This window comes from Myiozetetes cayanensis, unplaced genomic scaffold (assembly GCF_022539395.1).
Source record: "Myiozetetes cayanensis isolate MyiCay16 unplaced genomic scaffold, myiCay2020 scf5-8, whole genome shotgun sequence".
NCBI lineage: Eukaryota > Metazoa > Chordata > Aves > Passeriformes > Tyrannidae > Myiozetetes > Myiozetetes cayanensis.
Window position 1 is genome coordinate 4,510,116 of NW_026087742.1, and position 70,330 is coordinate 4,580,445.

At 45.5% G+C, this 70,330-nt stretch overlaps 3 protein-coding genes across 3 annotated transcripts; 1 reads left to right on the forward strand and 2 right to left on the reverse strand.

Annotated features, from left to right (window-relative positions):
• Positions 1–6,230: 6,230 nt before the first annotated feature.
• CD80 (CD80 molecule) lies at positions 6,231–30,424 on the forward strand. The gene is made up of 7 exons (XM_050332666.1): positions 6,231–6,336; positions 6,496–6,584; positions 19,207–19,530; positions 20,715–20,990; positions 22,990–23,115; positions 25,958–26,081; positions 27,973–30,424. Exons 2-6 carry the CDS (start codon positions 6,509–6,511, stop codon positions 26,062–26,064), a joined length of 909 nt encoding a protein of 302 aa, XP_050188623.1. The 5' UTR covers positions 6,231–6,336; positions 6,496–6,508; the 3' UTR covers positions 26,065–26,081; positions 27,973–30,424.
• A 1,820-nt stretch (positions 30,425–32,244) lies between these two features.
• Positions 32,245–39,947, reverse strand: TIMMDC1 (translocase of inner mitochondrial membrane domain containing 1). Its single transcript, XM_050332667.1, has 7 exons — positions 39,841–39,947; positions 39,563–39,728; positions 38,480–38,568; positions 36,613–36,680; positions 35,543–35,621; positions 34,047–34,157; positions 32,245–33,530 (listed from the first exon to the last, which is right to left on the reverse strand). The coding sequence occupies exons 1-7, from the start codon at positions 39,933–39,935 to the stop codon at positions 33,455–33,457; spliced, it is 684 nt and encodes a 227-aa protein (XP_050188624.1). The 5' UTR covers positions 39,936–39,947; the 3' UTR covers positions 32,245–33,454.
• A 384-nt stretch (positions 39,948–40,331) lies between these two features.
• On the reverse strand, positions 40,332–53,907 carry POGLUT1 (protein O-glucosyltransferase 1). Its single transcript, XM_050333364.1, has 11 exons — positions 53,781–53,907; positions 53,491–53,581; positions 50,946–51,089; positions 50,354–50,489; positions 49,082–49,203; positions 47,484–47,543; positions 46,386–46,485; positions 45,537–45,595; positions 43,293–43,460; positions 42,746–42,802; positions 40,332–42,112 (listed from the first exon to the last, which is right to left on the reverse strand). Exons 1-11 carry the CDS (start codon positions 53,857–53,859, stop codon positions 41,956–41,958), a joined length of 1,173 nt encoding a protein of 390 aa, XP_050189321.1. The 5' UTR covers positions 53,860–53,907; the 3' UTR covers positions 40,332–41,955.
• Positions 53,908–70,330: the final 16,423 nt, after the last annotated feature.

A 70,330-nucleotide genomic window follows, 5' to 3' on the forward strand; every position in this document is an offset into this window, starting at 1 on the left:
ATCAGTCTAAACCATATCTGACTAAAAAAATTTCATCCCAGCAGATGAAATTTTTTAAATGAAACCTAACCATGACCAAAGCAGAGAACAGCAATGCCTAGCAGCACTGATTACAGCTACTGCTTTCTGCTCTGCTTTTAGCAAAGGTTATAGTTCTGCTCTTTGGAGGTGACTTCCATGGAAATCAATGTTGCATTATATATACAAATCTGTGTCAGAATGGTATTCACACTTACATACACAGTGCTTGTCCATATGGGAAAACTGCAGGTTGGAAAGTGGGCTGCAAGGTAGCAGCATGCTCATTGATTCTAATTAACTCCTCATTTACATGCTCCTAGGGCACACCAGGGGTGATTTTGCCTTAACTTCACTCTTAAAGGCAGGAGAGGACTGAACACAATGGTTTGGGTGAAATTATATACAACATTTGGAGATGATTTAATGCCTGTGTTTTTTCAACAGGGACCTGTCCCTTCCCTCTGCCCTCAATCCACCAGATCCTTCTGCTGATGCTGGTTCCAGTAAATTGATGAGACTCACAAAGATGTCCAAGAACAGCAATTTTGTTTAATTTTTTTCTTTCCTGGGTTAGCATGTTGAACCAGATTCCAAGGGGGCACTGAGGGATAAATGCTCCAGAGTGAGATTTGTCCCTGTCTGTGATCAACCATATGGAAGTAATTCTTGGGATTTTTGCAAGCCTGTATCTTGGAAACCAAGCATCATGGGAATCAGCTGTGGATTACTAAAATCAAAACAACGTTCTCATAAGCAAAACCCACTTAGAGGTTGTCAGTCTTTAGTTGTATTGACAGATTCCCCGAGTTGGCAAGACAAATGCCCAACAGACCTCATGTAGAAGGCAGAGCTAAAGTGCTGCTTCTCAAATAGGCTGCTTCACACCTTGATCCATCCCTTTTACACAGGCATTTTCGTATCTGCATGTCATCATCTTGACACACATTTACTTGCTTATGTTTACACTGTGTCAGTTTCTCCTTGTCACTGTGGTTTTATGATCAGAACAGTTTGGTCCTAGAGGTTTTGCAGGGATCCACGGAAGTTCAAAGTCCTCAGACCTTGCCTCTGTGTGATCCACTCTGAAGCCAGCTCAGAACCTCACACTTTTTCCCCTGGTGAATGCAAGGGCAGGCTCTGCTCCCCAGGTGAAAACAGGGCAATGCTGTCCTGTCTGGGCAAGAAACCGGCTGAAAATCATCTTCCCCTTGATGCAGCCACTTGTGCCAAATAGCAAAATGCCTGATTAGGCAAGCTTTCCAGGGAGCTGGCTGTCCTCAGCTGCACCCTGGCACTGCTGATGCCTGGAGCAGGGAGCACAGGTGCCCTGCCTGTGAGGAGAGGCAGGGCTCCAGCAGCCCTCTGAGGCAGGGGAACAGGGCAGGGAGTGTGCTGTAAATGTGCACCCTGGCCTACAACACTGTAGCCCTCTGAGTTCAGGCAGGTCCCTTTTCAATGCCTGCTCCTTGGTGCATTTCAACATCTTCCATGTAATATCACAAAAAAAAAAAAAAAAAAAAAGGAAAACACAGCCCAGCCTGAACTACCAGGTACTGAATACCAGAAGTGTCTACCTGATCTCTCACCTGGTTTAGCAGCCAGTGCTGCTGCATGTGTTGCTGTCTTGTCCCTACTCTCTGTCCTGGGGCCACAGTGAGGGGAGTCAGGATGAGGCCATCTCAGCCACAGAGCTTCAATTCCCTGCCAGCCTAAGCTGCTTGTGAAAACAGGACCAGTGCTGCCAGCCCTACGTACCAGCAGAAGCTTACAACATACCAGCACAAATACTAACTTACAGCACAGCCAGACACAAAGTTTGAGCCACCTGTGTGCTGATATAGCCTGGTACTGCCAAGGACTGTGACTCCCTGGCAGTGAGGTCTGGCACAACCATTGCAGGCAGTGCATCCATCCTGCTTTATTGAGGGGAACCAGCATATATTTGCTGCTCTTTCTTCACTCACTGGGGCGGAAAACATGGGAGACTGGGTTCTCCTTTTGTGAGCACCCTTGCTGCAAAAGAAGAGCTTGCAGGAGCCAGCCTGGAGGGAAGGTGTGGATGAGGGCCAGCACAGGGACACTGCCTGAGATCTCCTCCTTTGGTGGTACCCTGAGCACCAGTGCACATGGAATGCCAAATCTATTGGAGTGGGGGCATCACCCAGCAGCATCTCTGGGTGAAATTAGTTTTGAGACCTCTCAGTGAATGGTCTGGAATATGAGCTCCATTCCGAGCTCTGAGGGGTTGATGCTGTCTGTTCTGCCATACTGAAAGTAGGTTGCACAAGTGAAATCTGTAGTTTCTAAAGTCCTCTCTTTTTTTTTTTTATTTTTTTTTCTGTAAACAACATTATACTTGGGCTCCAGTCTGTGCCAAGATGAAGCATTTAACTTCTTCAAATCTTGAAAGTTTTAGAGTCTGAAGGTGGGTGATGGCTAGGGGAAAAGCAAGAACAAGAAATCTCTTGAGCTGTGGGGGGTTTGTTATTCTTATTTTCCATTGTAAAGTGAAAGGGATTTTCTGTAATGTGAAACTATTGGATTTTCATCTTATTTCACAAAGTACTTTTATTTTGCTACTGATATTGTGTTGAGACAATCTCTCTTAAGTCTGCCTTCTGCCCTTCTCTTACAGGAAAAGAAAAACTGGTGTCATTTAACTCCACTGATAAACAGATGAGTATTACCAACTGAATTCAGTTCATTACTCCACATACCTTGTATTCCATATGCTGATATTGGAACCATAAAATGCTGACAGGACAAGAGGAAATAGACTCAAGTTGTGCTAAAGGAGGTTTAGTTTGAATATCAGAAAAAATTTCTTCACCAAAAGGGTTACTGAGCCCTGGAACAGGCTACCCAGGGAAGCAATTGAGTCTCCATCCCTGGAGGTATTTAAAAGATGTGTAGGCATGGTGTTTAGGAATATGGTTTAGTGGTGGAATTGGAAGTACTGAGTTAGTGGTTGGACTCAATGATCTTAAAGGAATCTTCCAACATAAATCTGTGATTCTAAAAAAAAAAAAAAAAAATCTCTAAAAATATTATTATTTCCCATTCAAAGTGGACATTCTTGTATTAAAAGCATGCAGATGTGCTTTTAGTTCAGATTAACACAGATTGGAACATCTGTCCACCTTGAAAACAGTAAAAGGTATCCTAGTTCTGTAGGAAGGTATATGGTCATGAATCCTCAAGGCAGAGTAGGTGCTGTGTTTTGGTTTTCAGTATTTACCCAGTTCTGACCTTTCTGATATTTTTCTGAGGTGTCAATTGAGAAAGAGGGGGAGGTTGGGTTTTTTGTATGCTCCTACCTGTGAAAAATTGAGGAACTGATTTTATTCCAAGCAAATTAAAATGAACAGGGGGTACTAACAAAAGAACTATTTCTGTATATTTACTAACTTATAGGCGTACCGTGGAGACTGTAAGGTGAAGGGTCCTATCTGGACCTCTCACTAGGGATCTTTCGCGGCCGGGAACAGGGAACAAATTATGAATAAAAATGTATTCCTCTGTGCCATGTGGATACACAGAGAGACCCTCCATGCCTTGGAATGTGAGGATGATGCAAGACCCCCCTGTACGAGCCCAGGGGAAGTATGTTGCAACCAGCCAAAAGATAACACCCACTTCCAAGGCAGAGAAATTACCTTTTAAGGCAACAAGCGGACAGTAAAATGAATATTCAACAACTGATTTCAAAGGGTACAAAAAGCGCGGTTTTCAAACAGCGGTGTGCTCTTTGCATGATTCAAAGGTGCACCCAGTGCTGGAAATGGGTACCCAGCACTGCAATAAAAATCTCTTGCTATATTTCTTTGTCCTGCAGGTATTTTTGCCGTCTTCAAAATTCCAGAGAAAAAGTAACTTATAACACTACCCAACAATAAATGTTCAAAATAATGATGTCTGGCTTCACTGAAAGTACATTTCTGCAGTGGTGGCTTTGCCACAGAAAAAGATGGTGATGTCAGTGGGTCTACAGGAGAAATGTAGCAGCAATGTATTTGAACAGATTTCCCTTTGAGTGCAAAGGATTTCTACCACAAGTGCTGATTAGTGAAATTAATTTTCCCTACACAGCACATATGCTGCAAGATTTCACTTGTCTTTTCTGCTTTTTCCCTAATGGTTTCTGTGAAAGCAAAGGAAAAATGTAGTGTGTGTGATGCCCTCGCATCTTCCTCTTTTCCACAGGAAACGTTTTTAGCAGAATTTAAAGGCCCTTTCTTATTACATCCAAGCTTCCCTTTTCAAGCTGCAATACTTCTTCTACCTGTTTAAACCTGTTTCTGGAGCACACAGAGATGAAATGCTGAAGGCTTATTCAAGGGCATGAGAAAGTTTATTTCTATGGGGATTTTGCTTTAAAATGGAGGGCTTATATTACCTGCTGCAGTGCTCACAGAAAGCAGTGTCTTTTGAACTGTGAGTTCAATATATACGAGTCCTGCAACTTTGTTAGCGTCCTAAAGATGCGTAATACCTCTTCCGTTGAACTCAGAGATTCCAAGAATCAAGGATATGTGCTTAGGGAAACTTTAAGTGATAGAAAAATTATGACTTCTGCCTCTGATCAAAGCAGAACAAAGCATTTGATTGCTGCCCTCTCTCTGTTATTGCAGTCTCCTTGCAATCAGGGAGCTCTCCAAAGGAGAACACACCAAGAATGGCAATACCTAGAAAAAGAGAAGGAGCTTTAACTGAGAATAGCATCCATGAGTTCAGCTGCCTATCTAAAATTTAGTCAGCCTTAATGAAGTGACTAGCTGGTCCAGGTTCCTCTGTGTGTAAGAAGGGGTTGTGATGCCTCCTTACTACAGACTGGCAGCTGATGAGCTCAATTACTTTCCCTGGGACTGCTCGTCTAAAAGCAGGGTTGAGTCCTGAGGAAGAAATGCAGGTACAGATATAACAGGCTGGAATTTCCTTCTAGGTGTAATATGCTAATGTCAGAAATACATATTTCAAGAAAATCCTGAATTTAAAATGAAGGTGAGGTGATAAACCATAATGCTGTAACAGGGCTGCCAGTAACTCTGTAATGATAAGGATACATGATTAGAGTGGCAGTAGAAAGTTCATGGGCCCATCTGACTTGGGAAGAGGCAGTCCATGCCTGAGAGCACGGGCTGTGACTTTGGAAAACAATGTATGAATGCCTATATTAATGATGCTTTTTTCTTCTCTGAGTACCATGAAAATGCTTGTATGTAAACACATGGTGCCACTGTCATCTGCATTTGCAAGCCATGATGATGGTGCTGTTAGAAAATGCATGGATAGAGTACAAATATACAGGATGTAAATCAGAGCCCGAATCACAAAACACATGTACTTGAAACTGTGGAGAGACAATAGAGAGACACAGAGTCCCACTCTGACTCAACAGCAAGCTCTTCTCTGCCGTTTCATACTGAATGACTTTTTTCTCTACAGAAATTTTATAACCTGTTTTTATGCTGGTATTTGATTTCTCTGTGGAACACCATTCTTTTAATTATGTCCAAATAAAATTCTGATTTGTATTACAACCCAATCCATCTGTTTCAAGGAATCTATACTGAAGAAAAACAGGAGCAACGTAGTGGCAAATCTGATAAAAAGGATGCATTTAATTTAAAGTAATTTAAACCAGCAAACCAGAAATCTGCATTTAAATAAATTATTTTAATCTTGATCTGTATTTGCACTTTATTTTTTTTTTTTCCTTGAAGATACCAGGTTTTCATTGGTGTGCAACATTCTTACTGTGATTATTATGGCTAAATATAACCTCTTGCACTATATGGGGGTTTGGTTTGTTTTGCAGGAAGGTGTGCAGTATCTGTACAGATCTACATCACTTAGCATGCATTCACTCCCTCGGGCTCTTATTTACTCTTAATCAGTTTGTTTTTCTGCTCAGGATTTGCTTCAGAGTGGCTTTGTTTGGCCACTTGGGTTCGTCAGATCTGTCCTTCCAGGCTTTAAAGCAGAGAGGGTCCGTGCCTTTCCCCTTCCCCATCCAGAGCTAGGGCCTTGGGTGAGCAGTGAGTGCCTTCTGGAGGAGCTGAGGGCAGCGCCCACGCCCGTGCCGGGGCAGCGGGGGCGGCAGGCACTGCAGCCTTACGCATGCCCTGCGAGGAAGCCGTGGGCGGACGAGGTGACTTAGGAGGATGAGCACCCCGCCTGTCGCCCAGACTTCCCCCTGCGCCCCGGCTGGGAGCCAGCCTTTCGGCATCCCGTGGCAGCGGCCAGGCACCCATGGCCCGGCACTGATCCCCCTCGCTGCCCCAGGCGGTGGCCGCTCACCCAAGGAACTCACAGGTACCCTGGGGCACCGGGGAGGGAAGCGGGGCAGGCTGGGCTTGCCCTCGTGGTTTTTCGGGGTGGCAGCAGGCAGGAAAGGAGAGGGATGCAGTGGTGGGTGCTGTGGTTCCTCAGGCGCCGTTCCGCTAACCGTGTCCCCCTCTCCTCCCATCCCAGGAGCTCCGGGAAGATGGGGTGCCTGCCCGCTGCCCCGCTCAGGACGTGGCTGGGGCTCGGGCTCTTCGCGCTGCTCTGCCTTGGTTTGGGTAAGCATGAGCGGCCGGTGCGGGAGCACGGGAGGGGACTGGGTCCCAGCAGGCAGCAGCACCTGCTTGCCAGTCAGCAGGGCACGGCAGCCCCCAGGACATCTGGTGTCTTCTGCCAGGCTGAGCCTGGGCCAGGGTTTGGGTGACTGACACTACTCACCATGGCAGTGAGTGCTGAGTATCCCTGAGCTCTCAGCTCTCCAGGCCAACTGCACCAGCCTGACAGCTCCCAGAGGAGCAAGTTGGTCTGCAATCCCAGCCAGCGTGAGAGAAACAAAGGTATTTTTGGGGCAGCTGATGTTTGCGGGGCGCACACGGCGTGGCCCCTTGGGCTTTGGTTTCAGTGGTGGGGTGGTTTCTGCAGTTTTTTGGATGGTTAACAGTTGGGTGTGTGGTGGGAAAGATAAGGAAAAGCAGCAGGTCAGAGCTCTCTGCACCTACCAGGCAGCTCAGCACAGTGCAGAGCGAGTTCTTTCTCCAACAACACAAATTCCCGTAGAAGTCCTGCCTGGGCTGTCCCCTGTCCTTTCTCGAGGACCTGCCGCAAAGCTCACTGCAGCCCACAGATCCCTCCTGACCTCAAGAGGCTTGGGATGAGTCTTCTCAGCTGTGTGAAATGTTAACCTTGAAACCACACAAAAACTCAGTTCTGAGCTGGGCTTCATTGTGGATGCAAAATAGATTGTGCTTATTGGCAATTTTAGTGTTTCACTGCAGCTAACGATACTCTAGAACAAACCTGGGCAGAACTGAGGCTTTGATTAAAAATCAAGTGATGCAAAATTAGGAGTTTTTCATGCTGATATTGTGTAACGGGGAGATACTTGATGCCCAGTTTCATTTTGAGTTTCAGTCTCTCTTAAAACAAAACTCAGAGAATTTAACAGGGAATGAATCTCAGAGTTCACTTGAAAAGAAAGCAACTACCTCAAATGCCACTCTAAGATCTCTGCTCTCCTGTCTTCCCCTCACTCATTCCCTACCTCTGTTCTTGCAACGCATGTGTCAAGCACAGATTATTCTGCCCATGTTGCAATGGGCAATCTATCATGAGCAGAACTGCTTCTCTCCCTGTATTTTACAAGTTTGTAGTAAGTTATTAATGTAATTATGAGCATGTGGTAATTCACCAGTCATGTATCTTCTCTAAAAAGGATGCTTGTTCCTTGGCCGAAGATGGGCAATGCTTGAATATACAGTCTGATGCCTGCAGATATCCACTACTAGAAAACAGGAGTTTGATAATAGAATAATAGATAATAGATATTTCTCAAGTTGTACTTTTTTTTTTTATTGTGGTTACTAAGTGTTTTTTTTTAATATGGTTTACTAAGTGAATGATATTTTATCCTGCTTTCCATCTCTCCCTGTTTGTCTTCATCCTCTGCTTGTAACTTTCAAATCCCCTGACCAATTTCATCCGAATTTGACAGGAAGGCAGAGCTGGTACAAATGCAGAGGTCTTTGCTACTTGGAAGCCACTGGTTTCCCAGCAGCCATGAGCAGCACCCAAATAACCAAAGCCTGGACTAATGCTCCCCATGCCCAGATGACGGAAAGTGCAGGAGGCAGCTGCAAGGGAGCTGTAAGGAGCATCATGGCACAAAGAGCTTGGGAATGGGCTGGGAGGCATGGGGAGATGGGCTGGGGCTGGGAAACACAAGGCACAAACCCATAGGCCAGCAGGATTCGGTCATCCTGTTGATGAGAAAACTGACTTCTCCAAATCTGATTGATTACAAAATTCTGGGATTAAGTTCTGCAGGAGGTGGAGAGGGAAACCAAGCTATTCTAAAAACATTATCTTGGTTTTTGGAGCATAATCATTACATGTGTCTCATGTAAGGAGGTTGTGGACGTCCTGGTGCCTCAGGAGCAGGTGCTTGGCAGACTGATAAGAACAGGACAGCTGATACACCTCCTTTCTCTCTCTGTATGCACACATACACACCCTGAAACTTTTCTCTCTGAAAATCAGTATTCCTACATTAGAGACACTTGAAAATACTTGGTGTGATACCCACAAATGAATGGGTTTTAAAAGTTTTACTGGTGCTTGCAGATGATGCCTTCTCTAGGTCACCCACAGGGACTGAGTTCTGACTTGGTTGTGGCAAAATAGTGAAGCCCTGGGCACCTGCCATTGCCCTGCCGGTGACTTCCCACAAAACGTTAAGCGAGTCGGCAAGGCCAGCATTGACAGAACTGACACCATGTGGGACTGCTCGTGACGACATCAAGGCACAGGCGGGGCTGATTCCCAAAGCCTGTGTCCTCGGTTTAGCCCAGCTGCCCTGGTGCTGGCACAGCTCCATGATGTAACACTCCAAAAGGTCAGGGAGCACACTAGGATGAAAACAACTGCTCTCTGTAAACCCTGTGTGAGCGAAATAGTAATATAAGGAATGCCAGGCTGAATTTTCTCACCATAGGAGTAGAAGGCATTAATGGTGGGCTTAATTAAAAAGGAGGAGTTGAAGTTTGTATTTCATAGGAATTTCATGTGTGTCTAAGCTGGTTTTTCTCCTTGAATTTTGCTACTCTGGCATTCACCTGAGGTGCCCCACTGAAATGCCAGTGTAATTTAAAGCTGCTTCTGAGATGCCATCTGCTGCTGGAGACACAGATGTCCATGAACACCCTGCTGTCTCAGCACAGTGGAAAAGTGGCAGAACAGCCTTGATTGCAGCACAGACTTTTTGATTTATGATCTGAATGAACTGCTGGTATCCCCATGGGCTTGTTTTTCTCCTGCCACTGCACCTTCACACCTACCTACAAATTGTAGGATGTTCTCAGTCACAGTTGTTAGACTAGGAAAATGTAGCTGGAAGTCACTCAGTATGACCTTTCCCTGCCCTGTGTGCAAACATAGTGTAGGCACTGATTGCAGGGACCCAGCGAGCCTGGCTTTGTGTCCATGGAGTATTTTTAAGCTTCCCTGGAGTTTTTTCCTCCAGCTGGGGACCACTTAGCTCTTGGTTTCTTTCCAGTGGTAAAATTTTTGAGAAGTTTTGAGGAAAATTCCCTGCAGCTTTTCAAAGTTTTTGGAGAGTTGGGAAGTGGGGGGGAATATCCACTTCCCTCTGCATTGCGAGCGAGCTCTGGTTCACAAGTAACGCACTCTGGGAATCCCCTCCCACATGTTACTTGCCAATGAAGAGCTTGGAGTGGAGCTGGGTTTCAGAAAGGGACAAATAGGGAAGATTCCCAAAAAGGGACAAATAGGAAAGATTCCCTGTTTCGTGGCCACTCCCAAATATTGAAGTGTCTAGCAGTGAGCTTTAGGTGCTTGGTGTCTAATTTCCATTCCAGCTCCAGTAGCGGTTGTGCTGGGGGCAGATTTCATGGTGGAGGTGGCAGAAATTTTTCTTTACATACCAGGTTTGCCCTCTTGATCACATGATGCAAACTGAGTGTCTGCCTTATTCCTCTTAGTGCCTACAGCTGCTTTTTAAATTTCTTTTTTGGGATGAGTTTCTGTCTCGCCTTGTTCCAGACATGCAGAAAAAAAATGTCTTTACTTCAAAAACAAGGGCAGTGGAACTAAGGAGCTCCTCTTCCTGTCTGTCAGTCTATCCAGAGTGAAACCTGCTGTAAGAGCTTGTCTGGAGAAACAGAAACTCAGCTAAAGGCTCCTGCTTTTGCTTATAGACTCTGTTTTACTACTTCTGTTGTGTGTTTTTAAAATGAAAGGATTCTCTGGGGAAAAAAAAGGGAAAAAAAAAAACACCAGAAAATTAAACTTAGACAAGCTACATTCTTATATAGTCAAAATGCAGTTATATGCCTAAATACCAAGCTTGTAAAGCTACAGGCAAAACGTTCCTTTCTCCCACATAGTTTCCCTTTTCCTGTTAGATGGAACAAACCCAGATAGTTCCAGTGACTTCATGTTGCACTGAGGGCAACCACTTTTCTGCATTTCTTGGATTACTGAGACATTTGTATCCTTTTTGCAATGTGAATGTTGCACATTCCTGCATTTAAACATGCAAAGTTTGGAGTGGAAGTTTTTACTAACCGTGGTAGGTTACCAGCAGGAGTTGCCACCTTGTATGCCCTCACATCTCTCCTGCTCATCGCTGCCTCCATTCTGAGTTTCAAATGTGGTTTAATGAGTGTAATTAATCTGACATAAATGAAGGATGTTGCTGATGGAATTATCCCCCTGCCTTGCTTGTGATGGCTTAGTTTTCTGCTGGGGCCAGCCTGCTGCCTTTGGTTCCAGTTTGGTTTTACACTGATGCTGTGTAACTGGGAGTGGATACAGAGAGGATGCACAGCTGAGGAGACAAAGCAGGTCATTGCCACCAAAAGGTGCAATCCTGCTCGTCTCTGGCCACGTGATCCTCCTCTCCTTTGCACTAGTTCTAACACGTGTCTGATCCTTGGATGATCTACTTCACCTTCCAGCTCAGCAGAAAGTCTCTTTTCCCCACTTTTTTTAGACCAATGCAGTGTATTGAACCAGACTATGGAGAGCCCTGCAAGAGGGAGGATGTGGGATTGGAAGGGGAGACATATCTCCTATACTTCTGTGGGGAAGGCATGAGATCTGTGCCAGTTTGTCATCTGGCTGCATCCTGAGGTTGTTCCAGGCTGGGGGAGAATTTCCACATTCAGGGAAATTCTCATAGACTTTCTTCCCACTTCCCGCTCATAGAATCATAGTGTGGTTTGGGTTGGAAGAGACCTGAAAGCTCATCTTGTTCCAAGCCCCTGTCATGGACATGGACATCTTCTGCTGGACCAGGTTGCTCAGAGCCCTATCCAGCCAGGCCTTGAATACTTCCAGGGAAGGGGCATCCACAGCTTCTCTGGGCAACCTGTGCCAGTGCCTCACCACTCTTACAGTAAAGAATTTCATCCTAATATCTGTTCTTACCTTCCCTCCAGCTTGTCCTATCACTACATGCCCCTCTCCAGCCTTCTTGCAGGCCCCCTTTATGTACTGGAGGGCTGCTCTAAGGTCTTCCCAGAGCCTTCTCTCCTCCAGGCTGAGGGCTTCTCCTTCCTTTTAAACATGTGCTTCCTTGTATAAATACCACACGCATGTAGATGTGGTATGTTTTATAAGATGGCAAAGCAGTTGTGCTGGATTCAGCAAAGTCTGTTCACTTGGCAAAAGAAGGTCAGTTTTGTTGTTAAATAGATTGACTTTATGTTTAATTGTAGCTGTTCTGTCTCCTTGGAGGGACATCACCATTGGAAGTCTCAGGAGTTCATTTGAGAATATGTAAATCTCTCCCAACGCGGAAATGCCACGGGCTTTGCTTCTGCTTTTTCACTGTTACGCTTTTAAAATATCACTGGTCCCAGGGGACTCCCTGACTGAAAAGAAAGTGCTGACTGATAGCTAATGGTGGCACCTCTACCTATCCTGAGCTCAAAGGCTGTTCACCTTTTGGTGAGCCCAGATTGCTACCATCTCATATAAAAAGTTAATAGAAAAAAGCATTGTAGCAAGTCTCTCTGCACAATGCTGCTGTTGTCGTAGTAGGCACCCTTGAGTAGTTGTAAATGCCCAGCAGACAAGGATTTCATCCCTGTGCTGGGGAAGTGCTCAGCCAGAATAGACCTGCCAGACACTGGTTCCGACCAGCCAAGGGAACCTCTTCCATGCACCGCGATGCTCCTGGGAGGTGCCTCCAGCAGCACGTGCCCAGGTCTCTCATTTCGCTCTTATGGACACCTCTGGACTGCTCCTGGTCATTCTCTAGTTAATTCCCATTCCCTGTCCTCCAGTTAATTCCCATTCCCAGTGCTGGTGCTGTGCTCTTATCTAGAGCTGTGTAATCTCTCCTCCAGGCAGTCCTCCAGCTGCGGGGTTACTGTCAAGGCTGTCATCTGCGGAGCATCCTGGGAGTCAGTGCCTGAGCAGGGACTGGTTTTTCTAACAAGATAATGGCTAGCAGGCCTGCAGCATCATCAGCTGCCCTGATGAATGTCACTATGGCTGTGGGCAAATACTCAGTAACAAAAAAAAAATATATATATATATTTTCTAATTCAGAGTGGGCTTATGTGAGAAGGTATCATACTTGATTTTCTTGGTTTCTGGGCAATTTCATCTTCTATTAGTTTCAAGAGGGGCTGGCTACTTGGGGAGCATGCACAACAGTGAGATTTAACAAGCACTGAAAAAAACTACAGCCTTAAGCAGTGGGGAGGACCTCAGCTTCAGAAACTGCTGTGAGGACAGCAGTATGCATGGCAGTGGTACTGGAGGAATTAGGAAAATTATTTGAGAACATCTTCAGCTGGGAGATAAATATAGAGGAAGTACAAAGTGATCCAGTCAGCAAGAGACAGAGTCTGCAGAGGAAAAAATTAACAAATTTATTTTTGTCTCTGAGTGTGACAAACCTCCCCCAAAGGCCCGTCTTACACAACTGCCTCATCTAGTTTCTGCCCCCAAACTGGGAAATCATAATGTAAGAGTGCTGAGCCAGTTGCAGGAATTTGATCTCTAAAGGAACTAAAATATGCAGATCTTCTGAGGACATTCAGATTTAGTGTCCCTTCCTGTCCTTTTTAATTCTAGCAGTGTTACATTCCATGTGATGAGAATGGAGAAAGGGGGAAGGTTAAAAGTCAAAGAGGTCCTTCTGATACGCAGCACAGGAGATAAGCAAGCCCTCCGTCCTCTCCTCTCTGAGCAGCACCAATGTGGAGTGCTCTGCAGCGAAGGGGGAGATCTTAAGACGTGATACAGTCCCCATCCCGTCCCCAAGTACTTCTGTGTCTCGTATCCAGCTCCTTGCTTGTATCTGACCTCCCGGCTAGTGCCAGAATCAGAAAATTGCGGAGTGACTGACACAAAGTTGAGATCTTACTCATGTTATAAACAAAGCAGACTGGACATACCCGGGCAGCGGGCTTGTCCCAGCGGTGACTCAGAAAGCAGTAGATCTTTATCTCAACCAAGTACCGAAACTTGAGCCGAAGCAAGAGGGAGGGGTGCCGGCTGGCTGGAGCTGCCCCAGCGAGCTGCAGCGAGCCTCTTTACCAAAGTATTTCAGATTCCCTTCGGTTTTCTCAGATGTGAATTGCAGATTGTGAAACATTTTTTCTTTTCTTGATGATTGATGGAGTTTCCTTCCCTTTCCAAGTCAGGTTTTTGACCAAGTCGTGACTTAGTGACAGCACTTCCTTTCGTTTCCCACCTGGCTGGGTTGCCTTGCTGGCTTTCATGGCAAAAAGGCAGTCAGGGTGGAGTGAAATCAGCCTTCTGGTGAGCCAGGGATTAAGACTGGAGAAAGGAGAGCATTGGTCTGCAACCTGCAAAGGCAACTGCAGTCAAATAGAGGGCTTCAGTGGGCCCACAATGGACACCAGCATGCGTTGAGAGCACCCTGTGAACCACTCTAAAATGAGTGTTACCTACAGTACATCACTGCCTATCAAGTATGCTCAGGGAGACAAGTAATGCTGATAGTTTCATTTGACTTAGCACGCTGCTGGAAGAAAGTGTGATCGATGTGCACCCCAAAAGATGGGCTGACCTTCTGTCTATAGGCACGGGAAGATGTCCTCTGGTTTTCACAGCAACTTCATGGCTTTAAGGATTTCTTCACTAAAGGTAAACATGTGCAAATAGCATTGAAACAGAGTGAAGGCTGCTGAGGCAGTCAGACACCAAAACACCAGGGAGATATTATAATAATTACCAAATCAACAGTACAGAGCTGGGCTTTGTAGGCAAGGTTGCTGTTTTGTTTAAGAGGAATGTGGCAAGGTGAAGATGGGAAGTGCATAAAACTGTGTAAGGGATGCTGTGCCCTTGCTACACTGCTCCAAGCAGGGTGCCCTGAGGTTACAGCCCAAGAGCAAGCAGGGATGGGCTTTCAGAAAAACCTCCTCAGACCGTTTCCCTACCTCACTCCTGCCATGACATCACTGTACACTTAGATTAATCCTGTCACTTGCCTGCTGAAGGCACACTTGACTACTGTGAGCGGGTAAAGGAGGAAAACTGACTGGAATTGCTGCCCAATGAAGAGCATTGCTGTTTTTCTTCAGGATACCTTCTTTTCTGCTCTTCTCTCTCTCTCCCCACAACTGAGATGAACGAGGGAACTTGACTGAGTGAAGGGATCTGAGTTTGCAGCTGCTTTGCTGGAGCAGCCCAGAGCAGCAGCAGGCCTGTGGTTTGTGACCAGAGGTTGGGCTGTGCAAGAGGAAGGGGCCACTCCTCCCTTCTCTGCCTACCAAGACCTCCCTTTGCATGCCTGAACTTGCTGGAGCGGAGTCTGTATAGAAGGGCACAGAGGTATTCACAGGAGTCTGTCACTGACTTAAGTACAAAGCATTTCTTCACATATTCCAGTGTAGCACAGGACTCCATGGAAAAGCTTTGAGAGAATCTCATTCCTCATTGATGCAATTACCTGGGATTAAAAAAAAAAAACGACCAAGAGGGACAAGAGGGATTGTCTAGTCTTTTAAAGGCTCAGCTTTTAAAAATGTCTTAATTTTTCAACAGATTATCTGTCTTGCTTGGAAACCTCTGTAAAATACTGCATTGCCCTCAAGGGATAAATCATGCAAGTTTGAGTGAATGTGCAATTCACAGAAAATGAGGTACCTGATCTGCAGAATTACCTGAGGACTGCTAAGTATGATTCTTGCCTGGCCCCAGGGGATGGCCACCAGGAGAAAAGTGAAGCTCCACACGTTGTGTTTTGCTCAGCCAGCTCAGCCCCAGTTACCAGGAGTGCCCTTACCTCAGCACCACATGCTGTGCACCTCCTCCCAGAGCTTCCCCAAGTCCCTGTTTCAGCCCACACCCAGGTGGAGTGGGAGGAAGGTGTCAGTGCCCAGGCAGAGTGGGAGTGCGTGGTCCTAGGCAAAGTCAGTGATGCCATTAATTTATGAGTAGAGATAGCAGCTGCTGTTGCAAAGATAAATAGGGAACTTAAAGGGGGAAAAAAAAAAAAAAAAAAAAAGGCAAGGCTGCTTTGACCCTCTTGGTTTTGGAGCTCCACTGACAATTTGCCTTAGAACTTTTTGCAGGGCTGTCTGTTAAGAAAATGTGCAGATCCGCTGTCTTACCTGCTGATGAGTGACTTCAGGCCCACCTTTCCCTTCATGTGTGCTGCTTTGTGCATTGTGTGCAAAGCAAGGCAACACAAGGTGAGAGCAAATAAAGGTGAAGTGGCTGAGAAGGGCAGAGAAATGGGGAACGCAGGGGAAAGAGAATGGCATTGGAGTTTCTGTTCACCAGGATGTATCTGAAGGTTTCCAACAGTTTGGTGCTGCTTCTCTAGAGCTTTGCTAGGTCTCTGACTGCCTTTTACTGTCAAATGTCTCTGCAGGATGTCAAATGTTTTCTGTCCCAGAGGCAACCTTCTCTCCCGTACTGTGTGGCTGTGTGTGCCACAAACACACCAAGCTCTCTGTGGCTGGGGAAATTCTGAGCCAAGGCTTGGGCAAAGAGTGAAGGAAACAGGGACACGGGAGATTGTAGAACTCTCCTGCTTGCTGACTCTCAGAGCAAACAAGAAACCATTATTTTCCTCTACACTCACCTCTCTGTTCTAATGAGCCCTGCTGTGTGGGGCATCTGCAGCACAGGCACAGTTTGGATGAAATGTTTTTCTGCACAGGGAACAGAAAATCATCCCTTTCATCGGTTCAGTGTTGGCACATGCCATGGGTTTGCAGTGACAGAGAGATAGATGTGTCTGCACAGCAAGGGAGTGGGTGGCCTTTGGAGGGGTGAGAAGAGGAGGGATTTTTTTTTTTTCTAGAAAATTTGTTAAAAATTATTTCCACGGTGAATACCTTCCCCATAGGCTGGTTACAGAGAGCCTTCAGCACAGAAACGGGACAGAACTCAATTTTCATTTTTGCTTTGCAGTTCACCTTTAAAATGAAAGGGGACTTTTGTGAGGCTGAATGACTCTCCATGGACTTTGGTTCCTTCAGGCTTACAGCATTCAGGTTGCAGTTTCAAGGGTTGTAGAGCCTTTTAAGGGTAGACATGACATCAGCAGGAGTTTCCAGCCCCTGCACATGTACTACCGAGAAGGTTTTTGTTCTCCTTTTGGTTGCAAAGGAGACTCTTAGGGGCAAGGTATGAAGAACCTCATGCAACTCATGATGCGATGTCACCCTGACATTTACTGTACGCCTACTCTTCCCCTATAGCTGCAAAAGAAAATGGAAAATGGTCTTTTTCAGGCTCCACAATCCCAAAGTTTGACTGTCTGTTTGACTGGCTGCTCTTTTGTTGGCTGCTCTCCAACAATAGTACGAGCTGAGCTGATGTGGTCGAGGGGAAAAAACACACATTCACACAAATGCACACAGACATGCAGGAGAAGGGACTTTAAGAATCACAGCCTGAAGTAGGTTGCTTTTAAGGTGAACAGAAGGAAATGCTTTTTCACACACCGTGTAATAAAACTTAAGTCTTTACCACACGACATTGTGAAAGCCAAGAATATATATATGCATTCTTGAAGAGGCAAGAACTTTTCCTGAAGGAGTAGCAGTTGAACTGCGGATGTCAAGAAATCCCTAAATTTCAGGCTGCCAGGGGTTGGCAAGGCATGGCAGTTCTTATCCCATGTGGTGTGGAAGAACTAGTTTTTCTACCTTTTTGCTGCCAATTCCTGGCTGACAGAGGTCAGAGTGGGCTTGGTTGCTCAGAATCTGCAACGCATTATAAGGGGAAGTACAGGTAGTGTGTGTGTGTGGGGAATTTGAATCTTTCCCATTGGAAGATCAATGAAGCAGCTGAGTGGAGGGAAACCAGTTAAATAAGAAGTTGCTAATTTAATTGTATTCTATTTTATTCAATTAGATATTAATTAATATTAAAACATTCTATAGTGTTGCCAGGACCTCCCCAGCATTTTTCAGTGTGTTTTCTCCAGACTTCATGCAAAGTGTGCAAAGTGGGATGGGGGTAGATGTGCTGCAGGAGGGAGGCTTCTTTCATAGAATCTTAGAGACTATAAGGTGTGAGCCAGCACCAGCTGGACTTTGCTGAGGGGGGTGGCAGTTCTTAGGCTCACCTTTGTCAAGTTTTCAGTTCATGCATCAGGCAGAGGCTTTGCAGGCAGGCTCTCACCTCCGCCAGTGGTGATGCTGCACTGTCCCCATCAGTGACACACTTCCTGCTTCCTCTCTCCGACATGTTTACTGAGATGTGTTCTGCAGGGAAGGAGGAAGGAATCCGAACCTTTTCTGTCCTGAAGACAGCTATTTGCTTGTTTTCCTGCTCTCATTGGTGCAGTGGAATAGATTAGTATCCCACTTCCACCACTGGACGTGAGCGCTAAGGTAACGAGGCTGAGGCAAGTAGGGAAAACGTAAAGTGACCTGACCTTCTGGACTAACACAGGAGGATGCACATCATCCCCAGGATTGCACAAACTCAGGTGAAAGCTCAGCCATCTGCCTTGTTGCAGCACAGGACTGTGCATTAATGCTGGGCCACCTTTCAGCAGCAGCAGGAGGTCTTTGGTAGGCTGCTCCCTCCCAGGTCCTGGTCCCTGTGAGCATTTACCCACTGGAAAGGGGAAGGGATGGGAAAGCAAGGCTGCTCATGGGAGTGAAGAGCATAATAGTCATAGTGCTCAGTAGGGGAATTACTGCTAATGTGGTCAAAGTTCACAGAACTTCACAGAATATTCTGAGTTGGAAGGGACCCACAAGTGTCTGAAGCGAATGGCCCATACAGGGATCAAATCCACAGCCTTGGTGTTATTAGCACCGTGCTCTAACCAACTGGGCTAATCTCAGGGTCAGCTGTACCTTATTCCACCCTTGCAAGGGTCTCAGCTTGTTGTTGTAGGCACATGCCTGCACTCCAGGTATGGCAGTGGCACGGTCGCTGGGCAGGAGTTGGGGAAGGTCTGTGCTGGTTTCCAAGTTACCCCAAGGGAGACCCATGGGCCCTCAAAAAAATAGACTTGTTTAGCTAGACTGGGCAAAATTGTTAATTTGCTAATACAAGGAGTCTGATGACAGCATGGCTGTAAACTCTGTTTGTCATTGTAGGGTTGCTTCTAGTTTCTGGGATCTTGAAAATTTGGGGTTTTCTTCTTTCAAAAAAACCAAAAAAACCCAAAACAAAAACAAGACAAACCACAAATGAACAAACAAACAAAAAACCCAAACAAAAACCAAACAAGAACTTCCAATAAAACCCTAATCCCCCAAAGCTAATAGTCCATAGTGGCCCTGTCAGGCATGCAGAGAACAGAGGTTTTTCGGACACTGAGCTCTGAGAAGGGAGAGCAGAGGAGACAGAAGTTTGTGCATCTATGTTTCTATCCCTTTACATGAATAGTGGCAATTCGTGACACTGAGGTGTGGGTTTTTTTTAAAGGGGACAGAAAAATTCCCGTTCAGGCAGGTCACACTCCTCCTGCCTTTGCCTTTAGCAGTCCATGCAGCAGTCCGTGTGTGCCCACCAGCTCAGGATCCTAAGCAGGACTGGAGCATGATGTAAAAGGCAATGCCAAGGCAGGCCTGCCCTCAGTGCAGAGCTGGAGCTGTAAAGAGTGGGTGCAGACAGAGCCGAAAGAGGTGAGCTCTGGGTGGGAGGTCCTGGCACAAGGCCATACCGCTGTCTCACTGATTTTTGTTTGGCCCTCACCTACAGGCCAAGCGCGGGAGAAAAGAGTAGTCAAAAGCAAGGTGGGGGAAAAGGTCAGCCTGCCTTGTTGCCGTGAAATTCCCCGCTCAGAAAGCCTACAGAATTACCGGGCCTACTGGCAGAAGAACGTGACGGACGTGGTGCTGGCCTATTCCGATGGGGAGAGGATCAGGATTCACGAGCGGTACAGGAACCGCACAGAGATGGACCCCTGGGACCTCATCCTGTGGATCTCCCCCGTGGAGATCCTGGACAATGGCACTTACCAGTGTGTAGTTCAGCACAACTCAGTTGTTGCGTGTGATGAGCGTGTCACCCTCCTTGTTACAGGTAGGTGGATTGTCTCCTGACACCTGAGGCCCTCCAGTGCCAACTGCTGGGGATAAAGGACACTCCTCCAAGCTTTACCGTAGTGGAGCAGATAGACTTCCATCAGGAAGCCTAAAAGTGTGATGGAAGATGTGTCAAGTATTTCCATTCTAGAAGCCTCCCTATTTACCTTTCCAGAGGTACCCCAGGTACAGAGAATTTGCCTTTACCACCACCAGCCCAACCTCCTCCCCTTGATGCCTCCCTGTTGTGAAAGGACCCCTTCCAGGACCCCTCCCCAGGTACCACTGCTAGTGGGTCGCCTAGGCAGCCCCTGATGTCTTTTGGGCAAAGTCAGACCAAGCCCTTGGTGCATGCCAAGCATCCAAGGTAAAAGAGGAAGGGGATGGCCACAGCAGCATTCCAGCCTGGGAAGTCCAGACTCCCTGGGGGCTGACCAGCTCACTTGGCTGCACTGCAGATTAAGGTTGAACTCAGGTGGAGATTTGAGGCTTTTTACCTTAAAGAAACCAAGTTTCTTTGCTCAAAATGAATCTGAATCTTCTCTTAGAGGCCACAAAAAGTTTCCACTGACATTATTTTCCATTTCCACCACTGTTTTTGTAGCAGTTGGTCTCAACTGGAGACAGAGATACTGGTGACATATATAAATATATACATACATTTGAATACCTTTAACAGCAGAGAACTGCAGGAATGTCCCAGACAAGTCAGTGAAGGAGCATTCCCCATCTGGAAGGAGATTCATCAACAAAATTAAAAAACAAACCAGCTCCCGAGGCTTGGCCATTGCCTGCTTGTCTGAGAGCATGGTGGGCATATGTGCAAGGAGACAAAATTAGTGATCTTTCTGGGAACTGATATGAAAAAAGGGAAGTGCACTGCCAGCACCTTCTCTAACCATGAGGGCTGAGGACTTATCTGCATGAAAAATGTGAAACTACGGATCTCTTTTCCTGCCCACAAATACTCCAGTTTCTTTCCTTCCAGAAATCCCCTTGCTGTCTTAACAGACCAGCTGTAATAATTGTGGTAGACTTCTGCTCCCTTTGGTAAAGTGGGATTGGTTATTTTGGGGATCAGGAAAGGGAAACTTTCCCTCATCCCTGCTGGAAGCAGGCTGGGATGTCTGATCACCCTGGCTGTGATCTGACAGAATGGTAACTGAATCTCTTTTGCTTCAGCCGACTTCAGTGAGCCGAACATAACAACAAAGGTGTCCACGAGTTCTTGCGAATCGACTGAGATGGTGATAGTATGCTCTTCTCACGGAGGTTTCCCCAAACCCAAAATCTCTGGAGCCCTCAACAATGTGCCTGTGGAGTGGAATGCCAGCTGGGTGTCCGAGTTCAGCCTGTACAACGTCACTGGCACGCTGGTGCTCAACATGACCAGCGACGTCAACGTAACCTGCTCCGTTGAATACGACAGCTTGGCCAAGTCCAGCAGTTTGCTTCTGAGTATGTCTTATTAACAGTTTTTGTTACAAAACCATTTTGTGTAACCGTTCATGCAAGGATGACACAACGATCCCACCTGTGATCTGTGCACCAAAATATGTCAAAGGTTGTAAGACAGCAGGGGTGGGAAGGGAGGGTTACAACAGTGACTGACAAGCAGTGATGGCTTTGTCTTCCTGCTGCTCTGCTGTCACAGCTGGGCTGAGGGGGCAGTTGGTTCCTGGTGTAATCTGGTCATACCAGACTCAGTTGCTCCCGCAGGTCGGGGTTGCCATCATCCAGTGCTCCTCTGCACCAGCACAGTCCTACTGCCAGTTGCATGACACAGACCTGGTGTTTGAATGGTATGTGTGCTTTAAAAGCCACAAGTTGCGCTTAAAAAGAATTTCCTCACTTAACAAACGTGTTTGTCCCCGCTTCAGTGAAAGAAACTGTTCAGCTGGGGTCTAGATAAAATTCTGCTTTCATGTATCATATAGGGTTAACTCATACGAAAAGAATTCTATCGCTGAGCCTGGCTTAGAAGTGATGGCATAATAGATAAGTCTGTGCTTTGAAAAGCTTGAGGCACAAATGGAAACAGCATGAGGGAAGGCAGCATACAACGGTCCAGAGGTTTTGCAGTAGAAGGGGATTTGCCAGAAAGTTCTTAAAGCCAAAAGGATTTTTTTTTTTTTTTAATGTTGCTACTGAAAAAAGTATTCTGAAATGTCTGTGGGTCTGATGTTTTTACTGTAGAGATAAGGGCACCTTCAAGGTAAGATAGAGAAGTGCTATTTTTCTTAGGGAATTGTACCTTATTCATCAAGGTAGCTTATTCCTCTACCTTACTAAAATCAAAGGGGCTTGTGGGGAAGGTGCCATTCAGCTTCAGAACGAATGCCAGGAAACTAGTGCTTTATGAATACTGGTTATTGCTGGATGTAGTGCACAATGTCCCTAGAGATGCTAATGGAAGAAGGTTATGAATATCATGCTACATAGAAAAGGAGAGCAATGGAAAAAAAAGCAATAATAGTAATACACTGTTGTCACACAGATTCTCAGAGGAGGGTGCAATCAACAGTGACACAGTCACAGCAGTCACAAACCCCCCGTGTTTTGATTTTTAAGATATGGAACCACTCCTGTTTTGGTATGATGTAAATAAATGGTCCTTTAGACAAGTCTTTCATGAACACAGAGTTCCAGACAGAATACAGCCTCTGGTAAACACAGGAGGCAAACTCTACAGTGGGGGGTAAAGATTGTACAGCAAATCAGGCCAGTGTCTTAGAAGTGGAATGATGCTCAACTCTGCCAGATACAGATGATGAAAAACTGAAGATCTGTGCACACAGCTCCGGAGACCCATAGACGTGCAGGAAACCTGTCCCTCCCGTTGAATTAGGGCTGTCCTGTAGTGTGCAGGAATGGCCTGGTGTCTGCTCTTATATCCCAGTGGTAGAATGGTCATCTCCAGTGATGAAAAGTCAAAGGCTCTGGATCCACTGAAATTGAACTCTGCCACAACACTGTTTTCCTGCCACACAGAAAAAACAAGTCTATTCTAGCCTGTTTAATGCATCATTCTTCTTCACCTCTAAATACAAAGGGAAAAGAATTAGGCATAAATCTGATGAAAACAGTATGGAAAACTGCAGGGCAGCTTTGAAAATGGGAATTTTCTAGCTGTGTATTCTGACTTTTTCACCAAGCCCTAAATACTTTCTTTAAAACAGCTTATGTGGTTTTAAATATTGGCTGTCTCAGTTCTGTTCTGGACAAAACCCCAGCATTTCACACTCTCTGGATATGTTAAAAATTTCAGCACAGAGCAAATGCGGCAAAGTGGAAGAAATTAAGGTGCCAGCTTCTCTTGATAGTTTATTGAATAGGTCCATTTTCAGGCTGAATACCTGAGTTAGAACTTAGCCAGAACCACCCAAATTCACGTAGCTGCTCTTACATGAAAATGACCAGTTGTTGTGTCCTATATTTTTTATTTCTCCTGTTTCAGAGAAAACAAATGACTGTGTTGTTCCTCCTGTGCCTCCATCTTATAATGTCATTACTGCTTCAAGTATCGTTCTTATCATCTTCATTTTGGCAATCATCCTAGCAACAAGATACCTCCCAAGGCGTGGTAAGCGTAGCTCCTTTTTCAAGAAACTGCCTCTTACTGCTTATGTTTCTATTAAATGCACATTTATAGAAACTATACTGCCCCATTAGGTATTTCTGTACCTTCTTCTTATTTCCTCTTTTTTCCTTTCAGCATCCACTGTCACAAGTCTAAGTCTAGCTCCTGACTTTGCTACATTTTGTGTGCAGGCATCATTAGGGTTCAGGCTTGAGAGTGAAAGGGTGATGGGGAGTTTTGCCACCAGATCAGAATATTTCCAAAATCAAGGGTATACAAAAATGAAGACATTCACAAAGGTTCGTTTTTGTGTATTAAGATATGACCTAAGATGCCTTAAGATGCCAAGAATTTTGGTGATCATGATTGATATGGCTGAGCACTGAGAGTTTCAAAATTGGATCTCTCTCCACACCCTACTTAGACAATCCCTCAGATAGTCACTGAGCCAAAGTAACAAAAATAGATAGTGTTAGGGCCACAGAAAACACTTAAGCATAGCAGTGCCCCACTTTTAGGAGAGTTGGATTTGTATTCTTTGTATGGCCAAAAATGGCACAGGTGAGGTGCCTGGTCCCACCCTATGAAGTCTTCAGTAACTCCAGACATGTCTCCAGGAGCTTTCCAATGTCAAAGCGGATCTCAAACATCTCAGCGTTTAGCTGACAGTTAAGTAGATTTTTTTTTTTCCCTCAAAAAATCTCATCTGTTAGCTGTTGCTCCTAATCATGTCTAAGCTGACCTCACCAGAAAACCCCCGAAGATGTGGGTAGACATCTAATGGATTTATAGAGGCTGCTAGGACTGAAAGTCAACAGCAGTAGATGTCTTATCCACACCCTGTTAGCAGCTTTGCAAAGCAGTCACAGAGTATGACAGCAGGCCTTGCAACACGTTATAAATCAAGTTCTGTCAGGCCACTGGGGAAGCCACGTGTGGGGACAAGAATCCCACTCTGACAGGGCTCTGTGCTCAGGCCACTTAAACCAGGAGCCCCCAGTCTGAGCACCTCAGCCCATCACGGTCACTGCGGTATCCCCCTTTGGGAAAGGCTGTTTGCTGGACAGCAAGGACTCACTTTGCTTACAGACACTTATAAGTTTGTCATGCTTGTGTCTTCTGGTACCCCTGCTCAGACAAGTTCACTCCCAAGTCAGAGGTGTGGAGGTTGCATTACTATTTTTCTTTTCCCCTCCTTGTTGACAACATCCCTTCAAAAACCAGCGTGACCACTGAGTCAGGCTGGGCTGATTTCCTTTTAGTGCTTCATCACAAAGAAAGGAAGCTTCTGGAAGGCAGTGACTCTTCACCTGTGCACCTCCTCATTTTCCACTTCTTTGTCCCTATGACACCAGTGCTGGCTGTCCCCTGCTGTTCCCTGGGGCTGTGTCAATGGGAAAGCAACGAGCAGGCTGAAGCCTAGAAAATCACATTTGATCACAGCCTGTGCTGTTAGCTGCATGTATAATGCACTTCTAATTACAGGAGAAAATGAACTGGAATTGGAAGATTTGGCTCTAAACAAATATTGGCTGGAAATTAAAAGGTTCCTCACCATTAAATTAGCAAGATTCCGGAGCATTCTGAGATAGTCTTTTCTATAAGAACCAAATTGCTTTTCAAGCAGATGTAAAAAGCATGCCCCTGTGGTAGAATGCAATCACCTGCAACAGCATGGCACATGGCTGCACAAACTGGAATTTCCCTTTCGGTCCCATTTTCATAATATGCACAGGGAGTGGATTTGCCAAGTCAGGTGGTGCTATTTGGTACAGCCACTTTCCAGCCCAAGTGTACAGTGTAAGTAACTGAAGCCAGGGTTTCCATCCAACTTCCCAGTTTGTATAGTTGTCCCATTTCAGTGCTGCTGGGCATTGCCACCTGTCTGGGAAAGGAAATACCTGTCCTAAGAGTGCTTTCTGCTGGTGCTGCTGCAGGTAACCTTTCAAGAGCTCTTGCAGGAGCTCAGAGTAGATCTGGGAGTACCTCTGTTGCTCTGGCCGATGGAAAGCTGAGTCAGGAGTTGCCTTGATGCTAAGAGTGGTTTCTGAGCTCAGAAGGCCATACTTCAAAGAGCTGAAGTGTGGGAGGGAAGAATAGAAAGACAGAGCGAAACGGAAGTAAGAGTTCTCAGATGCGTGATTGTTGTGGTGACCAAAACAGGCAGATGCTTTGTTGAGGTTCACAACCACCCACTCTGAGGACTTCACAGCCTGTCTTTACAGTAATTAAGGAATGAAAACACAAAGCACCAAGATTAGAGGTCACTTAAAGAATGGTTTGTGATTCATGTTGCATGATTCGTACAAGTACAATTGGCTGTAGTAGTAGAGATTCAACCTGAACAGTTAAAACAAAAGCCATTCACAGATGCTGAGATACGTAGTGGACTTGTTTATTCTGAGCTCCTTTTAAAGCACTGAAAGAATTTGTTGGTTTTAACACTGGCATTCTTTCACTTGATAGAAAAACTGCATTTAGTGTTGCATCGCTTTTGCCTTTATATCCCTTCTGACCTTACCTTAGCATGTAGCAACCTGTCTTTGTGCGAGGCTGAGGTTCTACACCCGTGCTAATGAGAACTATTTTATCCATTTGATACTATATTGACAATATTTATGTACAACAGAGCTTTCTATCAAATCAGACTATTGGCTATGGGCCAAGCATATTAGGATGTACTGCAGGGGTGAGTCCTGCCAAGTTAAAATAGAAGCAACTAGACCTAAATTTCTTCTCTCCTTTCTTCCCACTCTCAGTTACACTTTGTTGAAGAAAACATTTGGAATCATCACTTTTATGTCTTCTCTGACTCCAAATACTAATGAGAGATTTTATTTTTCAGTTTGTCCTCACTGTTGTAAGCCCCAGGATCTGGTGGAAGAGGATATGAAGGAAGGTACGAAGCCACCTGTGAGCTCTAAAGTGACATCTGAAACATCATCTGTATGACCAGATTGCATTTGCAGGTAGTTTTTTCTTCACCACTCTTCCCTTGGCAAAATAGCTTCTCAAATACCATTAGATTCTCATGCCATGTTAGCTCACAACACCACGTGTGCCTTTTAATATGTGTCAGCTGCCCTTTAGGGTAAGTAACAGCAATAGGGCCCTACTCCCAACCTGGACTCATTGTGTTTCCTGATCAGGTAACCAGAGGAATGATGCTCACATTCCCTGTGGGGCATTGCTCTGTTCGGATTATTTCAAATTTCTAGAACTTAATCTAGTGAAAAATGTTAAAGGACTGCATTTGTTGGGCTGCTAAGCTGCTTTTTCCATAGAATGGGCCCTGTGTGGATGGTGTGGAAGTTTCTTTGGTATTCATTTCATTAATGAACATAAAATTTCAAGGACTAAATAGGGGTGAAGAGAGATAGAGAGATGAAAGAAAAAGAACACTTGAGAGCTTCGACTGTCAGTGTCTGCTCTGGACCTGTGCAAGGAAGCTGATTAATGTCTGAGAAGTGGGCTTGCAGCACAGTCCTCCAACTATCAGGATCTGCAGGGACATCCTCTGCCACTGTCCTGCTCATTCTGTGGACTTCCCAACTAAGAACTGGGCAGTCTCTGAGTCCTTGTCCTTTTGGACTCATTTGTAAGTAGCTCATCACTACTACAGGTCCCACATGTGGCTTCACCCCCTGGAAGTTACTTCTGGCTGATTCCCTGTGAGCCTGACCTGATACATAAACACGACAATATCCCTGATAAGGATTGACTAAATGGTGGTGAGGGAGGGGTGAACAAGAGAACAACTCCAGCTTTCCCAGTAAGGTGGCTTTCCCAGATATGCCAGTCCACTTCTGAGATATCTCCATTCCCTTCAGCAGCTGGAGGAATGGAAAAGTTTCCTCCCTAAGACTTGCCTAGGAAACACTCATACATTAAAAGGAGTTACTTTCAATAATGAGGTGTTGCAAAAGGCGGCCTGGGGAAGAATCTGGCTTGCCAACATTTTATGATTACAAAGCATGATATTGGCTTTGGCTTGAAAGCTCAGCTATGTTCAGGGCTGTATCCTGCAAAAAGACATTTTTAAGTGAAGTGACTGAAGGAGAGATTAGCAGTTAACTGTTCTTATTCGCATCATTATCCAGGTGACTGCATGTCCTGCTCTCACCGCAGCAGCACGTGGAATTGCCTCAGTAATGCCTCAGAGCAACAGCTGTGGAGTCCTACAAGGCATGAATTGTCACGCTGTGTGCTGCAGTGATCTAAAAGCTCTATAGTTTTGAGATGGAAAGGAGGGGAAACTCTCATTCAGGCCACTCATCTCATTTCCAAACCTGAACAGCCACTCATGTTTTCCTCTGGGGAAGGCCCAGTCTGGGACAGATACTAGAGCCTTGGTTAGCATGAATTTTGGGGAGTTTTGTGATGGCAGTGGCAGGAGTTCACCTACTGAATAAACCACTTTCCTATTTTTTGTTACAAAAGTTTGCCAGGGTTTCCCGTAGGTGGTGATTCCCAGCTCCAGTGCCTGGGACAGCTGCTGTCTGTGGACAGGGATGGAAGCTGTGCTTCCTTAGTGGCCGACTGCCATCTCGGAACTGCACAGTGCACTGAGCCACATCCTGCTGCTGTTCGAATGGGGAGCGCATTCACTAGCCATCCTCGCTCCGCAAAGGGATAGCATCCCTGTACACTCCAAAGGTGTTGCAGCAAGCACCGAGCCAGACTGTGGCTCACAGTCCCGCTGCTCGGAGCAGCTCCGATTTTATGGAACAGGAGCCCTCTTGTGGAGGACCATCGCAGGTGTATACCCGTTTGTCGGCTCTGCGACACTGTGTGGCTGACATTTGGGATTAAGAAGGGGCGGAAAAAAGTCAGTAAATATTTTTTCTTTGACCCCCTCAGGTTTCTTATCCTGCGCATTCCGCACTGCAAGACTCCCCTGTTCGTTGTACAGCAATGCTTATGGCGTTGACCCTCTGGCTCTCTGCAAGGGGATGGCAGCAGTAGAAAACTCTGCTCAAGACGACTGACAGCATCATCTCATGGGAATGAAGACAAACAGCAGCTGTGGGGTGGTCTCGTTACAACGGGGTCACTGGAATCCCCGCCTGGGAGGACCCTCTGTGTCATCACCTTCAAGGCTTTGGGAACCTGTGGCTTCGACACTGCTTCTGTGGGAACCAGGGGCCTGCAGAGGCCTGGCAGGCAGCCCATGCCCACTCACCCCTTTAGCAGCACAGAGCTGCCCTTTGGAACCCCCCAGACCCAGACACACAAGCTCAAGTCAGGCTGTGCCTCCACGTTGCAACTGGGAGAAGCTAAAACTTCTTTTATGTTCAGCCTCACGAGAGTGTCTGTTCTTCATGCTGGAGGACTTTGGATTTGGACCTGACCATGGCAGATGTATGTCCCCTCCCCCCTAAAGAGGCAATAATGCACATTTTTCATGAAAAAAAAAATTCACCTTGGAAGTGAGTCTATCTGCCTCATGCTTATTTGCAGACTTTTTAGGGAACGATACACACTGACAGCACAGCTAACAGCCAACTAATATTCCTTATCCACAGCAGTGGCACAAGTTCTCATAGCCTTTCTCTCCTGACAGGCTGACCTTGCCAACACAGCCACTCCATTAAATTGCTGTGTGAGGGCCCACCTTTGTGCATACAAATGTACAAGCTTTTATGTGCATTCCTTCCTACCCAACCTGTAAAGCCCCACTGAAATTTGTGTTAAAGTCAGTGGTTATCATCTCCCATATCTACTGTAATGAAACGTAACTCAGGGCCTTGCTTCATAAACATAGGTCTGCTTGTGCTTGTACATCTGCCCAGGGATACTTGTTAGGGTAGGCTCTGCAGATTCTTGGGAGTCTCTCACAGCAACCTTAAGGACTTACTTTGCACTGAATGTTGCTGCTTTCTGCAAGTGTTCTCTCTACCCAGGCAGGACTTGAAGGATTTTCCCTACAGGATGCTAATACTGGATAGGGCTCATCTGATCTGGGTGATATTCTTGCCTACTGTGTAGGAAAATGTGGTTTCTCATTTTGAGGGGAAAGGAGGAAAAAGCCCCAATAAGCTTTCTAAGCAACTCTGCATACTAACCTAACTCAACCCTGCCCTGAGTTTTACAGGAATGTTTTTCCCTTTTGCTCTGCAAGCTGTACCCATTCCCTTAGTGCTCTAACCATGTTATCAGGGCAGACCAAAGTCTGAAAGCACCATGCCATCCTCCATGTGGGATGTGTTGTTGCCTGAGCTGTTTACTTTCCTAGGACACAGCAAGGACATGTTCCATCCATTTCACTTTTTTTCTAGAAGGTACCTATTGTGAGAGAAACTGCTGGAGAAAATAGGAAGATTAAAAGTGGTTTATGGAGTATTGAGCTATGGGATCAAGTCATTAGTAAAAAATAAGACACTGCTCCCCTTCTACTCCTGCAGAGTTGTTTTATCCCATCTTTTTTTTTTTTTTACCACTTTCTCATTGTACAAAGTTAAATGGGAACTTCAGAACATTCTTACAGAGGAGTTTCTGACAGAGAAAAGGAGGTAAGCTGGGTGATAGGGAAGCAATACTCTGCTCTTGTGTGTTTTCGTTGCAAACAGAACATAAGTGACAGAAATCAGTGTTTCCAAAAGGCAGCCTGACCCTACTGCAGGACTTGGTGTATGGGCAATGGTGTCTCACACTTTTCAGTTTTCCTCTTCTTTCAGCCTGTTCTTGTTCCTTCCAGCACAAACTACCAACTTCTTGCAGGCCGACCACCTCTTTTGGCATTCACTTCCACCTCTGCATTTCCAGCACCATCCTTCCCTAGAACCACCATGCAATTCCACCTTACCAGCCACACCACAGCTCTGACAGTTGTACCAGCACATTTTCCCTGACTATCCCCTTTTCCACTTCTGCTCCTGACTGATGACTGTGCAGCCTCCTGGAGAAAGGCTTGTCTTTTGCACTGTGCTAAACCTTTCTACATCACCACAGGCTCCAGTGACACTTTTGATAACTCCTTCTAAAGGAAACCAAGTTTCACTGACAAATATGTCCACCACCAGGTTATTTTTACAGTCTTGATGGGCAGGATGTTTATTTTGGTTTATTTTTCCTTAAGCACTAATAGTCTGAGTCATGTTTTCTTATGCTGTATTCAGTGAATTGCACACAAATGGTTTCTGTGAGACCTTCTCAGCTTAATATCTGGGTCATTGTAGCAGGTGAGCTGCTCTGTTTATCATGGGGGTTTTATATAACATTTTTTTCCCTGGGGTTCCTCCTTTAATTGTATTAAAAAATTAATTGTAAACTCAGTTTCCTTTCCTCAGTAATAAAAGATGTCTATCCATGTGCTGGGAAGTGGTAGAACCTTTCAGTTCTTCGTGTGAGCCTCTGCCACTATCTCACAGCTGCTAAAAACACACACCGTGTAGCATCAAGGCGGGTGATGCAGGGGCTGACAAAGCTGTACCAGGTACAGCTGGCACCAAGCCACAGCTCTGTTTGGTGTGCTGGCAGCAATGACAAAATGGCACTCAGGTACCCAGCTCGTGACTTCCACATACCTCATGTCTGCCAGTTTGCCAGGGATTAACTGAGCAGGGCAGCTGCCGGTTGTCCTTCTCCCTCCAAACAGGAGGTTCTCTGCAAGAGTAAAATGCAGTGGTCAGAGGTTCTCACTGCATCCCTGCTACTTGTGGTACCTCCTGTGAAAGTGGAGGGATGATCACTTCAGTGCTGTGCTTTTCATGGGGGTGGAGGGAGTGGGGGGTGTGAATAATCCCTTACATGTTTATTTTAAAAATAAACTCTGAACCAATTCCTCACTCCCCATTCAGACAGTGACTTTGAGGGTAAGAAATAAAGAAGTGCAAGGAACTAAATTCTGCAGGAAACTGAGAAACAAATGGCTGCTAATCCTGAGTGCAGCTGGAAGTCTCTGCTTCCCATTGCTACTGTGCAGCATAAGCACATGTAGTAGCCCTCCCTTCCTCCCTTGGAGAAAATCCACACAACTGCTACACCTTGGCTCTGCCTGCCCTCCCACAGGAGAACATCCCTACATCAATGGTCAGGCACAGGCAAATTAGTTTTCTTTAGACATCACATCAAATACCACCACACAGGAACAGAGACAGCAATGACACAGCTAATGTCACCAGAGCTGCTGTACAGACAAGAGTGAGGGATATTGGGTGGGGGATGTAATAGCAAAAAAAACCAAAACAAACAAACAAACAAACAAACAAAACAAAAAAAAAAAAAAAAAAAAGAAGAAAAAAGCACACAAAAAAAACCACAAAAAAAAAGATAAGAGAGAAAGATAAGACATCACTGTGTAAGCACAATGGCAAAAAGGTGATTCAGGAAGGCCTGCTGTTTTCTTTTTTTGAGGGGGCAAAGGGCAACAACACTTAGCAGAGGCTAAAACAGGAAGAACGAGAGACATAGCCGTACCTCTGCTTATTCAGATCCTTCACTTACACATAGAAAAGATCAGAGCTCGTTGATGACAACCCTGAAACACAGGTATTTCTCCAACGGAAAAATGAACAACACTGGGATGTTTAAAAAATTAAATGCTCACTTCAGAAGTCAGAAAACACAAAACCTTCTTGAAAGCAAACGGTGCCAAAAATCTGCTTTGGGTGGGTGGAATACGCTCTCTGGGATCGACTGTTCACATTTCAATCAACAGTAATTATCTGTAAAAGCACTCAACCAGAACAGACTTGACTACATTTTTCCTGTGGGAAGTAGACCTGAATCCCCTGCCTGGATGTAATTCCCTTTAGTAGCAGAATAATCTCCAACAAAGAAAAGGAACCAGAATCCTGGCCTTCCACTTTGAGGGAACAGTGATGGGCCACCTGGTCCTCCTGAGTACAGACCACTTTGCATTAACTACAGCCTTACCCACAGATAACAACTATGACTTAGCAGGTGATCTCTGGATCAAAATAATAGATAGACCTGGCACTCTCCTGGCTCTTGCCTTTATTGCTGGATAGAGGGAACATCTGATACTGCCACCAGACTTTGCTGCTCACTGGTGGGACCTTAGCTAGAGCTCTTCTCATGGGATGTCATTCAAGGATGCTTCTCTAATGCAAATACTGTACTAACATGAAGTACAGACTGTACTGACATAAAGAGCTTATGGACACAATCACCACTGCTATATGGTTTTATTGAGTGTCTTGAACCACATTTCCCCAAAAGGTCATCCCCCAATTTCCAACTTTCAAATGAAATTAGAGACCTTTTCACTGTTAAAACTGTCCACAGTGCCAAGTCTTCCACCATCACCACCAGAAATAAGTCATCTTTTCTGTGGCCCGCTCAGACTTATATTGAGGAACCCAAAACCTGCCTTTTTCAGGGGCATTTCCATATCATTCCCAGCTCCACCACCCTTCCTCAACATTGAATGAAAAATGCCGCAAGTACTGTAGGAACCAAGGCCTGAAGAAACCACTGTCAGTAAGATGTTCAGGTGCTGTCTGAAGACAGCTTTCACTAGAGCACAGTTAACTTTTGGAACTGGGGTACCTTCAGCACACAAACCATTCACAGGCTCCTTTACCTTGAATATTTCCACATTGCTGGTGGTTTGGACACTTTCAGCAGCGAAATGGGTCCTCAGATGAGGCTCTGGAGCTGCTCTGTCTCCCTGCCAAACCCAGATGACAATTTCCAGTGTGCGAAGTTGCATTTCCACTTTCTTAGGTGCAACGGGTTCAGCCCTTCTGAGCTCCCGTTGCAATGATGTGCATCCATGAACAATGTTCTCAGCAAAAGGCTTTTCCACAGGATATGAAAGTGTTCACAGAAGAGTTCCACCATCCCTTGCCTGAAGACTTTTATGAGCAGAATCAAAATGCTTTGTATCTGTAAGACCCCAGTCCTGAAGCCACCAGCTTAACTGGGAATATTACTTTTAAAAAAATATACAAGAGTCCAAAAAGTTTGCCTAACTGAATTTGTTTCAGAGTCTTCACTTCTTCATACCTTCAGACAGCCTAAAGAGAGTACGCAGCACGTGCTTGCTCAGGAGATACTTTAAATATGGCAGGAAATAAAGATCTTGGCAAAAGTTTAAAAGGGTTTAAATATTTGCCAATTTCCCTTATTTTCTCTCCTGAACTATCAGTAAAACCACCTCTTGAGGAAAAGTGTGTGGCTTCTTCTCTTTACACTGTCTCAAGGTATTAAAGAACCAAAGGCTGTGCGAAAGTTCACTGGGCAAAACTTTTGGAGTTTTGTGTATTTTTTAGAAGTAATACTCCCGGTTAAGGTTGTGGCTTCGAGACTGGGGTGTTACAATAGCTTCTTACAACAGAGATCTGGGGAAGACTCAGTAGCTCCTAAAGTCTCTTGCTCAGTCCATCTTCAGCCCTCCCTGGGCATTGTTTTCAGTTTGGCCTAAGACTTCAGTCACACTGAGCCTGGATTGCCTAAGGAGAGAAGAGAGAGTGCAAAGCAATTTTAAGCCTGTATCCTCCTGACAAAGGCACGACTGCAGACTTCCAGCTCTTGAAAAGTTTATTCTAGAACTGGCACTGTTAGTGAGTAAGTCACACAACAAGTGTCATGGTCTTTTTTCCTCCAAAGCCTCCAGCTATCCTTCTTTCCTCTCTTTAACAGGGATGGAAAGAAGGCAGCAATGAAGGAAAAGCCAGAGTTCTGGCCTCTTTCACTTTTAGTAAAGAAATATTAATGTGCTTGTCCCGCTTGTCTTCCCAGACACTGCAAAAGTGAAAAACTGATGCAATTACTGGCCAGGGCAGGGCACGAATTTTGAACAGAACACCTCATTACAAAACAAGCAGCACCATCTAGGGCTGGGAAGACTAAACCAGAAGTTCTCAGACTGGTATGTGAAACACAAGGACAACCAAAAGCAGGAGAACCGAGGAGTCTTGTGGAGTCTTTAAATGTTTGAACCACACAGACCTAGAGCTGTTCCTTACCACTCTGCCAGCTTCTGCTCATACAGCTCCCTGCGCTCACGATTCCTCTTCTCCTGCAAGGTCTCACCAGCCAAGCTGTTCAATGCTATTAACAGGCCTCCTGCAGGGATCCTACAGAAGGAGGCAGAGAAGTCATGAGTCACCCAGGGGACACACAAGAGCAATAACTCACTGGCATCAACAAAAGGCGCATAGGGGAGCCAGACATCACATCAGGGAAGCATCACGTTCCCCAAGACTCACATTACACCACAGACTAAGCTACTCCTATTCTAGTGTGACCCACCAAGCACAGCCTCTCTTCAGCTGTGACTCACCAGAGCCCCTGTGATAACATATTTTGAATTTACTCACTGACAGGGGCAAAGGGGTGGAAGGGCTTCAGGTGCCCAAACAACTTCTGTAGAGCACCTCACCCATAACTCAGACAGTGACACACCTCCATCCAGCTCTGGAGGTACGTGTGTTTTCACTGGTAAAGCTGCCTAGGCTGCTTCCAGGCATGGCTACAGCTGACACCATCCTGACAGTGCCAAGCAGCACACACAAACCTCATCCTTGTGTTCAGGTGGGTCCCCAGATTCCCTTCTGGGCATATTTACAAATCAGAACTTTGAGAAGAAATCCCAGCTCTGCTTAAAAAGTCAGACTTCTCCCGAGTTAAAGGTCATTGTCCTGATGGACAGAACCTCTGAGAGAGAACTATGGATTTCCTCCATGCCCCAGGGAGCTTTAGGAGATTTGTGACTGCAAGATGCACATGAAGAAGTGCTGCCTTACAACCTTGGGTTGTGCAGCCCAGCCACGCAGCTTCTCCCTCAGCATTTCCCAATGGTTCCTGCTCCATATTTTGGCATTGATGAAGCACATTTTGTAAAAAAATTATTTTTACAGAGACTCCCTGGCAGTCCCCAGGGTGCCCCCTTCTTCAAAAGGTGTCATCATTACATCTGACTCCCCTTGTCTGGATTCAGAGCTGCTACAGGAGCAGTTGCTGTTGAAGCTGAGAAGGGAGCCCAGAAGCTACATCTTGCACTCCTGCCTTTACCAACAGACTACAGAGTTCCTTAAAACAGATTCCAATGGTTCTGCACACAGGCATTGGGCTCATGAGTGACCATGCCAAGGAAGGGGGGTAGAGACATGTCTGTAACCCATTCACACAACTATTGTTAACTATTCGACAACAGCTAGTGTCTCCTCTAATAAGCAAATAACAGCAAGACACTCAGCTAAGAGCACTGAGTTCTTACTACTGAGAAAGCAGCAAAACTCAAATGAGAAACAAAGAAGAAAAAAAACCAAGAGTTTAAAGGTTGGAAGAAAAGTGACCATCATGAGGTCCCAAGGGAGATACAGAAAATCCCTCAAGGCAAGGGAGGAAAGGAAGCTTCAGTAGCCCCACCTATGATTCAAGGCTTGGTATGTGCAGCCACAAACATTCTTAAAGAGTAGATTTAAGTCTCCATCAGCCATCAGCAGCAGTCACAACTCACCCAAAGGCTGTTCCGAACACGATGCCGCCTGCCAGTCCCTGCAGGCCCAAGTGCATTCTGAAAAGGGCTCCTGTGAAGCCTAAAAAAAGAACAAACCCACTGAAATCAGAAGCCTCCCCTCCCCGGCCAGCACGCAGGGAGTTGCTTTGCTACATTTCTCTTCTCCATGAGCTGCCATCTACTTTTAACAGAGCAGAAACCAAGTGCCATGGCCACTGGGAGGGACCCTCACCACACAGTCACCATGAGCTCCACATTGAAACACTTACAAAGCTCTTCCTGCTTCAGAAAATCTGCTAAGAAATGCTAAGAAGTATCTATGAAAGTAAAACTAAGCTCTCTCTAGGCTGGAGCAAGATCCCTCCCCCCTTTTTTCTGTTCAACAACAGCTAATAGTAGTAGCTGCCATGTAAGGCAGAAAAGATTAGTAAAACACATTTCCAACTGGAAGGGCAATAAAGCTTGTAAAACTGAACAAGCAGATCACTTACCCAGAGCCCTGTTGCCAAAAGCAGGCATGCAAAACTCAGCATGAAAAGGGCAGCTTATAAACAGGGCACTGAACCGCAGTTACAAGAGCAGAAACACAAAATGCTTTCCCTAATAAATAGGTGGTTTATGAGAGCAGGTTATGCATTAAGTGTTGCCTTGAACTCACACGAGCATTTTTCACCCAAAATACTCCAGCAAGTATTTTGAAGATGAACTAATAATAAATTATGGGGAATGACTATAAATTCAGTGTCTCTCTTCTGAGGGATTCTGAAGTATTAGAGAGAGCCTAGGTTTATCAGGTGTGATAACCTTGCCTTGCCATATATAAAATTTCCATGCGTATCAGTGTCTCCTGTGACCTTTGATTTCAGCAGTGCATCGGTATCTCTGTTACAAAGTCACACAGCAGGTAAACACAAAGTCACAACAGGAAGTCAGTGGAACAAGAAGCAAAACACAGGAGTACAGAAGCCAGAGGTCCACTCAGATCCAAGAGACGTGGATACCTGCTTATGCCTTTCTGCTAAGACCCTTGCTCACAAAGAGGAAAGCACACAAGGTTACAGCACTCTCACCTCCTGCTGCAGCAAAATTACTGATGGTGGTTTTATTGCGGTACACAGACAGCCCAGTGCTCACCACGCTGCAAAGGAAAGGCACAGAAGAAGTCAGCAGTTGCACATGGAAAAAGAGAGGCAGCAAAATGCAGCCTGAAATGAAGCTGGATTTTCATTAAGCCGACCCTTAGGTTGCCTCCAACTTCCTGGCTGCCCATCCGTTCAGAGCGCACTCACGCCAGCCACAAGCGCCGGGACTTCTGCACAGTTGCACAGACGCAGGGCAGGGAATACCAGAGTTCCCAGCTCGGATTTGGGACATTATTTCTTTTTCTTTTTTTTAATCAAAGATTTTTTTTTCCATTGCAGAGAACTATAGAATGGTTTGGGTTAGAAGGGACCTTAGAGATCATTTAGTTCCAATCCCCTGCCATGGGCAGGGACACCTCCCACTGGATCAGGCTGCTCAGAGCTCCATCCAGCCTTGCATTGAACACCTCCAGGGATGGGACATCCACAACTTCTCTGGGCAACCTGTTCCAGTGCCTCACTGGAAAACATAATATAGTCAAGGATAAAAGAAACCGAGCAATGAAAAAGTCCTGTCAGTCAGCCACTCCTGGGGCAGGACCTTAACCCTCAGAAGCTGAGCCGTGTGTCAGTAAAGATCTTGCCCGATCTTCTTGGGTTTTAACTGCGAAACTTAAAATTTGCACAACTGCAGGAAAAAACCTTCGACTGGGGCTCCTACAGAAACAATAAATGTTGAGCAGCAAACATCTCCTTTCAGGGCCTTTTCCAAAGGGGTGGTGGTGAAAAGGGGGCTGATCTGACTGCAGGGGGAGACACCTGGTGGAGGATGACGAGGTTACAATGTCAAATCCAAAGAAATCCAGGAAATTCCACAGAAATCAAGAGTGCCTGGAGAGAAAGCAAACTGTACGCTAACTAAACCGAAACCCAGATACTAAACCAAAAGAAAAGACTGAGGAAGAAATTCAGAAAGGAATAAAACATTAGGGAGACAAAACTATCAAATAATGACAGTCAACACTGCTGGTGTCTCAAAAGCAGAAGGGGACAGAATATACCTGCACATAGAGACAAGGCAGGCTTAAGGACTACACACAAATTTACCATTTTGAATGTCAGGGAAGGAGATATTCCTAGTTTAAAAGGGCTCTACTCAGAAGAGCATTCTTAATTTGATGCTCTGTTGTCAGAAATGCACTGAAACATCCAAGGGAGAAAATCAAGGAAGTGGAACACTATCTCTGCATGGGTTTTGTGTGTGCAGGAAAAATTTGAAGAGGTACACAGAACTGGTAGGTCTGATGTTCGGTGACTGCTTAAGAACACGACAACAACCTGCAAGAGTCTGAGGACAAAAACGAAGAATTGTAAGTGACATTAGTGCACACAAACTAGGAGTGATGACAGAGATTGTGAGTAACCACTAGTGTATACAAACTAGAAGTAATGAGCCATAGCAACAAGGAGAAAAATTAATGTGGGATAGAAAGCTTTTCCAGAAACTGCCAACACACTATCACACTCTCCCAGAGGAAAATACACAAGAAGAGGTGAAACAAAAGCAGAAAGAAGCTGTCAAGGAAGGGAAGAACAGTACTGCAGCCAGCAACAGCATGGATTAGATACAAGAACAGGGCTTTTCCACTTTTAGGGTTTACGTTGGTTCATCGGAAGATTTGAATTCTGGGATCATTCTAAAAGGTTAAACCCTCTTCATGTTCACGCCTAATCAATCAGACTCATGTTAGCACAACACTTGGAGCCTCAATCAGTCACCAGAGCTGTGAGTGCTGCCTCCTGACACAAGAGCACAAAGCCAGCTCTCCTCCCACTGCCACTGGGAAACACTTACTTGAATATTGTCGCAAAAGCCGCGACTCTCCAGCTCCAGCGCCAGCCGTAGCGGATGAAACTCCGGAGGCCAGCACGATGTGCAGATTGCTAAGGCCAGAGAGAGGACAGGTTACACAAAAAACTAGAAACTAGTTCATTATTCTCAGCTCAGAAGTATTAATAATTAATAACCATCAATAAACAACAGTAAGTAAATGTTAACAGACCCTCCAAGTTCTGCAGTTTAATACTGGCACTTGAAAGTTTGAAAGTAGAAGGGTTTTTAAAAGATGTGATAAACAGGAGCGTCACAAAAACTAAAAATGTTGCAGATAATACCACAGAACTAAATACATTCTCTCTTCCAGTGCTTGAGGAGTAAGAGTTTAGCTCAGGTGCAGATATACCAGAGAGTCACCAGAGTGAAGCCAGGCACTGGTACTTTACAGGCTGCTATGTCAGGGGTAAAATCTAATTGAGAGTATGAAAAATCAGATTTTACATCAGGCAGATTTTTAAAGGGGTTTTCTTCCTCTTGATCCAGGTAACCAACACTTTCAAAGTCCAGCAACATTACATCTATAAAATGTCACAAATGTTCTTTGTTGTGCTGTTGTAAAAGAATTTTAAATGGTCTTAAAATAACTCCCATTATTAAGACAAAAGGACCGCGAAGTCTCTTGCCAACACACTAAAATTAAGAAGCAAAAAGGCCTTTCAAGACATACAAATCAGCCATTTAACGGAACAGTAAACGTTGTTATCAACTTTTCCTGTAACTAAGGACACTTTCTTCCAAGTTAACTGTGCAGAATTTGGTTATCAGGGAAGAGCTAACTTAGAGCAGCTGATCAGGCAGGCAGTACACACTTAGGCACAGTAAACACCTCGGTGTTTTTGCCGCAAAGCCCCAAAATCGAGCTCAAACCTACACACACACGCGCGTCCTACAAACACGAGGCCACACGGCCGCCAGCGGGCTCCGCAGTCACCGCGAGCCGCGGGCTCCAAGGGCAACTTCCACAGCCGGAGCCTTCCGAGGGCAGCGGCTCGGCGGGGCCCGGGCGGTGCCCAGCGCTCCCTCCGCCCTCCCGGGCCGTACCACGGCATCGGCGCGGTTCTGGAACAGCTCCCCGTGGCTGCGCTCGATGAAGGCCTTGCGGGCGCTGGCGAAGGCGGGCAGCCCGCCGTACAGCCAGCCCACCACGCCTGCCGTGAACGCCGCCTTGAAGAGGTTCACCGTCTCCTCCGGGAGCCGCTGCAGCTCGCTGCAAGGGAAGGGCCGGGCTGGAGGGAGGCACGGCGGGAGCGCCGCGGCCCCAGCCCAGCCCGGCCCGGCCCAGCCCAGTCCAGCCCATCCCGCCCCATCCCGGCGCTCACTCCCGCTGCCAGAGCTCGCGGAGCCGCTCCCAGCCGGTCTGCGGCGGCGGGACGGGCCGGCCAAAGCTCGGCTGAGCGCCGCGACCCTCCGCCATCGCCGCGCCGGCGGCACCGCCGGGGAGCGGCAGCGCCTCCTGCGGCCCGGCGGGGAACGGCACGGCCCGGAGCGCCTCGGCTCGGCTCGGCTCGGCTCGGCCCGGCTCGGCTCGGCTCGGCCCGGCCCGGCCCGCTTGGGAACAACCCAGAGCCGCGCTGCCCCTCCGGGAGAACCCGCGGGGGTCCTCCCGGCTTCCCCGCAGCCACAGCCCAGCGTCAGCGCTGCTTTGGCCAAAGTCCCCGGCTCGGACCTGCAGGTGACCAAGGGGAAGTTTCCAGCCACTGCAACCCGAGGCCGGAGGCAGAGGTGCCCTAAACGTGACAGAGAAAGGACAGAGACAAGGTTCTCTGTCTCTGGCGGTACAGCTAGGGGCTCTCCAGAACATCCAACAAAATTTCGTTTTCGCTTGTTTTATTCCAAAATGCACTTTATTACAAATGGTTTAAAAATATCATACAGAGCTGTTTCGGTTTCTCAGAGTGCTGTCTCTCTGTTGACTAAAAATAGAAAACCAGAAAAACCCTTTCCACTCTCAGTTCTTTTCCTCAGAAACCAGGCTATTTTAATGGCCCAATCTGTTTTCTTTGCAGGCTGGGTTAACCCAGGCATTGGTCCTGTAACCAAGATGCTGCTGCAGCAGCAGGCACTTGACCAATAGGTCCAGCAGTTATGTCCCTGTACCAGGGCTTGGCAGTGCTGTGAGCACACAGTGTGCACAGGTCCACTCAGTGTTATTGTTCCATGTATCTTCCTTCATCCCTGATCCTGACTGCAGAGGAGACTGAGCAGTTGCTATCCTTATTCTCCATTATACAGTGCTGCTCCCTCAGCCTTGAGGTTGCTTTACAATCAAGGGTGCTCCCCTGGGAGGTCGTGTCCCTCCTGCCACCCCACAGAGCCCATGTTCTCCCATCTGGATGCCAGAGAAGATGCTGCTCCCTACCAGGCCTCTCCCCTCAGGGCACACAGAGCATTTCAAGAATTGCACTCCCTCTGGGCTGAGCAGCTTGTTGTGGACACAAACACAGCAAGCACAAGCAACCTGTGACTGAACTCAAACTGAGCAGTGTGAGGAGTAGCTGCCACTGTGAGACTGAAGACATTCCTTCAACCCAGCTGAAGGAGATGAGACAAGCAGTGGAACAGCTGTGGGGAAGAAAAGTGAGCACTGAAGTGAGCAGATGAGTTACCAGCCTGGAAAAAAAAATCAATTAAAAAAACACAAAAACAAAATAAGCCTAGAAAAATTACAGAGGGGGATCAGAGCAGATTCTGAACTTCTGGAAGAAAGAAGTACTGAATCTACCTCTGGCAGTACTTTCTCTGGGTTCCTAAGGGTCCCAGGATGCCTGGCCAGCCAGCTGGTGAGAGCTAATTAACAGGGGCTCAGTTCTGCAGGGCCCTGCAGGCACCCAGCTCATCTGTCTGAGGACCAATCATCCCTAGCTCAGCTGCCAACCACATCACTGTCTGCTACTCATCCTGAGTGCTGTGGCCACATCACCATCACCTGCTGCTCCCCTATAAGGTATGTAGTTTAACTCTGCAAGGATCATTTGTCCTTTCAGTGGCATGGCAAAGCCTTACCATCAACCTCTAAAACCCAACATACACAAAAACTCTAAACTATCCAAAAAGGTTACCTGCAAAGCCCAGTACCTGCTTCTGTCAGAGGCCTTGGTAAAAGTCCAGTAAAATTAACAGCAAGTCTTCTCACTGACTGAATGGGATTTAGGTGCATTCCAAGACAGATAGTAACAAAGTCCTAAACGCTAACAACCCCTCCTCCAGCCATGACTGACCACCCCAGCAAGAAGCCATAATCCAACATTCTACCTAACGTGCTTATGGTGACCGTATAACCAGATCCCACTGCCTGGGAGCAATGTCAACATCATCCTACCACTCTTCTCTGTAGCTCTAGTGTAAAAGAGAAGTCTGAGAGAGCAAGAATTTAACACTGATCTTCTGATTTCCACAGCGATCAGTTTGAGCTGAAGAGAAAAACAGAGAAGTCTCTATAGTTCTGTTTTCAGCCGTTCAGGACTGATCTGGCTGTAGTTCTTCCTCCTTTTCACTTTGTAAGTCAAGGCCTGGGAATATTCAGACAGCAGATGCTCCCAGTAGCAAAAGATGTCCTCCATCTGCAAGTGCTCTGTGATGAACTGGCGTCCCCTAGAGACATACAAGGCACACAGTCAGGACTGTTTTCCAGTTCCTGCAGGAGTCGTTGGTTTTGGTTTGGATGTATATCAACTTTCACTCTTCACGTTTCAAATGAGAAACAACATGAACTGCTCTGTACTGTCTATTTTAATTCCATGATTTTCATTCACGCTCACAGGTCTGACGGCTGCAGTGCTTTTGTTATCCTCAAGATGGTATTTGTTGTCTGGGATAATAAATATCAGATTTCACTTATCAGATGCAGCCTGAGCAGCACTGATTCATGCTGCTTCAGAAGGCAGTCCCTGCCAGCCTGGATAGATAATGCTTACAGTGCAGACACAGCTCCAAGGAGTCAGCTCACCTCATACTGAGACAAAAGCTCCCAACCTCTGACAGCTTTCCGTGGGGTTCCTGACACGGGTCACATCTGAACCAAAGACCCTAAGCACAGAATTCTGTTCTTCGCTTCCACCGGCTCGTTACAAGTGCTCCAGCCCTCCTGCTGTTATTGCAGAAGATCAGTTATGCTGCACCCCACTAATACTAACATTGTCTTTGATAGGCAACCCCTTCAAAAGCTGCGTAAGAAAATGCTTTGGAAGAAGACTGCCTGATAGCCAGGAAGGACACACAACTTACCTCTCTGAAATTTCTTGTGCTACAGCATCATTTTCCTTTACAAACTGCAACAGCTCTCTAAAATGAAGACAAAGAAAAAGCTATAAAACAACTGTCTCAGTGGAGAACATTGTCCTGTATCTTAACTGTTGGGGAGGATAAGGTTAAGACTACAACTGAGTGAGGGTGCTGGTCACCTCAGAGCACAGAAGAGACTTGCCCTGCTCGACTATTCCACATCAGCTCTAGACAGCACGCTGAAGTCTGGGAGCTAACTTATTTTTGGCCCACTGATAACTTTCTCTTCCCCCTCAGCTCTGCTGCAGGGCCCACCTGCGTGGCTGCTGATTTCAGTGAGAGCGACAGACTTACACTCTCCCACGAAACTGCACCCCCAAGTAATATGTGCAAAGGATTCTTTGGGGGTAGTGATGAAGAGATAAGAACGTGACCTCCAAGAGCACGCTGCCTGATGCCTCAGGGTGGAGGCACTTCTTAGCGTACCACAAACTGAACCACCTTCCCAAACGCCTTCCTGTGGCAGGAAATGCTCTCTGATGTCTCACACCTGACGTCAGAGAGGTCTGGTCGCACCGGGATGTAGTGGACCCACGGCTTCAGCTGAGGATAGAAGAACTCCAGCCACTCTTCTCCAACATGAAAGACGAGGGAACCGCACAAGAAAAGGTGTTTCAAGCGGAAACTGGCCGCCACTCCACGGAAGTTGAACAGGTACCTTTAAAAAGCAAAGAGGGTCCTGATTACACCTGGAAATTTGTGAGGAAATGCACTAAGACAGCCGTCTGTGAGTAGCAGTGAACCTTCCCTCACAGGTAGCAGCTGGAGGGCCTCCCTCACACAGGTTGCTGAAACAAAGGGAAGGCATTTATTTTAAGCTCCCCACAGGAAAGGTGAGCTGAAATTAAGGATGTGCTGTTAGAGTTTCTGCTGTCTGTCAAAACTGAGGGAGAAAATCAAGGAGTGAGGCTTCACCTCTGATAAAGGCAGCTGCCTGCAACAAACCGAAGGAGGCCTCACGGACAGCTGCCAACAAGGCATGGAAGGTCACAAGGTGGATGCTGATCCCGTGACTCTATATTCCAGACACTCTGTTACCACAAGGAAATTTTTCCCAATTCTCTCTTGCCTTGCAGTGAGCTTTTCTGTTCATTGTTCTGCTTTGTCACATCTATTTCAGGTTATTTTTTCCTCTGGGATTCTGTTTTAATCTGAGTGTAATTGTTCCATATTAACTTGGGAATGCAACCCTAGGAGGTTAAATAGGCTAGCACACAACAGATGGACTTTGCAGATAACAAAGAATCCACAATTTTGTTTTCAGTATTTTCTGCCAAGTTAGTAAAGTGGGCTTGACTGTGGCAGGGGGGTATTTCTCTCAGCAAACTGTATCTCAGAGGGATGTTTATTTGCTTACTTGTTTTCTTTTTCAAACCCACATTTCTCCAATTATATAGAAAGCTGTTTTTCCTACAGGTAAAACCGCTCAGTGCATATAACTAATCTTTGAAGTCAAACATTTTGGGCCAGGGGAAGAGAGCTCTTCCTTTAATGAAGCTATTTTGGGTGAGATGTAGACTATATATTATATATATGTTGGGCAGGATGGGAATTACAGCTAAACTTAGTTCGACAGTAAATGACAAAAAGTAAATCTGAAATTCCTCTGCATCCTTTGTATCACCTAGGAGCTCAAGGCAGGGACAAGCAGCTCGTACTACTAGGAACTCAACAAATACATGCAGATATATAACAAGAGCAGTGATGTGGAAGGGTGGAAATGCCTCTGTCCAATTCCAGACACAGCTCCTGTGACAGGAACCTGTGACCTCAGCCAAGCCACCGAGTGCTGCTCTCAGCCAGCCCGCTATGGCACCTACACTGAAGGAAGCAGACAGAAGTTCCTGCTGACCCTACCAGACTCTGGTCTACAACAAAAGAGTGTGAGAATGTCTCAGCCTGAGGAGCCTCAGAGTTGGGCAGTGCATGTGTAACAGAAGGGAGAAATCTGGGCAACAGTCTAGTGAAATACAAAATGAGACAAGTCAATCACATTTGCACAAAAACACAGACCCAGCCAAGTGACTGAGCTCTTTTATCAGCAGATTCTAGCTGGCAGAATCACAACTAGCAAAAGAAAAAGCAAAATATCAGACATACGAGTGCATACACACTAAGGGTTTATATTTTACATAGAAACCTGCAAGGATATTACACCAAAAACCCCTCACTAAAGTAGTTCAAGAATAAAAACCTTTTTAAATCAAAACCATATTCTCACAAACACCATATAAAGTACGAATCAATACTGTATCTGCTCAATCAGATTTCAGGTTCTCTCTCTTATTATACACATCCAGTGGTAGCACTTGCCCCAGTATGCATATGAAGACATAATTCCATAGTTCCTTACGTCTTTGAAGACAGTAATGCTGTCACTGTAGAACAGAAAAATAATTTTGAATACATCACTTGGTACAGGCATATTACGAAAAACTGGTGGAAAGCCTTTTTAATTAGGGAAAAAAATATCTATATGTTTATTACTGATCTTAGACTTTCACTTTCTCAAAGCACTTTATTTCTCTTGACCTGATGGAAGAAAGCTGACACTGAAAGAGGCCATGCTAAGCCCACGAATTTTCAACTGTCTTATATCTGCTCACAAGCTTTGGTATCTGCATGGAGCTGGTTGCTGGAATTAGACCTTAAAATAAAATGAGACCCTACAACATGCAAGGAAAGAAATAACCTAACAGCTCTTAAAGAGCTGGACTAATCAAAAAACTCTTACTTGTATTTGCAGTGATCAACCAGTGGAACTTCCTTTGCAGGAGGCCTTCCTAAGGTGTCCTTGAAATAAAGAGAATAAAAAAAAAAACCAGTAGGCTTTAAGTGGTGATTTCATTTGTTTTCCTTCTCAGTTAGAAACAAAGGTGACGTGTCAAAACCCTCCATTCCCACTTCTGAGAAAACCTTCTCTGGTGGGCTTTTAGAAGGATTATAAAGAATTCCCAGCCCTTCAAACAAGAAAAAAAAATGTTCAGTAAATTACACACTGCCTGTATGTGAATGCCAGCACAAACACATTAAATGATAATGTTTTGTTGGCAGCTACAGAGTGGAAAACAGCTTGGGACAATGGACTGTGTGAAGCCAAGTGTAACCGGATTAGCCAAGACTGTCTGGAGAGAGCTGGACTGTAGGCTACGTATGAAACTCAAAAGTTATCAGCAACAGTTATCAGAAAGTTATCCACAACAGGATCAAGAAATGGAGAAGACAGAAAAAGGTTTAAAAAGACTGACGACACCACAGAGGCAGCTCAGAGATAGAAGGGGATGAGTCGGCCAATTTTGTTGTTGTAGGAGAGGAGGGGATTGGCAGAGATTCATTTTCTTATGTGTGCTGGTTTCCTTGAACAAAAAGCGTAGAAGGAAGAAAAGTGTTTGGCCTGCCAGGCTCTGGAGACTCCTTCCTTTCATCTGTCAGAGAGGTGCAGCCATCAAGGGAACTACAAGCCTCCCCCGCTCTAGAGGATCACCCACAACTCTCCAACAAGATGTTTCTGAATCATCAAAGCCATCTTGCAACGTGACCCTTCCTGGCCTTCACACTCAGAAGACAGACAACACCCACACACCTTTTCAGATTTCCAAGCCTGGTTTTTAGTGTATTCAGCGTCAACAAGTTCAGGGTTTTCTCGGGACAGCAGGATGAGGGGATCTCTCTCAGGACTCGTTCTGAAAAAGAAATGCTATCAGTAGTTGCCAATCCACGTGACTCAACACAGCTAACAAACTACAGGGCTCAAGGCCCTGCTTCTTTATGAGGCTGACCTCCCCATGTGCCTCCAAAACATTATGCCTACCATACAGTGTATTTCTGTCCAAAGGTGTAACAGCAGAAGAGAATGAGCTACGGGTATATATTTCTTTATTTCACTTACTAAATATTTAACAGTATTACTTAAACAATTCCCAGGACAAAGCAGTAGAGATGCTGCTTCCTTCAGGCTTTATCCTGATGGGTGCCAGATGCTTTAACTTAGCCAGAGAAAGCTAAGGGATGCTAAGCATCTTCAGCACTGATCCCTCTGACACGACTTTAAAACACCACTGATGACCAAGGCTATGACATCCCTGAGACACATTCCTCATCATCTCCCGAGACTACCCGGTAAGGTAGCAAATCCTTCCCTACTGGGGATGGCGAAGAAACAAAGTATGGGGTTTAACACTGTTTCAAGTTGTCACTGGAGAGAGGGCAAAAGTAATCTACTCTTATCCCCCACCAGTCGGGTAACTTAAGGCCAGAAAACTTTTCATTCATTGTGGAGCACTTGCACAGCAAACAAAGTATTCACATTGGCAGGGAGCATCAACATCAATATCAAGTCTTTAAATTTGTATCAAGCACCTGCAGTTCTCTTCAGAGAACAAAACAAGTGGGTTCCTGGGGTGATAGTTTTACTCATTAAGAAATAATGTAGCAAATCCATCACAATTTCTGTTCCCAATATTAGGTGTTATAATAAGCTAGTTTCAAAAGGCAATTCTTGTGGAGAATCACTAATGGTGTAACGCTGCTGTACAGCATGTCTCATTTTCCTTACTTTTGAAAAACACATTCTGAGTTACACTTAATTAGAGATTAGGTCTTGGAGACAGAAACTTCTGCATACAGAGAAGTGTCACAGCCTATATTGGTAGAATCATCTGTTGCAGGAATATATGCTCACCTGGATCCTCGGAAATATCCTTTGGAGATTTTTTTCTTCCATGGCCATTTCTCTGCAGATCTGAAAACATTTTTTATACATGGCAATAAATGATTTAATATAACCATGAAAGAGCACTCTCATCAGCTTTCACAGCATGATGTCTTTTTCTATTCTTCATTTTTGATGGAAATCACTTTCTTCATTATAGCAGGAAAAAACCTCTCAGCCAGGTCCAATGAGACGTTTTCCTGTGAATATTGTGTTTAAGGCAACATGATACAGGCTATTTTTCAGAACACCTTTCAGTCAAAACAATGAATTACACACAACCCTCCCACCAAATCCTGAAGGGTATTAAAATGTACCTAAGATTTTAATCCACTTTTTTGTACTGTGGCTTTATTTTACTGTATTTCACTGAATACAGATAGTGAAAAATGACTAGAGAGTTTCTAATCAGTCATTTCCCATTAAAAAACAAAACTACCAATCAACAAACAAAAAACCCACCTAGTGTTTCACACTTAAAACACAGGAGTTCACTGTTTTTCCAAAGCACTTTCATTCTAAACCTAAGCTTCAAAATAGCTGTTCACATGTTTTATTTCTGTCACTGCAGTCACCTGCCTACCTCAGGGGAACTGTCTGCCATACTTTTCTGCTGCACCTGGTGGGACATGTAGGTCCTGATCCCCAAACTGATTTATCTGCGCAGGTCAAGCTTTGCATCTCCTTATAACACAACTGAAAACACAAAGATGAGTAAATGCTTTGGATCTCCATTACATCACATCCCATTAAGCTTCAGATATGATTAGTCCCATGATCTTTAGATTTTGAAGAGGGACATATTCATCCTTGCATTCTGATGGCAAGTGATTTATATTGAAGTGTTTATTCTTATTGTGTTCCTATGTTCACTCACTGTTGCACACTTGGTTTGTCACTCTCCATGGGAAACAGCCCTTAACTCTGCTAATAGCCAAAGATCCTCTGCCCGAAAGGGAGACTCCCAATCAGAAACGTTTTCTGTCTTACTCTCAGCCCAGTGGTGACTCTCGATTCTTGGGAATGATTCCAGGCTTCTCAACTGCACAATAATACTCAAGTAAAAACAGATCTAAAGAACGCTTTCTTTTAGCCCTCCAGAAGCTTATACAAGCATCCTGGATCATCCCTGCAGTGAAAAACCCACAACTCCTAGAGAAGCAGCTGAAAAGAAAGGAAAATATTCCTGTATGTCAGGGGAGATTTCTGCAGGCAAAAGATAACTGCTGCTTTATTGACAAACCCTCTCTCACCAAACCCGATAGTAATCTGGCCCTGACAGCATGAGGGATGTGCAGAGTTTGTCCTCTGCATTCCTTACTAAAGGGTTGCAAACAGAGCAGCTAATTATAGCTTCCAGTTCCATCATCCAAGGTTTCCATGGAGAATTCTCACAGACCAGTTAGGCTGGGGTAGTTAATGTGAGGCAGCAGGACAGACCACAGGCCAACAGAGTTGTGGTCTTAGATGTCAACACTGGCTCTGTGCTGTCCACTGCTAGGTGGTTTTTACTGTGAGTTTGTCTTCTGTGAAACCTCCCCCCACACATAACCATTTCCAAAACATACCTTCTAAGATCCTCTCTCATGAGGTCCCAGCGCCCTAAACCTGTTGGGTAAATTGGCCAAACAGCTGGTCCTCCTTCCCAAAATGTCCAGGCAGGATACATGATATCATTGTATTCAGGTGTCTTAAGAAAAAGGAGAACAATGTAAGAATGAGAGTAATATCTACTTGGGTTCACTGATTGAGCCCACCAGAAACAAAGGTTCCTCCTGGGAGCTCTGCTGACTTTCTCCCTGTTCCACTTCCATAAGCAGCAGCCACGAGAGCCCTGCAGTCACCAGAGTGGTGCTGGGGTTACAGAATCGCCTGACCTCCACTCACCTTTCTGAAGACTTTGTGTAGCTAAAAATGTTTTCCTACTGATGGTAAGTCAAGAGGCATCATTATCTCCTCAGAAATTGAGGCTCTTACAGACACTTTTGACATTTAGTTTCCAACACTTCAGTTCATTCCAGCCTTCCTAGAGATCACTTAACGTTCACTGTAACCAATATCCAGGTCATGTAAGAATTTCAGTTCCCTGCTCCTGTTTAGTTGCTTAAATCCCCATATAGTATATGGAGGGAAGACCAGCACTTAAGTAAGACTCAACCTTTCCATGAAACCAGACCACAGGCAACTTCCTTGCACTAGTAATAAACTTCCTACACAATTATCCATCTATCTGTCACCTGGAGACACTGTAGAGAGTCCAAGGCTGCCAAGGTAGTTAGGAGGTCAGTGTACATGACAAAGGCCATGGGGCTGAGGAAAAGGTTTGGCCATGGACAGGAAGAAGAGGCTTGGGGGAATGTAAATGAAAAGGGTTCCCAGGAGATGGCAATATTACAGAAAAGTAGGTAAGAAACATTTATCTGTGGTACCAAAGCAGAGGACTAAAATATTCACATTAAATGAGATTGCCTGTGTGACAGCAGACATCATCCAAAATCCTTAATAATGCCGATAAACTATGGCTACAATTTTAACTAAAGTATTGTAGCATATGACAGCAATGCTGGCACAAATCCCATCCAGCTGTGCATCATTCCAGTGCAGCAGAGATACACTTTCTGACCTGGAAGAAGAGCTAGTGAGGGGAAACACTGATATATTGAATTGATCTGCAAGTTTGTTTGCCAGAAAACTGGAAGCGAAAGGAAACAAAGGGCAAAAAAGAGCAAGCAATTTTGACACACAGAAAACCTGTGGGGAGCCATCTTCAAAAATATGTTCCCAAGAGAAAGGAGGGCGTGCGTGTCTCAGAAATGCTCAGCTTTTAAAGGTGTGAGCACCTTACTGAAGGAGAAGACTGGGATAATGGGTTTCATCCACTTGGGAGCCTGGGGGTAGTCTCGCACATTGATCACCATTTCCATGTCAGGGAGGCGGCTGATGATCCCCAGGATGAAGTGCTCAACTCCACTGCATCTGTGGAGAAATGACACATGGCAAAGAGCTGTAAGAAGGTGGCAGAATCCTGCAGTCTCTTGCAGGCCTTTCTCTCTGCACAGCAGCAGAAAAGATGAGCCTATGCCATTCCATGATGCAGGCTGGGAACTGCCTACAGCAGCCTCTAAGTCCCAGTGCAGTATGGACACCAATGAGGCAACCCATCCCGTTACACCTGGCCTGATCTGCAGCTTTCTCTGGGATCCCACAGCCAACCAACCCTTTGTACACTGAAATGCAACAGTGACACTTTCCTACTGCTATATTTAAGGTTATTTATATTAATTTACATTATAGGTTATTTTCTAGGACCCTGTTCTGATGAGGAATTCAGACCTCTGAAATACCATTGCGCTCAATGACTGCCCACTTGGCAGAGTTGGAAATACTCCTGTGCTGCAGCCAGGGAGGTGAGACCTTCTGCACAGCTCTCACCTTGCAGGGAACATGCAGTCCTGCTCACGGTACAGTTTGTTTTTAAGGATCTGGTAGTGCGTCCCGAGCTTCCGGCTCACCACATCTGACATCGTCTCCTTAGAAATGCCACCTTGAAAAGGAGCCAGGTCCTGCTTCCAGACACTGAAACAAAACCATCAGCCATTATTATGTACTACAGGGAGGATGCTGTGCATTAAATTATTGCAGTATGCAGAACAGTCTCCTAGCTAGAACAAGCCCCATGTAGCTTCCAGGAGTTCTGCTACATGTGGCATAACAGAATTTAATTTATGTCACTTGGAAGTTCCTAAGATACTCAAAGGTCCAAGCTTCACACTTCGACTACTTATATGTTGTTTGCCTGAACAGGAAGCCCAGCACAGGTAAACTCTAGTTACTCTCCCACAGAAGGAGCTGACGTACCCTGGCAAGTTTTGGATAAAAGCCTTCAGCTCATTTCACCCTTGAGCTGCAAACCTTGTGCTCTGGCCTTCCCCAGATGATGGGCCACACCAAGACCAAACTCCTCACACAACATCATGCTATGTAGACATTAAAAAAGAAGGTAGCAGTCTAGCTGCAAGAAACACCATCACCCAGTAACACTGAGTGCAGTGAAAGCTGGCCCAGGACAGGCCTATGCAGCACATGTTCTGTGGTTCTGCACGTCACCAGTGAGCTCCAGCAACACAGGGGGAAACAAAACCTAATGAATGTAAGAAAACACAGAAGAAGGATGCAATTTATATAAATTTGGTCTAAAGGTCCTCAGGCCTAACTCCTTGGAGGATGTAATGAACGCTGTCAGACTGTAACAGCCATGGATACATCCTCCCTGCTTTTCTGTACACAATGCATCAATGTTTCAGTTTAAGACAACACTGTCAGGGTGATCCCACTGTGAAGGTGGTCCAACACTCATAAAGGCTGCCCAGAGAGGCTGTGGAGTTTCTTTGGGATACTGATATTGAGATATTCAAAAACTGACTGGGCACAGCCCTGGCAATGCTGCTTGAGCAGTGGGGTTGGACTTGATGATCTCAAGAGGTCCCCTCCGACCTCCAGAATTCATTTACTCCATAATTGGGTAAAGGACAGCAAAACTACGCCAGGAATTTCCATTGAGCAGATGGTCTGACCACAGCATGAGCAGTCTGGCAGGGATGCAAATGGAATGAGCTTGAGAACAGGAAGAGAGTTGCAGGGTCATGGCACATCCATGTCATTGTAACCTAAAAGTGACAACCAAAAGGTAGCAATGAAGAAGTTTTGGACTTTCCTTGGTCATCGAGTGACAGAAGACTGGACTTAAGTTAAATATGTTACATGGGTAAAGGTACTGGTTTTCAGCATTCTGCTGCTTATTTACATACCTCTCCAAATCAGTCATTAAATTAGCTATGAAAATGAGCAGAGTTTCTTAAGCGTCCCAGAGCTGTATTATCTTCCTGGATTCTTCTGTAATACTTGTCACTAGCAGTGCCCCTGAACAACCCTTAAATTAATTACTGCTTTAGTGAAAACTAGGTTTCAAGACCCACAGTAATCCTAACTTCATGTTACTATTGACTATCATGTTCTGAAGTAGATGTGGAGGTTGTAACCACTTGGGAAGGTATTTTGCCCACAGGTGGGCAGGGGAGGGTGGAGTGTATGTTTAAATATTAGGAGATGTCTTTAGGCCGTGTCTGAATTGGAATTTAGGAAGAAGACTGGAAGGCTCAACTGGAAGAGACTTTCCTTCATCCATATTTCAAGAGCAATGAAGATCAAAAACTCCAAACTGAGTTTACAAACAGTTGCTCAGTATGACTCATCTGACTTTAAAAGCCAAGATAGCACTCAATCTCATCCCCAAAATGAGTGAGTGCATCTGATACTCTTAATTAGAAGGCTTGAAGCTGGGCATCTGTGCTTCTGAAACCCTAATCCTAAAGGCAGAAGAATATGGTGGTTCTTTCTTAAATTCCCTTTCCTCCTTTAAATAAAAGTGCTGCTCAAAGTTATCAAAATCCCTCAGTCCTACAATCCCTGCCCATATGACAGTGATGACCAAACAGGGCTAGCATCTTCTTGAACAAGCTCCTCTTGGATCATGCTTTGGTCCTGTGAAAGTCAGGTAGACAAGTATCCTCCAATACTCACAAACAGTGACCTAAACTCCATAGAAAGAGCTAAAAGGCACAGCACACCATCACACCACATCAGTCTGTGCTCTGTGACAACCTTTGTTAACCTAGCTCTTTAAAATATTTTGCACGCACTTGATTTCTTCCACTTTTGAAAGCGCATGAGAAAGATTTGTTAGCAACACGTGGGAGAAGGCAGAAGTGGATTGTTACGACAAATGTGTATGGTTTATTGCGTGGTCATATATGAAATGCCAACACAGTGTAGGTTGAGCTGCAGAGGATAACAAGGGCCGGCTTGCAGGTGGTTCCGTAAGACGCAAAGCGACACCTTAAAAAACTCAAAACATTCCCTCGCTAACCCGCTACGTCCAGAGCCCCCTGTGCGGCCAAAAGCAAACCAAGCCTCTCACCTTTGGTGGCAGCTGCAATTCCCCTTTACACACGGCTCATAGGTTTCCACAGCTCTCTTAATTCGGTCAGTTATCGCTCTCCACTTGGCATCTAAAACACGCAGAGAAGAAAAGACAAAAGGATTCGGTCCAGAATAAGGGAGATCCGGGGGCGGGCGGGATGCACGACCCACTGCTCCTTCCCCCCCAAAGGGGGAAGGAGCAGTGGGTCGTGCATCCCGTTCAGCCTGGGGGTGCCGAGGGAGCCGCCCGCCCGTCGCCCATGGCCGGTGCCCCCTCACGGCGCTCACCTGCCGCCCAGGCGGGTCCCGGCCGGCACAGGGCGGCCACCATGGCCCACAGTGCCAGGGCCGCCCTTCCCGCGCCCATGGCGGCCGCCACCGCCACGGCCCTGCGCAGGCGGGACCGCCCGCCCGCCCCAACATGGCGGCGGCGGCGCCCTCAGCCCCGCGCCGGCATGGGAGATGTAGTTCCCGCTCGGGGGTGTGGGGATGTGCTGAGGGGGCGGGCGGAGAGCGCCGTGATGGGGACTACCCTGCACAAACAGCCCCAAATACGCTGCACGAATAGTCTGAGTGTGCACCTGTGATAGCCCGCCCCTCAAAATAACCTCCGTCCTCAGGGACCCCCGCCGGCCTCAGCAGCGGATCCTGGCGGCCCCTGCTGCCTCGGGGGGGTTTTGGGGGTAGAACTTCCCTGAGCACCTGAGTTCATCAAGCAGCTTGACCAGCCCGTAAGAGGCTCTTTCTCACAGGCCAGTCTCTGGCTGCTGCCCAAGCCTGATTGAATACAATCATTTAGGATAAAGCCACGAACCTCCTCATTACAGTTCAGGTTGATTTGTATAAATTACTCTGCAGCTTCAGGGCTGTGGACTGCAAAGGAATCATAGAATCATAAAATAGTTTGGGTTGGAAGTGACCTTAAAGACCATCCAGTTTCAACCTCCCTGCCGTGGGCAGGGACACCTTCCACTACCCCATGTTGCTCCAAGCCCTGTCCAACTTGGCCTCGAACACTTCCAGGGATGGGACATCCACAACTGCTTTGGCTGACCTGCACCAGAACCTCACCACCATGACAGTAAAGAATTTTTTCCTAGTATCTAATCCAAACCTATGTATTTTTGGTTTGAATCCAATCCCCTTTATCCTGTCACCTGTCACTACATGTTCTTGTAAAAAGTCCCTCTCCATCTTTCTTGTAGACTCCCTTCAGGTACTGGAAGGCCACAATTAGGTCAACCCTAAGCCATCTCTTTTCCAGGCTGAACAAACCAAGTTCTCTCAGCCTTTCCTCATAGGAGAGGTGCTCCATCCCTCTACTCATCTTGGTGGCCCTCCTTTGGACTCATCCAAACAGATCAATTTCCTTCAAGGGCTAGATGATCTTTAAAGATCCTTTCCAACTCAAACTATTCTATGACTTTATGAAAGAATAGGAACGGTAGGATTGAGAATTGGTGATTGAATGGCATCCATGTAAAGGGTAGAAACTTCTCTGTGCAAAATGTTTCTAAGAATGCAGTCTTTAAAGCTACCCTCCACTTAGTGTTTTGGGTCATCTCAGTCAGATTTGTCCAGCCTTCAGGGGACAGGCTCATTAGTGTGGTGCTGTATGCAATACTCACGCTGATAAGCAGACGAATGTAGGTCAGAGAGGCTGAAGATAAGCAAATATTATCCAAACATGAGTCCAGACCAGTCATTTGATGTTTTTTCGCTAGGTAGAATGTGGGCAGGCCTGACACATCTTCATAGGGTCTGTATTTTCAAATGCCAACAGTAAACATTAATCTTCCCTACCCCAGGTCCAGCTGGTGGCTTTGGATTCCAGGAGGAGGTGCTGTGGCTGCTGAGTGAACTCTGATCAGCCCCACAAGCCACCAACTCCACTTGTCATAAAGGCCTCATTTGTGTGAAACTGAATTGGTCCTGTAGGTGTTTGTAGGTTTGAGTGGAGACATGATTACCAGAAAACAGACCAAAGAGGAAAAGCCTGTGCTGAGAAGGAGTGTGAAGGTTTCCCAAGGACTGCTAAATTCCAGACACCAGTAGTTCTACTGAATCTGCAAGAGCTGACAAAATCCAGGCACCGAGTGTTTGCTCAATCTGTGCAAGGCCACAAGTGAATGCTGGTATCAACCACAGCCTGTGTGACTGAAGGGCAGTGGATCCTACATGCAAGTATTGAAATATCCATTGAAATAAGTGACTTTGAGGGACTTTCTAAACACCTGTTTGGAAGATGCTGGTGCCAGCACAACCCTCTACTGGGATTGCCCTCCAGCTGTTGCTCCAACTGGGTAACCGAGTAATTAAAAGTGAACTATGAGGGAATAAGTGAATTTTTGTGTATTATCTGCTATTAAGAGTAACAGCTTCCTAGAGTGAAAACACTGAGTACTTCTGCCTGTCTCATCCTAAACTCTTTTTACATAGCCAAAGAATTTTTAAGTAATTGGGGAAATTAATCCTTTATTTCCATCTTCTCCTAGAGTCCCTCTGTGTTCCTTTGATTTTTCAATAGGGTCTACTGTCTTGCTTTCCTCTATAGTCTCCCTCACAGCTGCAGTAATCATAGATCCAAAACTGGAGGCTGGTCTGAAGACTCCCCCAAAGGTATGAACCTTAGTAAGGTAAAAGCCAAAAAATGCCAATACTCTGATATCTGTATTTGCCTCCAATGGCCTCAGTCTTAGCCACCTGTACATGGTTAATCCATCATTTCTAGAAAAGTTTTCTGTCTTCCCTCTCAGGTTCCAGACCAGATTTTCCTGCTTCTTTCCTGGCTGACTGAATAGAGACATCAGTACACTCTTCCAACACCACTTCTGTTTGTTTCTCACAGCTCTCTGCTAGTCTCCTACACAGCCGGTAGAGCTGTAGTAGTTCACTCTGTAGCAAAGGTTATTTCGGGTACTTTCTCTGAAGCAAATAGTAGGAGTGGTAGTCAGCATAAATGTTTAATAGGCCCTGAGAGCTAAGACTTTAAGATGAAGCTCCTTTTGAAGCTACATTTACAGCCTCTGCTCTCCCAGGCTTTGTATAATGAAAGCACCCCAGGCCACTGTGGTGTGGTTTTGGCATGCGCTGAAGTTCCCCCCAAGCACCTTGGATGGTTGTAAGCCTCAGAACCCCTTGACTCTCACTTCAAACACAGCCTTTGCCTCACCTTCTCTACCTTCTTAATTTCCTGTAAATCCAGAGCTCCATGCAGGAGCATCTGGCTCTGATCTTTGATACCCTCCCTCAAACACGGCCCCTCCCTCATTTTTTTTCTCTGCCAAATCAAGCATAAACACCCACAAATTTACTTTCATCATGTTCCATGTGCCCGGAGTGGAAAATCACTTGGCTATAAATCTGGTGTCCTTGCTTTACATATTCAGCATAGGTTAGAAGAAGGGTGCTTGGGAAAGAGTTTGGTTCTCCAAGTTGGTTGTAAGACTGAATTAAAGAAAACATGCTTCCTGCATCTTGAGTTTCTCTCAGAGTTGTGGTCTGGCTTTTCTAGTTGCTACTATCTGCTTGTGCAGGGGTGCCAGTGGGGGCTGTGCTCCTTTAATTCATCCTTTTGTGCTAAATGGAAGTCCTAGGTTTTCTGAACTCCTCAAGCAGTGGTGAATATTTTGTACAAAGAATGGCCATCTCAGTGGAGAGAGGAAGGAAAATGCACGGGCTCCTGAGGTTCAAAACCTATGATTGACTTTACCAGGGCTTCTGGGGCTGGATCCAGTCTTTCCCATAAGAAGCCACACGGCTTCTGGAGAGTCAAGATTGCTTCCTGATGGTGAGATTCTCATGGAGCTTCTTCTCCCTTTGGCTCTGAGCTGTGTCCCATAACATGCAGCCCTGTGGAGGTGTTGGACTGCGGCTGTCAGGAGTCAGGAAGGATGGCACCATCTGCAGTACATGGCTTGGGGATGTTTGGTATTGAATATTCAATTATTTCATGCAAAGGAGGGGAATTATGAAACTGCTACAGCAACCGGAGCACCGCAGGAAAGTCGAGTGCTTCATTCAGTAAGGGTTGGGGTCAGGAATGAAGGCTCAGACTAAGACTCAGAAGGGTCTGCAGAACTGCTGGGTTGCACTCAGCAAAATAAGTGCAGGAGATCCCAGAGCTGGGTCTTGATGAAACTCCATTTGAGTCTGCCAGTGAAGTCAGTAACACAGTCCTCAACCCAGCCTGAGGATTTGTGAAGGCAATGGAAACAATGGAGGTTCCAAGAAACAGCGGGAAAGGCAACTGCAGCTCAAATCCAAGGTCAACGTTTAAGTAGTTGTGCATGCTGTGTGAGCAACACAAACCAACTACATCTGGTGCTCGAGAGAAGATGCAAGAACTGCAGCAGTTTCATCCCTTGAGGGATTTGTATGTTCCAGAGGATTCCTGTGCTCATGACAGCGATGACAGTGCTGTAAAGAATTTTTCGTACTGGCAACAGAGTGTAGCAGCCCCAAAGGGGAAGAAGGACACCTATTTACTGTGAACTGTATGTGTAAGTACACGTATAACCATGGGACCAGGAACACATTTAAGCCTTTTTATTTGTGCCTCTTAAAAGGGGAACAGGCAAATCCACCCTTCTTGGAGGAGTTAAGAAAATGTAGGACTCTCACACGGAAGGACAAACTGAGGGACTAAAATTCATCAACACCCCTGCTACCAATAACAAATTTGAATGGTGGAGCATGGGAGGATCTTCAGAAAGTAAAAAGCCCTTTGTCTCATCAAGAGGATATATTCAATTTTTGTACCCATTTGCCTTTGCATTTGAGTCGCAGGGCACCACCACAAGCTGAAATTGAGCACATTCCTATAGAAAATGCCTTGGCATTAGGCCATGGCTGTAAAGACTTTTAAAAATCTGTTTGAGAGGCCATGTTAACTAAAACTGATCATAAATCACTTTTTGCCATTGCCAGTGGGGATCTGGCAAAGACCTTCCTGCAAACAGAATGTCTCTTTCTCTAGCTACGGTTGTATAACTTGCAAATTGAATGCGAACCTGAGAAAGATTTAGTAGTTGCAGGCATACTCTCTAGAGCCTTTGACAAAAATTCTGTGGAACAGAGTCCCAGGCTAGATTATGGATATGTCAATTGGGGAAAACAAAACAGAAAAACCCCGCCTTGTCGGTTCTCAAATGAAATGCAGAATTTTATTGCTGGTGGTTTGCTGAGGACGAGACACTGCAGGATGTAATTAAGGTTCTAGTAGAAAATGATTTGCACAGCTTATTCTGTCCCTGTTTCAGTTTAAAACGATTTAGATACCACTTCTCTGAGGCACGAAGAAAACTGATCCTTGAAGTGTTGCAGGAAAATAAAGACACAGAAAGCCATTTAGAGCCTGAAGGCAGCGCAAAACATCTCTGCCTCCCTTAACAGTCAGAAATACAAGTGATGTGAAATGGAGGAGTGTGTGCTGGTAGAAAACACTCACCCTCTGGAAGGAAGTTAAGGAAGTAGGCTGGCATCAGCTTGATGTGGGAATCCTGAGCAACCATTTTCATACTGCAGGGTAGTCTTGGAGGGAAGGCACTACAGCTTTGTCAGGGAGCAGGTCACCTGCATCTGCTAACAGCGGATTTCATACACATAACAATATGTCTGTCAATGGGCTGCAGTTCTGTACAAGCTTATAGATATGGCAGCTAATCCCAGGTGCCTAAATTTACAATGCTGGTGGAAAATGATGCCGAAATACCGCCAGGAAGGGGGCAGTGTCAGTCTGTTGCACTCCTGGCACTATTCAGTTGCAGTGGATTGTCACATCTGTGCCAGCAGAAACTGATATAGTAAGGGTGGGTTGGTTGAGACAAATAACCACCAGAAAAAGTGGAACGAAAATGTGGTAAGATTTTGTAGCCTGGGATTGGCAATGTTTCACAAGTGATATAGATGCATAGTAACAGCAAGAAACAAAAATTACAGACGGGCCGTGCTCTGTGGAGACTTTGTGATCATGTGAAGGGCTTGCTGTAGGCAGTGTGTGCTGTGGAGAAATAGATTCAGGTTTCCCAAATTCCAGAGGGTGATGGGAGCATGTAAGTTGCTGCCTTTCACCGTGGTGGTGGTGTCTTAGAGTGGCTGTAGTGCAGAGAGGCAATCAGCTAGAAATAATGGGCTGTTTCCAAACCATGGAATGGGTTTTCCAGAGGACAGTGTCCACTAGTTGGGTGCAGTTGAACTTGTCTCCCCATGGAAGCTTTGGGGATCTCAGAAGCTCTTAGAGGAGGTGCCACTGTGCAGAGGCTCACACTGAACAGCACCGATCAGCAGGAGCTCAGATAGTGATCAATGCAGAGCTCTTCGTGGTTCCTGGTTAGGAGTAATTCCTGAACAACATGGAACACAGGAGTTCTTATGTGCTTTTTCAACTGGCAACAAATGGCATGTTCATGTACAAAGTGCTGAGTGGTGAGAGGGCTCAAGTTCCTCCTGAAGTCCCAGAACTTGTCACTACCAGTATCACTGCTGCAGTTACTCTGTTTCCTGAAGACCATCCTCACTGGAGAATTCCTAGATGTTTGTGACTCCATAGACATTAAGTCATTGAAGTTGTCAAATCATTGAAGCGTGGAACTGTAATTGTGAACATTGTTACAACTACTTTTCTTGCAGAGCTACACAAAATTTGTGCTTTTCTGTATATTAGCATTTCTTGAATGTAATAGAATTTCCTCCTGCTAATAAACTGAGGCATTAAGTTTCTAATTTAGGGATGGGATAAAATGAGTTGTGCTGTGATTTTTAATCATGGGAGAACTCTTCTAATGTGCACATGTTAAGTGTTTGTCGTATAAAAATGGTTTCTTAACAATGCCCATTGCAGCTAATTTGTAACTACACAGTGTAAACATTGATTTCTAAAGTTTTTTTAATAGATCCCCAAGCTACTTAATTATCACTTACTGACCCTTGTTTTCTAATGGTGATTAGTTTAGTTTCCTCAAACTTTATAAGACCTGGGTCTCAAGTGGCAGTACTATGGACAACTTCTTACTCCATATTTAATAGGATTGGAAGATCTCCAAAGCATTTCTAACTCACGTCTTCCCAGGAGCAAGCTCTTACCTTCACAGTGATACCCTTCTTAGCTGGACATCTTGAATATTCTTTCTGGTTCAGCTAAAGCTCATATTAAAATCAGAGAGAAGCAAATTCAAATCAGAACTTCTTCAGGGTTTAAAAACCACTAAGTCTCTTGCCTGTAGTAGGCTTCTTTCAGGTCTGGCACACCTTTCAGTCTATGAACCTGCTGGATTCTTCAGTACCTGTGCCTACATGAATTGAGGGAAGAGAGCAACTTGGATTCTCACAGTGATTTGCCCTAAGGAAGGTCTGCAGGCTAACTTAATCCCCATTACGGAGCTGAACTTCTCTTGGACACCGAGTCTTCCACTCTGCATCCCCCCCCACTATTTAAATGACATTGGCTGTAAGGTCAGAGTATCACTTCTCACTCTGACGTTCTCACAGAGGAGAGGGTTAGAGAGCAGTTCAGGGTCTTGATTACTTTGAATGAGCTGTCATCAACTGGGAAGGGGATGACTGTAGAAAACGCTGATCAGTCTCTATCTGCATTTGGAAGAAGTAAAAGGTGAGAGACATGTGAAGGGAGATTGGAAGGGGATAAGGAAATTATAGAAGGGTGACCATAGACACCAGAGACTTCTAGAGCTTTCAAGGCTGTTGCAGAACCATAAGGTACATTCCTTATTATCGTCGTTTTGCTGTAAAGTGTAGCAGGCACTAAGCTGCAACTCAAACAAATGAACTCAGAGTTCTCCCTTCAGTGCCTTCCTATAAAAATAATAGCTGTACTTTACCTGTCACTCAGGTAAACTGTACTGTTACTACAGCTTATATTTTTATGTTATTTACAGGTGAACAACTACCAGCTACTGAAGATCTGAGGAGCAAGAGATGCATGCATTCAAAAGAGATTTGAAACAATTGGCACAGAGTTCAACAGACAGCTTGTACTCCTCTACAGCACTCTGGGACATCTTGTAACAGGACTGGAAAGAATATCCTTGGGCTAGGAATCCAAGCCCTTTGACCTTGTGCTGCAAGCAGCTGTGTTTAGTACAGAGTATCCACAAGGCTAACAGCATTTGACTTAGCCCTCAAAACAAGGTAGATCCAGTCCTGACAGCAATGCTGGTTACAGGTGTATGTTGAGATTAAGAGAGAAGTAGGAAGCATAAAAAAAAGTGCTAATTAATGTTAGGGCCATAAAAGAGAAAAGGTAGAGACTGATTTTTACTGTATAGGGGTAGAAAATTTGAGAAAGGCTTTTACTGATCAGAGAGCAGAGCTTCTGGAAGAGACTTCCAAAAGCAGTAGTTGGTTTTCGTGTCACCTCCCATTGTCAGGGAACCACATGTGCCTTAAAAGGGATACTGGTTCAGAGATGCTCATCAGTCTGAAACAAGCAGTGAAACTTTTCTTCTTATCAAATACAATATCCCTGAAAAGTCAGAAAATAGGACTGAAAGATGTACTGGGATGCCTTCTAATCCATTCTTCTATCCAATACATGGCTGTATCTGTCATTCTTGGCCAACATTTGCCCTTTTCTTAAAGACATGCAGTGATGGAGCCTTCTCAGACTTTTAGCAATTTTTGGCTCATTTTGGGCTTGCTTCCCTTGCAAATCCCCTCCAGTGCTGACCTTGTAACTCTTGTGTAGCCAGTCCTTCTCCTGTCTACTCCATTTGAATAGCTGATTTTTCCTAAGTAACTGTAGAATTTTGCATGTCTTTTTTGAATAACATCTTTTTTTTTATTCCCCCAGACTTTCTCAGATAGTCAAAGATGTTTTGAATACCAAGTCTGTTTTTGAGCATATTTTCAGCCCCTCCCAAAAAGGTGCCATCTGAAAGTTTAATAAGCTCAGCCTCTGTTCCTTTGCTCTTTTCATTAACAACAATATTGAATAATACACGTTCTGGGAGAGTTTTCTACGAAAATCTCACTTGATGCGTCTTTCCCGTTTGATGAAGCAGCAGTAACAGCAGTAACTTCACTGGATATGAAATTTCCCTCTCCTCCAACTGACAGTCAGGAACAATAATTTTCACATATCGTGAAACATTTCAAGTTTCAAATATTTTACAAACAAAAGACTCCAAAGGCTGGGAAAGCATATAATATGCCTAACAGCAGAATTTATTCATAGATTGTAGAAGATCCATCCTCTAGCCATAAAATCCATAAACATTTAAAGGGAGATGATCTGCTCAAGGAAATTCTTTAAGTATTTATGGTACCCTGCCAGACATCCACCAGGCCAAGACATATCCTGGCCTGAAAGCTGGAGTGTTACAGAAATAGTCTCAGCAGATTGCTGGATAAAAAATTCTTTTCCCACAAAAACCAAACCTGCGGGTCTAAGCATTTTGGAACAGGTATGACCTCTAGAGAAAGCCTGGAAATTCCTTAAAGGTTTTATTTCTTTGAGAATAGCTCTCATGGTTTGCTACTTGTGACTTTTGAGTCACACAGCGATCTCGTACTGGTGGTACATTGATCTGCACGTAGTTAAGTCCTTCTCAGTCCTTCCAAGGGTGCTTAGACATTCAAATGACCAACAGGAGTGCTTGAATTTTTCAGGGGAATCGTGTCTTGGACCTTCAAGATTTAAGACAACCTCTAACATTGTGGTATCAGGAAGGGTGCTCTGCAGAAGGCAGATTATTCCAAATGGTTCTGCTGCTGTTCAAAGAGACCTCAACAGCTTGGAGAAATGGGTCAAAGGGAGAGTCATGAAGCTCTACAAAGGGAAATGCCAAGCTCTGTCTCTGGGCAGGAACAACCCTGAGTCACCAGAACAGATCAGGGACTGAGAGGCTGGAAGGCAGCTTTGCAGAGAAGGACTCGTGGGTCCTGGTGGACAACAAGCTGAACATGAGCCAGGAGAGTGTCCTTGTGGCAGTGAAGGCCAACATCCTGTAAAAAAAATCACCAGCAGGCCAAGGGAGGTGGTCCTTCCCCTCTGCTCAGTACTGATGAGGCACATTTGGAGTGGTGTCCAGTCCTGGGTTCCTCAGTACAAAACATACCTGGGCTGCTGGAACAATTCCAGCAAGAAAATAGTTACAGGCTTGGAGCACTTCTTACATGGGGAAAGGCTGAGAGGGCTGGGACTGTCCAGCCTGGAGAACAGAAGGGTCGGGGGGATCTTATCAATGTGTAGAAACGCCTGATGGGTGGGCAACAAAGAAGACAGAGCCAGACTCTTGTCCATGGTACAGAATGAAAGGACAAAAGGCAACAGGCACAAGCTGAAACACAAAAATTTTTGTCTGAACATGAGAGGAAAATACTTATCTTTTTTTTTTTACTGTGATGAGGGGTTGAATATTGGAACAGGTTGTCCAGAGAGTTTATAGAGAAGTCTCTGTCTATGAAGATATTAAAAAATCTGATTGGATACAGCCCTAAGCAAACTGCTCTAGTTGATGCTGCTTAGACCAGGGTTGAACCAATCAATTTTCAGAGGTCCCTTGCCACCCCAATGATTTTGTGATTCCTGGGGACACTGTTACACATTCCTCCAGAGCACTCATGGGTGGCACCATCATAAGCAGAGCACTGAACTGAGCCCCAGTTTGCACAGAAGCCCAAAGAAGGGAATCTGCATTTTGATGTAAGGGAACGAGAGAAAGCTGTCTGTTCCTTAGCAGAGACACTCCTATGTGTGCCAACTGATGCCAAATTAGCATTTTATGCATAACTCACTCTGGAAAGGTAAAAGGAGGCAGTGAAGAAAGCCCAGTGTGATATAAGCACAGACCTTTCCATAGGTACAGGTGTGGATACATAATCAAGAAAGCTCTCACTCCGTTATACACTTCATCCTTTATTATCCTAGTTAGTGTTTTCCTATCATTATGGTTTTAATTACAGGCATAGATGGGTATGTAAATCATCCCCCATCTGACCTCACGAGGAAGCAATTGCATTTTGTTTCCCATAGTGGGAGAGGACACAGGTGAAGCCACTGCCCCAAGCCACAGCCCTGACACAAGGTGCCATTAGTTCAAACACCCTGTCTGAAAAACAGGGCATGGGGAGCTGTGGAGCTGCCACATGGAAGGTCCATGGGAAGAGCTGGGAGCATTGCCTAGTGAGGAACACAAGACAGATCTTGCTCCAAAAGGCAGACTCCTATTTCTGTACAGGGAAACCACCTGTGCATTCCCACAGCGTGCAGTGAAAAGAGACTGGAACAGAAGACAGAAGCTGCGTATCAAGAAACACTTTGCTGGTGCAACTGATTTCTTCTCCCCATAGAAACAACCCAGCAGAGCCTCAAAAGCTAGGCAATGAGCAAAGAGCATACTGGATTTTTCTGTAAGGTACATGAACACTGTGTATGTTGCTCAGCTTCTCAGGCCGACCTTTCCCTGTTCTGTCTATATCTTATTTCAACATCCTTTTTTCCAAGTTGTACAGTCTTTGCATGAACTGCACTGACAGTTCTGTGGATACAGTCTGTCAGATAGGCCCCAGTATGTAGTTAAATGCTGCTTTCCCAAGGCACCTATAGGCTCCCTAAAAAGAAATATTTCTTCAGTTCACAAGTGGATTAGAGGGCATTGCCTATTGCTCAAATATAGGATTCCTCTCCTACTGTGGGGTGCAGAACCTGGTGCTCTGAATTCAGGTTGTTTTGTGACAGAACTGCTTGTGTTACCCTGTAACAAAAGAAGGGACATTTGAATGTGCACATGAAGTCTGATCAGTATTTCCATACTGCTTCTCTGTATCACAGAGAGTTTCCAGACTAACATGCAGTAATTCTGGACTGAGTTTGAGGGCTGGCCTGTTACTGGGATGTAACTGGTGCTGTGTGAGGGAGAGCAGCAAAACTGGTCATTATATCAGTGCATCTGGATGCTATAAAAGGTTCCTGCTGACAACACCTGGCCTGTGTAACCAGGTGGTTTGGACTGGGATTGCAAAGCGCTGCCATGATGTTGGTGTCTGCAAGTTCTGGCTGCACAGGCATCAGCCTCTGAGTGCCACCTTCTGTGGAGCTGAACTGGCTTTCTGTGAGGGCTTTTCCACCAGAATCCAAGATGTGGTGACAACAACTGCCTGCCACCGTGACACACAGACAGCTCTCTCTCTGGTACACCCGGCTGCTGAACTCTCTGAATCCCAGCCCTGCCATCCCCTTAGGACCTCTGCAGTAAAATAAAATGGCCTGCAGGTCTGGGGTGAGGCTGCTGAAGCTTCTATTATCCCAGATCTGAGACTCCAGGAAGAAGGAAGAATTTCTCCTTCCCAGCACAGTGTTTCTAATTAGTCTAGTCTCAGGCAAATAATTTTTGGATGAACTGACATCCTTCAGCGGGACAATAATACGTTAAATGTGCTCCTTTTGGGGCCCTGTGCTTTGTGCATTAGTCCCTCCTGCCTTGAAAGAAGAGATGTCTGTATTTACAGGTTTATCTAAACAGCATTGTATCCACATGGAATAGCCTACACTGAAACTTTAAAATGTGCCAAGCTTCGTGTCTTTTTTCCCCTTAAGCAATAGGGTGTTTCTGATTTGTTCTTTACTGCACCCTGTTTGAAAAGGGGGAATGTTGTGTTGCTGAAGTGGCAGCCTTGGGCAAGATGTGGTATGTTACTCACCAGCTCTGAGGTTCAGTGCCAGCATCAGTGTACTTTGCCTTACTCTCCTCCTCTGCCCCTTTTTCCCTCCCAAAAAGCAAGGAGAAAACGCTGCCCCTGCCATTAACCCATTTCCATTCAGGACAACAGGGGTCCTGCCTCAGTCTCCAGCAGAAGTGGGAGCAGCCCCTGCTGCTGGAGTGTCTTCAGATGAAGCCCTGCTGAGGTGCCCCTCCCGCTGCTGAAGTGTAAATCCCCAGTAGCTCTTTTAACCACCCTTCTCATGCTACTTGACAAATAACATTCTCTTGTCATTAACGCTGATCTATAGCCGCATTAATGTGTGAAATCACTGGGTGTGAAAATAGTGTACTAACCACTACTTAATGTAATATTACCACAGTAATGTCTCTAAAAATATCTTGTCCACTTGATTGCTTTCATTGTGAACTAGAGATAATGTACCACTTACAGCTGATGATTAAAATTCATAAAGCTTTGGTTCTTAATTACAGCAACTTGCAATCAAAGTGAAATGTCAGATCCTGAATGTTGTTTATCTGTATACAAATTCTCAAAACCAAGAAAATATAAGGATCGTCTACACAACAAAGCTGAGCCGCTTTGCTTTAAGGTTAAGTAAAATAAATACTCATACGAGTATTATATTGAGACAGGCTGGGATCAGTGAGCATGAGATCTTTGACGTGGCAGAACTACCCTCGTATGAAACACAGAAAGTACATTGATGAAGATGGAAATGTAAACTTCATGGAAAACTGTTGTGGGTGGGTGGAAGTAACTATCTGATGTGCTGCAAATAGAAATTTTGCAATTCAGGCTCAAGGTTAAACCAAAGACAGAGATATCTGAAAATGCAGAGATGGATTCCCTCTGCCACAGGGAACTGCTGTGGTGGCTAACAGGAGAGGGTAGGGTCCTTGATTTCCAATGTCAAAATGACCTAACCATAATCATGCTCTTGGTCAACAGAGAGCACTGCACAACAAAATCACATTCTTTGGGGTGCCCTTAGCAATGCATTTCCAGAGCTATGTTGGTTTTTTTTTCTTTTAAAGTTAATGCTAAGCCCTGGGGATTTATAGTGCTCTGAGATGTATCTTACCCTAACTTTACTAACATATACTCTCAGCCCTAACTCCATATCAATATAGCTCCTTCCCTTGCCTTTTTTTGTTGTTGTTTGTTTGTTTGGGGTTTTTTTGTACTGGTATGTGAGATACAGGCACAGCTAAGTGTAGAAACTACAGTTCTATTCCATTTATAGTCTTGTTGGAGTTCTTCATTTGTTGTATCTGTCCTGTGCCAGTCTGGAAAAATCCAAACCAGAGGGAGCCAATTTCTCATCATTTTCCAGTGCCAGTAAAACAAAATAACATTAAAACAATAGGATCATTTCCTTACTAAATCTGAGTAGCTCCATTTCTTTCTTCTGATTAAATGTCATTTTGAAAGAGATCTGACCCATTGTTTGTAAACTTCTTTAGAAAAGCTAAGTTTGGGGTTTTTTTCCACAGGATACTCTCACTGTCTACACACCGATTATTGTTTTTGCCAGTAGATTAAAAAAGAAATATTTGCATAGATGGGAAATCAAACCTCGAAAATGGAATTAATTTCCCTAGGTTCTTCATACCACCTGTCCCTTCAGGTGTTACTCTTCCTGGTGGTTTGGTCATCTTTGCAGTGACACTGATGAGGAAAATGCCTGATTGTAGAGCTAATCCAGTACACCCGAGTGTTATCGCCTTGGCAGTTTGTCTCATAGGCATTTGCTGTTTGCCTACCTCTGTTCCAGCTGCACTGGTGAATGTTTTAGAAACATGAACACCATTTTCCCTCACTGGCCGCATCATGCAGCTCTGATTCACTGTGACTTGTCCTGGCACGGAGTTGTCCTGCTGGCTCCCGTGGCTTGAGACAATTTTGTGGCTGCCTGCTGGTGTTTACACCACTTGTACATCTTGAACAGCACAGTGAGTTTGCAGTGGGAAGGATTTCTATGGCTGTGTGGCTCCGTGAGTACCTTGCTGCATCCTCTCTAGTGCCAGCCTAAGCCATCAGCAATTCCTAACAGCTCCGCAATTCTGGAGTGTCCTGCTGCTACCAAAGCTCTCCTGCTTGGACCATTGCTACAACAAAGGCTGCTCTCCACGTGGATCGTGCTTTGATTGGGGTGAGCCTGTTCCATGTGCTCCTCTGCACCTGTTCCACCGGTGCCATCCAGAACACAGGCTCGGCCACAAGTGAACCAGAAGCCTCTGACCAAGCAGAGGCAAACTAAGTCCCCTTCCCTCCCCACTTCTACCCCTTACCAACTTCAGGCTAACTCCTTTGCCTAGGGCATGGTGTGAGCTTGCTGGGATGTTGGCTCTTTGTGGCGGCTTCAAAAGGCCTCACACCAAGTCATGCTTGGAGCTCTCCCCTACTAAGTATGTGATCCCCTTTTCAGTGTATCAGGTGTATGGGGCACAGTCCAGGACAAAAAAGAAACGTTCTCATAATGAAAAAATCACTGTCTTGTTCCTCCTCTTGACATCCCAGACAGAAAACCAACAGAAAATTTGATGCAAGGGTCCTGTTTGTCTTTATGTTGCAGGTAACTTGGCCCCTCCCATCTCAGGCAATGGGTTTGCAATATATTACTTCCTGCAAAATCTGTGAGACAGTTACACGTACATTCTAGTGCCAGTGTCTACTGGTTTATGTTAAGAGGCTTGCAGCTGCAGGCAGCCTCTGTAGGTACCTCCTAGTCTGCTTCCAGAGCTCCCAGTCTGCTTCCAGAGCCTGAACAAGCTCATCTGCAGGCAGCTGAGGTATCCCTCCCTTCTGCGGCACCGGATGCCTCTCAGCTTACTTTTCAGTCTCACTGTTGGGACTGCTCACGGTTCCTGGGAGGGTTAGATGCTTCTCTTGGGAGCTCTCAGCTCGCAGTGAGGATGTGAAAGGAGATGCCCTTAGCTAAACTGTGTCTATGTGGAGCACAGAGGTACAGATGAATGCCCCAATTTTCACGGTGCAGTTGCAGCAGGCAGAATGTGGCACAGCAGTGCAGAGACAGGTAACCAGGAGCTGCCTGGCTTGGGGGAGGAATCCAGGATTTTCTGAGCAGCCCAAGCCCACTGGGGAACGTGTCCTCAAGAGACAACGTCTGACAGCTATCCCACTCGCATGAAACACCACATGTCGAGGAATTCAATGTCAGCACAGTGGGCTAGGTTTGCATTTCGCCTGTTGCCTCCTCACACTTCCCAAATGCTGCAAAAAGGGCCCAAACATCAAAGGGAAGGCAGCCCCTGGCAGTCGTGCTCTGTGCCACTGGAAATCCTGCAGGTTCCTGCTGCCATATGCTGCAGATTGCTCAGGGAGGGAAGGCTCTCTTGTGCCTCTCACATTAGCCTTTTATTCCATGTAACAGGTTCGGGGCTGGTGATGACAGCTTTGCACCTAGGGGTGAGACAGTTAATTTAGACTGGGCACCTGTTGCTCCCTTGTCCTCTCTGGCTGAGGATAAATCTCCTTTAAATACTGCTTTCGTTGCCTGCTCTGTGAGCAAGAAATCAGACTGTGCAAAGGAGGCGAAGAGGTACAACATGTAAAAAACATGTCCTCCCACTCTCGCTTTTCCACAGGATAGGCGATGTTTGACTTCGCACTCGAGGAAGCAGCTGAGAAATCCTTCAGATGGTTAAACATTTCAAACGGTTTGGATGGGTAAATGTCCTAGATTTTAAAAATTTCATGGAAGTGCTTGAGTTACAAAGTGGACCATGAAATGTTTATGGAAATGTTCTTACCCTCCTGCTACTGACATCAGAACAAATAATGTAGTAAGGAAGAGGAGGTGAGAATTTTAGGGTAACAGGAAAGTAAATGGGTGATGCTAGGTTTCAAAATGAACTTCTCATCCTTAGAAAGGAGTTGCTACGCTTGCCTGGTTTCCCTTGTTTCAGAGAATATTTAATTTCTGTGAAAATTTGCCCTTTTTGTTAGAAAGCATTTATATTTTGAGTGATGCTTTCTCTCTCAGAGGGCTGCAGTTCTGGTGACCCTGAGCTGAGGCTTGGACTGATCGACAGTCACCAAGGAATCCAAAAGGGAATATTGCCAATGTTGGTAAATTACCGCTAAGTAAAAGGAAAATGTGTATTCTGGAATACACAGTGCTGCTCCTCAGT

What these genes read in the sequence shown, in the direction of transcription:
- CD80 (XM_050332666.1), top strand. Translation starts at nt 6,509, where the DNA reads ATGGGGTGCCTGCCCGCTGCCCCGCTCAGGACGTGGCTGGGGCTCGGG. An exon ending in GCTGCTCTGCCTTGGTTTGG is followed by an intron (nt 6,585 to 19,206) that starts GTAAGCATGAGC and finishes CCTCACCTACAG; the next exon opens with GCCAAGCGCGGGAGAAAAGA. An exon ending in TGTCACCCTCCTTGTTACAG is followed by an intron (nt 19,531 to 20,714) that starts GTAGGTGGATTG and finishes CTTTTGCTTCAG; the next exon opens with CCGACTTCAGTGAGCCGAAC.
- TIMMDC1 (XM_050332667.1), bottom strand. Translation starts at nt 39,935, where the DNA reads ATGGCGGAGGGTCGCGGCGCTCAGCCGAGCTTTGGCCGGCCCGTCCCG. An exon ending in GTGTTCGGAACAGCCTTTGG is followed by an intron (nt 34,158 to 35,542) that starts GTGAGTTGTGAC and finishes CTCCTTCTGTAG; the next exon opens with GATCCCTGCAGGAGGCCTGT. An exon ending in GAGCAGAAGCTGGCAGAGTG is followed by an intron (nt 33,531 to 34,046) that starts GTAAGGAACAGC and finishes TTCTCTCCTTAG; the next exon opens with GCAATCCAGGCTCAGTGTGA.
- POGLUT1 (XM_050333364.1), bottom strand. Translation starts at nt 53,859, where the DNA reads ATGGGCGCGGGAAGGGCGGCCCTGGCACTGTGGGCCATGGTGGCCGCC. An exon ending in ATGAGAGAGGATCTTAGAAG is followed by an intron (nt 47,544 to 49,081) that starts GTATGTTTTGGA and finishes AAATGTTTTCAG; the next exon opens with ATCTGCAGAGAAATGGCCAT. An exon ending in GGATATTTCCGAGGATCCAG is followed by an intron (nt 46,486 to 47,483) that starts GTGAGCATATAT and finishes TTTCTTTTTCAG; the next exon opens with AACGAGTCCTGAGAGAGATC.